Raw genomic sequence first — 72089 nt, 5'->3', positions numbered from 1 at the left:
GAGGGGGGCCGGGGCAGCGGCAGGGAGGGCGTCTGTGTGAGGATGGCGTGCGTGTGCGAGCGGGTGCGCGGGAGCGAGGCCGCGGGGAGAGCGGCCGGCAGCCCTGACAGGCACTGCAATCTAGGAAAGGCCTCTGTGCTGGCGCAGGGGCTGGGGGGAGGGGAAACCAGCGGGCCGGAGCCGCCGCGCTCGCTCGCACGCTCGCTCGCACGCACGCAGCCGGGCAGCGGGGACCGGCCGAGCGCCGCCTCCTTTCGGGCCGCCGGCCGGGAGAGCCTGCCAGGTAACGGGCCCCGCACCGCGGGCTTCGGCGCGAGCAGGCAAACCCACCTGGCGACCGCGGAGGGGCTCCCGCGCGCAGCCCTGCCCCGGCGGCCGCAGAGCTCGCCCGAGCGCGCGCCACCCGCCTCGGGCCGCGGGCGGCGGACGCAGAGGGCTTGACGGAGCCTGGCGCGGCTCCTCACCTGGCTGGAAATTGGCCCGCGGCCCCTTCCCACCCTGGGCGGCGGTCGCGCGAGTCTCGCCCTAGGGGCTGCGGGTCCCCGCCGCGCCCAGCGGCGCGCGTCCGCCCGGGCCTCGCCCCCTCCCCCCGCGGGCTGGGGAGGCCGCTTGCCGGCGCGGGGAGCGAGCCGGGGCGCGGGGAAAGTGTGGAGAACCCGTCGCCGACTTGGCGCCCTTCTGCTGAGGAATCCAGGGGTTTCGGCAGGACCGCTTCTGTCTGATTCGTGAGGGGCCGAATCACCCGCGCAAGGTTTCCTGTCTTTTCCGAAGTTAAAAAAAAAAAAATTGACACCCCTTCCCCTTTGGACACCAGCACGCTTGGTTTTTGTCCAGCTGGCTGCTGGTTGCGGTTTGGAGTAAGTGGGGTTCGTATTTTGCGTCTGGGGTTTGGCGCCCAGCATATTGTTGCATTCTGTGCACAGCCGCATACTTTGCTGTGTGGCCTTTTGACTAACGTTCCATTTTCTAGACTGTTACCGGAGAAGACTCGATTTGTGTGTAGGGTTGCCAGGGCTGCTTTTGAGAAAGCATCTCAAGCACTTCGACCCAGGATTTGAGTATCTTTGGTTCTTTTCGGCAGAAGAGCCAAGTATGCTGAGTTCCTGAAATATTTTGCTTGGTGGGAAAAGGTGTCCCAGTGGTCGTCTCAGAACTATAGAGACCATTTGGGCTTCAGAGGATGAATCTTTCTTACATCTTTTAGACACAGGGTAACATATGACCAGACGTTTTATTTACAGCAGTGACATTCTCATGGCTGAGAAGAATTTACACTTATTTAAAACGTATTTTTAGAAAGGAACAAAAAAGCCCTAAGTAACTGTCATTTTACATATTAACTGGGAAACCAGCTAATCAAATAAAACTGGCTGAGTGTCTGAAACTCTATCCCAGCGAAATATGTGGCTGTGAATATAATTAACCATCTGTCTAGTGAGCAATTTAAATTGGGGCTGGTTCGTTTTTATTACAGTGCCTAATTTCTAGGAGACTTGTACATTTCACCAAGCAGTAACAACATAAACGTATTTGCTTACTAGGTCAAACATTTACTTCTTTGTGGTGGGATTTCCCTCCCTCTCAGCTTTCCTCCCTCCACCCTCAGCTCCCCAACTCAGTCTTTCCTAGTCCCCACACTTCTTGACCTGGGAGGTCAAAATGAGTCTCTTGCTTTTGCAAATGGAGTATTTACAATAGTGGGACTCAAACCAGCCACTGTAGTTAGTGATTAGACATTTTTTTTTCTTGGGAATACCTTCCAGTATTTTACATCCACAGAATCTAGTTAGACTGCATGCATTTGAGTTGAAAAATACATTATTATTTTTGTACATATGTGTTTAGATGGAGTAGGGGTGATTCAACAATTTTTTAAGACTTCAATTTTGACTCCGTTTACTTTCTGTTATTCATATTCTTACCTGGTTCTCCCCTAGCTGGTCTCACTGCCCTCCCATACCGCACACACTCATACACAAAAATCATATCCTTTTGTCCCTGTAGCCAGGTTTTTTAGGTTAGCGGTATTCAGGTCTGTATTTTTTAACAATATGTTGAGAAACTACTTTTTTAAAAAATCAAGAGTGTAAAATACCATAACATGAAAGGACCTTGTGCATAGTTTTCTATTTTTTCCTATAAGGTGATTTTAAACAGTAATTTATTTTTTACCAGGGAAAAAAGGAATAGATTTTGGGTGGAGATGAAATGACACTGGATTAGGTTTCAGAGACTGCCACCAAATCGCTGTTGTTAACATAACATAATGTAATTAAAATTTGACTTTTTGCACTTGATTATGTGGTGGGCTAAAGAAAGCCATTGAAAGGAAAAATACTTTTAAAACAAATATTTGGCTAAATAACAGCTTTGATAAATGGGTAACAAGTATGTAAGCACATGGTAGAATTTGATATATGTCAAGGCTGTAAAATAAATCAACCTGTTCAGTGAATAAATCTTCAATGCATCAGTGCTTTCTAAAACAAACACACACATTCAGACACACACAAGCCTATAACAATGTGTTGCCAAATTCAACTGCAGAACACTGCTTCTTTCTATCTGTTTTACTCTGTCTCTTTCCTCTTTTTTTCTTTTTATCCCCCTGCAATTTTCTGATTACCTGTAAACTACCCAGTGAGCTGACAGGTGTTGCCTACGTTTAGGAGTTGGGAAAAGAGAGATGAGAAAGTGATAAGTGCTGGCCTTAAACACTCAAATATGTGGTCATGGAGTTCTGACAGATCACTGTGGTGTTCTCAATCTCCCAGGAGTATTAGCTTGGGAGAGGGACGAACCTAAGCAAAGAAGCATTTGCTGCAGTTTTGCTTTTCCTAAATCCAGTTCTAGAGAATTTCCCCCCTCTAAATCCCTTAGTAAGGGGAGAAAAGGAGATTCTAATTGGTCTGTGTTACCTTATCTTTAAAATTGCTTTTTTGGTGGCACTTACATTATTTAAGTGTTTCTGCTTGCAGTAGGTGAAAGGAGAGAAAGACTAAAGTGGCTGCTAGAGAATGGAGATGATACACTCTAAGGAACTGGTCATCTGGCTTCCCTTCTTTTCCATCTTAGAGATTTCAAGGCTGGACATTGAAGTTTTTTTTTTTCTTTAATTTCCCCCCTTTACCTCCTCTGAATAGTTGCCTATTAGCTCCCTAATTTACAGTTTTTCCACAAGAAAGCACCTTTTCAAACCCCAGGTCATAGGGTTAGACACAGAGGACTTGTCTGGTTCTTCCTGCCTCTTCCCCAGAACTGCTTGCAAACAAAACAAAGGGCACTGTATGGGCACCTGCATCTCTTGGGGCTACCTTTACCTTCAGACCTTTTCTCTCACCCAGAAAATTTCATTTTAGGCAGGGGTGAACATTCTTCTCTTTTCGAATAACACTGGCCTTGTGCAATAGTAAGCACATAGTATTGGGGAGATCTGGCCTGGGGTGGGGTCAGCCAGGAGAGTGGTAGGTGGAGGGAAGCTGCCTGCTAGTAGTGATGGTAAGGCCTTTTCTGGGCCAACTACAGGTAAGGGACCCTCTTTGTCTTTCTTCCCTAGGGCCTCTCATTACCCACAGTGATTTTCAGGTCTCTGCTAAGAAATGTGCTTTTCTTACTTACCGTCCCTTGTTCTCTGGTGGAAAAAGAACTGAAGTCTTCAGGACCAAGTACTATGCCCTTAATTTTTATTTTTCCAAAAGATGCTTTAATATATCATCTGACCCATCCCTAGTAGGATGATTTTGATATAAACAATTATACTATTTTCTCAGATACCTGCAGACTCTGTTGAAAAAAAGTTACAATCTCTTTCTCTCAGTAGCAAGAGGGTGCTCCTAATGTCCAACCTAAGGGGGATTAGATGTTAGAGACCAGATTATTCCTTGGACCTGACTGCCAGAATAGTGCCAAGCTATCTTTCATCAAGAACAGGCAGAGAGATTAATTTTGTTTGGGGGAAGTTAAAGCACTTCCTCAGTGAAGTATTGTTAAGTTTACATCAGTTTTCCCAACACACTTCTTTCACCCTCAGAAGCATCCTAATTTGAACAAAAAAAAAAAATTCTGCGCTTACCCTATAAACCACCTTTGAATCACACTGTGCTTCTTGGTTTGAGGAAATGGGTATTATTGGGCTATTGGAAAAGTCATGAAACATAGAAAAAAAATATGACTTTTTCGACAATCCAATATTTGTAAAACTTGGGGGAGGGTAATGAACTTTGAAAATGTCATAGTCCATTAACCATCTCAGCCTATTTTTCTAACTAAAAAATCTTTCTGGAAAATAAGAATCCTAGAAATTATTCAGGCTTTGAGCTTCACAGAATTGGATTATTAGGTTGAAAGACATTCCTCCAATATGTATATGTGTTTGTGTGTGTGTACAAACACATACACATACTCTCTGCATGTTGGAGAGTGGCTATTCTTACTTTTATGAAAGACTCTAATAGGTAAAGCTTAAAGTATATCAGGTGGCATTTATGTTTAAAAAGGTCATGTTGACTGTGGTAGTTGTGAGACAAAGAAGGTGAAACCAACAGAAGTATGAATTCTCGCTTGATAGGTAAACAGGTGATTTTCTCTGTCCAGAATAATTTGTATATGAATAGTGCCTATATTGCTAGATATATTGTACATATATTTCCATTTGCCTTTTCTGTAATGGACAAGATGACCTTTTAAACTGCTTTCAAATCCTAAATGTATGTGATTGATTTTCATTGATCTAGGGCAGAGATCAAAAGAAATTATGGCTAAATCTGGACTGCTATGGAAAAAGAAACAGTGCAGACAAGAAGAAAACATGGAGCCATTTAGAGTTGCTCTTGCAGATGTTTTCAAACTTCTTCATAACTGAGCTTTACTTAGGTCACAGTTAAAATAAGTACATATGTACATATGTCCATACCTACCAGCTTATATTTAGGGTTTGGAAAGTCATTCAGAACCTACTGGCATGGCAGAGGTATGACCTAAAAAGTGAAATCCACCTGTGAATTTGTTTGAGTCAAAATATCAATATAATGACCTTTTCTTCCCTGCCTATTGCAGCAGTCTTCATTTTACAGTGCTGGATTCTTTCTGCCCTCCTTCCCACTATTTGCCACATTATTACAGGCATCCTTATGATTTATTAACTCAGAAACCTGGTTTCCACAACTTGTTTGAACTTACACATGCTATCTCTTTAGTTACAAAATAATTGGAGATCTGCAGCTTTACTGAGTAGGAGGAGTAGAAAAAGTGGGCCATCACTATCTAGCCCAGTGGTTCCTAGTCTTTTCTTTGGCATGAATCTCTGTGAAAATTCGATGAACACCAAGGATACTTTCTTCAGAAAAGTTCACATTTACATGTATGACATTTGCATACATTTTCAAGAAGTCCAACCATGCATTGTGAGTTAAAAACCTTTAAACTAGCCTTGCTCTGGTTGTTACAGAATTCCTGTTGCATGGTTGTCATGGTCACAGTAGCTTGAAATGGAAGTCATGAAAATGACTCTCTCAAGAAGGCATGTTATTAGTATACTTATGTCCCACAGTCCTCAGCTACTGTTAGAAGCATTTTTCTGATTCGTATTTACAGGGTTTATTATTATTATTATTATTATTATTTTAAATAATAAATTTTATTTTTATATTCCCCCATACAATTGCAAACGCCCCATTCTGACCCCAATCCTTCCCCTCCCGCCCCCCACCCCCCAAAAAGTGTCTCTGGTTCATAGTTTTTTGTTGATTTTGATTTTCACTTTCTTATATTCATTTTCCTGGTCCCTTATTTAAGTTTTCTAGATTCCTGCTATGAGTGAGACCATCCGGTATTTTTCTTTTTCTTTTTGGCTTATTTCGCTGAGCATGATCCCTTCCAGCACCATCCATGTTGCTGCAAATTGCATGTGTTTATCTTTTTTGAATGCTGAGTAATATTCCATGGTATATATGTACCACATCTTCTTGATCCAGTCATCTATTTTTGGGCATTTGGGTTGTTTCCAAAGCTTAGCTATTGTAAACAGTGCTGCTATAAACATAGGTGTGCAGGTGCTCTTTGGAATTGATGTTTCTGTGTCCTTTGGGTAAATACCTAGGAGTGGAATTGCTGGATCATATGGAAGCTCTATGTTTAGTAGGTCCAGAAATCTCCACACAGCTCTCCATAGTGGTTGGACCAGTTTGCACTCCCACCAACAGTGCAGAAGAGTTCCTTTTTCCCCACACCCTCGCCAACATTTGTTGTTCTAGTTATTTAAATATGTGCCATTCTCACTGGTGTGAGATGGTATCTCATGGTAGTTTTGATTTGCATTTCCCTGATTACAAGTGCACTCATTTTGATGTTACTATTCTCACCAAAACAAGTCAAAGCTAGTTTCCTCAAATCTTTAACTTATTAACTTTGAGATTCTTAAAAATGTCTGCTAAGCATTCACCCTCCACAGGATCATTAATATATAAATTTTATTCCATAGAGGCTCACACATGCTTGCCTTCCCATCTCTCACTCTTTGATCTATCTTCCTAACTATATATTTCTCTTAGCAAATGACCTTGATAAATATAAGAATCTCTCTTGTTAGCATTGTTTGTTAGGTATGGTGATGGAGTCAGAGAGGGAGGTGGTGTCCAGATATCTTCATGAGGACTCTTGGGACTCATAGACCTTTTAGAGTATTAGCCATTTTGGAGATCTGACATCCCATATTAAAGGCAAGACTCCATATGCTATGCAAACACAAATATATGCCATAGATGTCTGTGCCTTACAAATGGGGGTGGTAGGGATAAGTGTTACTCTTTTTTAAGAAAATAATCTTTTAATCCTAACATTAGGATTTTACCCATCAGGCATTGCCATAGTAGGGTGCCTGCCACCAGATCACCCAGGAGGTGGTATTCTTATCCCTGATTGCATAAATGCTTATTGCCCTCTCCTTGCTTCTTGTCTTAGCAGTTTGGAGTATGGTAGAGTATTAGAGCTAACAAAATCCTAAGCCTGGAAGGATCTATTAGAAATGATCATCATTTCTAATTCAATTCAGCAAACATTTATTGAGCATCTACTGTGTGCTAGGCAGTGGGATACTAAGGACAGAGAAGAAATTAAAATAGATCTTTCTCTCCTGTAGGGGATTAGCCATGTTCCTGGCTGGATCTTTTTACCACCTGTATTAATTTACCCCACCCTCTTTCTAAATCAATATGTTTTTCTATTATTTCTATAGCTTCCCCATTGGAAAGTAAACATGTATGCCCTATTTTCCTAACACAGCAGAAAATTCCTTGGCAAATATGTATCTCTATCTTGGTTGCAGCCCCCCATGGTACAAATTCTTCTGTTTTCATTTCTGCATTAGTTTAGCAGGCACCATTTAATAAGGAATAACATGTTTCTTTTTCTTGCATTTCTATCACAAGAGTTCTATCATTGCTATCCTGGTAGTGTGGGATTGCAAATATCATTAACCATGAAGTATTGACGTTGATTTAAGATTACAGTATAGAGATATTGACTTTTGACTAATGAATTGGATGTACTCTGCAAAAAGCCAGTTGCCCATATCTGCCTGGGTTTGTTTCTAACTCCTAGTTGGTGGTCAAATTTGTTTTCTGCGGCTGCTATAACCAATTACCAGAAGCCTCATGGTTTAAAACAACTACATTTATTATTCCACAGTTCTAAAGGTCAAAAGTTTGAAATAGGTCTCATTGGACTAACATTAAGTTGTGGGCAGGGCTGCATTCCTTTCAGGAGGCTTTAGGAGTGACTCCATTTCCTCCATTTGCTACGCTGTGCCCAAGGTATATGGGCAGTGACACCTTTTCATCCTCAAAGTAGGTATGGTGGATTGATAACTTACATTGCACCACTTCACTTGCTTCCAGTGTCATGTCTGCTCTGTCTCTTACTCTTCTACCTCCCGCTTCTACTTTTAAAGATTCCTCTAATTACATTGGGTCTACCTAGAGGAATAATCTCCCCATCTCCAAACTTAATTCTATCTTCAACCTTAATTTCCCTTGTGCCAGGTAACCTAACATTCACAAGTTTGGGGACTAGAACATAGACCTCTTTGGAGAGCCATTATTTTGCCTATCACAATAACTTGATATCTTTTTTTGACTTTTTATTTTGAAATAATTATAGATTCAGAGGAAGTTACAAGGACTGAGAGGTCCTATGTACCTTTTGCCCAATTCTCCTAATGTTTGTATCTTATATAAGATCAAAACCATGAACTTGACATTGGAAAAATGGGGTGTATGTTATTTAATCACATGTGCAGATTTGTGTAGCCATCACCACAGTCAAGATAAAGTAGTTTTCTATCACCACAAAAGAGTCTCTTGTGTTACCCTTTTATTATCTGTATAGTAAAACTCATCCTCTCTACCTGTACCTTCCTTAACCCCTGACAGTCACTGATACTTTTCTCTGTCTATAGTTTTTTTTTTTTTAATTTTAAGAATATTATATAAGTGGAGTCATAGAATAGGTGACCTTTCCAGGTTGACTTTTGGTACTCAGCGCCATGCCATTAAGATCCATCCAAGTTGTTTTGTGTATTGACTGTACATTCTTTTTTTTTTTAACCTGGTGAACAGTATTCCATGCTATGAACATATCACAGTTTGTTTAACCATTTACTTTTGAAGAATATTTTGGTTGTCTGAAGTTTTTGGTTATTACAAGTAAAGCTGTACAGATTAGTGTACAGGTTTTTGTGTGAACATAAATTTTCGTTTTTCTGGGCAAAATGCCCACGGGTGTGATTACTGGGTCATATGGTAAGTGTGTTTAGTATTTTAAGAAACTACAAGTGTTTTACAGAGTGCCTGTACATAACTTTTTTTTTTAAGATTTATTTATTTATACAAGAACTGGGGTACAGGCCAGAGGCGCGGGAGGGTGAAAGAATTCACCAGAGACAGAGCAGGGAGCAGAACAGGCAGACAGACCGAAGACACTAATGAGGGGAGCAGAGAGGGAGCAGTGCGGGAGGCAGGAGCGGTCTGCTGAGCCATGTGGGTAATCTCCCTGGCCAGCCAGGAATTGAACCGGCGCTGCAGAGGCTGCAGACAGCTTCACAGCATGGCGATCAACCCGTTGTGCCACGGGGGAGGCCCTGTACATAACTTATAACAGTGTACTAGTATCAGTATTTTACTCACTTAAGTAACCTTACCTTTCTTCAAGTTCTTTTATCCTTCCTCATTAATGATATTGTTGTCTTACATATTTCCTCTCAATACTACATTAGAACTATATTAGACAGTGTTATAATTTTTGTTTCAACTGTCAACCATAGAGAAAATCAATGGAAGAAGCGAAGTCAATTGTATTTACTCTTATTTTTACTCTTTCTGTTGTTCTTCTGTCCTTCCTTGTTACAAAATTCCTTGTGTTTAGATAACTTCCTTTGACTATTCTTTTAGTGTGGGTTTGTTGGCAACAAATTATCTTTGTTTTCCTTTGTCTGAGAATTTCTTGATTTCTCCTTCATTCCTGAAGGAATTTTTCACTAGATACAGGATTCTGAATTGAAATTTCTTTTCTTTCATTACTTGAAAAATTTTGTGCCACTTCCTTCTAGCCTCTCTAGGTTCTGATATAAAACTTTGCCGTTGTTTGAATTGTTTTTTTTCCTTTGATGGTAATCCATCCTTCTTTCTTGCTTTCAGGTTTTTTTTTTTTTTTTTGGTTTGTTTAATGCTGTTAATTTTCAGAAGTTTGGCTATAATGAGTGTTGGCTTAGATTTCTTTGAGTTCATCCAGTTCTGGATAGTTGCATGTGGGTTTATGTCTTTTGCCAGGTTTGGGAAGTTTTCAGTCATTACTTGAATTCTCTTTTTTTGTCCTGCCTTCTTTTTTGTATCATCCTAGGCCTAATCTGATGACAGGATAGTTATATGCTTTTTACAGCCCCAGGTGCCTCTGGGGCCCTGTTCATATTTTTTGAGTATATTTTTCTCTATTGTTCATATTGGATAAATTCTGTCATTCTATTTTCAAATTAGCTATCTTTCCTCAGCTCTTGCCATTCTGTTGTAGAGCCCATATTATTGAGGTTTTTAAAAATTTCATTTATTATATTTTTCATTTGTTAAATTTCTGCTTCATTCCTTCCTATATCTTCTATTTCTTTGTTGAGACTTTTTATTTTTCATTTTTTAAATAAATGTTTATAATTAAGAGTGTGATTCTTTTAAAAAACTAAAAATAGAAGTGCCATATGCTCCAGCAGCACCACTTATAGGTATTTATCCAAAGAATATGAAAACATAAATTTGAAAGGATATATGCAGCCCTATGTTCACAGCAGCAATATTCACAATAGTTAATACACGAAAATAAACTAAATGCCCATGAAATGATGACTGGATAATGAAGTTGTAGTACATATATCAATGGAATATTATTCAGGTATTATAAAGATGAAACTGTGCCTTTTGTGACAACATGGATGGAAATTGAAGTGATTATAAGTGAAATAATTCAGAAAGTGAAAGATCATTACTGAATGGTGGAATATACTCACGTGTAATATAAACAACCAAAGCAAACAAACAAGAAACAATAAAAGTAACTCCTAGACTTTGAAAAATATGGTAGTTACCAGAGAGGGAAAAGGGGATAGAGAGGGGAAGGTCTAGGGGGTCAATTTGATATTGTGAATGGCACTGGAACTTTGGTGGTGGTTGTGGTGAGGTATATACACATATGGAGCTGGGAAGCTTTATTACTGAAACTTATGTATTATTGTAAATCAATACATTTTATTTTTAAAATGTCTATTGCAGCATTTCTTATCATAGCTGCTTATAAATCTTTGTAAGATAATTCTAATATCTGTCATCTTATTTGGCATCTATTGATTACCTTTTCTTCATTTCGTTTGACATCTTTCTGGGTTTTGGTGTGATGAGTGATTTTTGCAGAAATCTGGACATTTTTTTGTATGTTATGGTGTCCTGGATCTTAGTTAAACCTTGTATTTTAGCTGTCTTTCTCTAACACTGCTCCAGCAGGGAAAGGAAGTATGCTTTCTTATTGCCAGGTGGAAGCAAAAGTCCAGTTTCCCTGACTCAGCCTCTGTCGACATTTGGAGAGCGGGGCATTTCATACTGCTGACTGTGGATTGGGATTCAGTCATATTTTAAATAATTGGTATCCATATGTGGTTAATGTCTACCATATGGAACATCACATATGTAGAACATTTCTGTCACTGTTCTAGGAAATCTGAGAGTGGGGAAGGTAGCTTGGTCCTATAAGAATTATAGGGTGGGAATATATACTGTAACAGGTGGAATAAGACAAGGACTTGGTTGTTGGATCTGAGGTCTACAACTGGGTTTGGTTCCAAAGGCTAAGGTGCCATGAATTCTAGAGAGATATGGGCACATGGAACTCAGTTGGATGGTAAGGACCCAGTAGAGAGGGTAGAAACTGTACCATAGTGTTAACCAAATTTCTTCCTCTTATAAGAGAGGTGGAATAACATGCTGCAGATTGCTATATCATATATCACTCCATTTGGGTAAAGGGAAAGTCTTCCCTATTGAGAAGAAGTTTGCTTATTCATAGCAACAAATCCCCACCTCTATGACTAAGAAGTAACCATCAAGTGAAGAAATGTTGACATAAAAGATAGGTTATGAAAAGGGTATTCATTCAGCTTGTGGAATCTGGGGTTTATTTGGCATCTTGGTGGCCCTAATGTTCTGATCCTTGAGGCTTCTAGCATGCTCAACCAGGTCAGGGGGCATTTGTGAAAGAGCTCTGTCCTCATCATGCTCTGTGTTGACTAGAAGGCATTTTTGGCCCAAAACCCAGAGAGGCAGTATACCTGTTACATAGCTTCTTTGTGCACTGGCATAACTGTTACTCTTCAAATCTCTCTGCTTAGACTTGCAGGGTTGTCCTCAATGAAGATTCAGTGTTCTCAATTTTTTTTTTAAAGATTTTATTTATTTATTTATACAAGCACTGGGTACAGTCAGAAGCACGGGAGGGTGAGAGAATTCACCAGAGCCAGAGCGGGGAGCAGAACAGGCAGACAGACGAAGTACACTGCTGAGGGGAGCAGCGGGCGGCAGGAGAAGTTTGTGCGCCATGTGGGACCCTCGCGCTGTAGCCGGGATCGAACTGGCGCTGTAGAGGCTGCGGGCAGCTTCGCAACCCAGCGCTCAACTGCTGCGCCACTGGGGAGGCCCTGTTCTCAATCTCTTATTGAGGAAGTTCAGTAACTTTTCCCTTACTGGTTCTCTGCATTTGTGTGTACATCTCTCTGCTTGTTTTTATGGGCTGCCTATGTACTGTGCCGCTTGGCAAGGGAAGAGGTGTGCTAAGTGTCTATTGAATGGGTGCTGTATGTATGGTATATGTCACATTGTTTTCCAGCAAACTCTGTATGAGCCAAACAGTGGCTGTGACATGTTAAGATGTTTCATAAGTGACATTGTCAAATCCATTTTAGTACATAGACGAAGGGAAAGGAAATTGTGCCAGTGCAACAGTGAGTTTTTCAGATTTATGTGGTTTTACTTAAACCTAAACAAAAACACATATTCATCTGAAAAAGAAACATTTTGGGAGTTAGGCTGTAAAGAGCGTGATAGGCATGCTATATAACCCAAATCCATGGCTCACCTATATCCTTCCATATGTGTATTTATGGGGAGGAGGTGAGTATGCCTGGTCTGTTACTCACAGATATGGAGATGGTATAGTGGGATTAGCCAAAATTCCAATTTGTCACTTTGTCTCTGAAGATAGCTCCAAATATGCCACTTAATTTTGTAGACACTAGTTTCCAGTCAAGCAGAAGGACCAAAGGATTAGGATACTGTTATACAGATCTGGAAAGAGAACCTGGAATAAGACTTCCTTGCCATTGAGCTTACCCTTTTCCTGTAAGCCACTGTTATTTTTGTCCTATTTCAATAATTCTTTAGTAGCTCGTTATTTTGTCCTATTTCAATAATTCTTTTGTACATATATTTAGCACCTGAATAAATGGAAAGATCCATTTGTTTATTGTCCAGATAAGGTGATGATATCATGATATTGCTGACCCCAATGATTCATGATTCATCAAGGTCAAGTCACTTCTAGCCTACCACTGAAAGATGCTAAAAAGCAGGTCAGTAGATTCATCTCTCCCCTCTGATTTTCAGCTCTACTATTCTACCCTCAGGTATAACTTCCTTATCTCCCAGTGAATACCATTGGTTAATGGGGGACTAAGTGGATGCAGCTAATACCAAGAAAGGAGATCTTTTATGTTCTGAAAATACATTTTATTAAGCTGAAGAATGCATAGCCTTGCCTCCTACAGGACAAGCCTACAGGCCACCTACAGGACAAGCGCACCCTCAAATTGATCCTTTTTTTTTAATTTATTTTTTATTTTATGTATTTTTTACATCATTCTTCATTTTTATACAATGTATGCTTTATCATCTCGCATATAGTCCCCCTGGAATTCCCACCACCAATTCACCCATGTACCATCACCATAGTCCCTTGTGCTTTTCTCACCCCTATTTTGGTCCAACTTCCCCCACCCCCCACCCTGGCCCCGGCCAGAATGCCTCTTAAATGAGAACTATTTTGGCATAATAAGCACTGAAAGGAAAAATGTGATCCTGTGTATGCTCGTTATTTTGTCTTCTCTTCTTTTGGACTTCTCTGCCTTTCTCTGATCTGCGTGGCTCTAACCCCACTCCCAGTGACCCCGTAGAAGTCCCTTTATAATGAACTTCTCCTTGTTCCACATCATCTACTTACAGCACTGCAATACTGGAGGGCACATGGTGTAAGGTAGCATTGACCACAGTGGGCCGGCCCAGAGGAGGATGCTGATGGGATGCAGATGGGGAGACTGAGTCTCAGATACTTTAAAGTGAATTTCCCAGTACCCCTCTGTAAATCAGGGCAGATTGATAATTACAGACAAGGCCCTGATTCCTTTCCTTAGATGGTGCTGTCAGTGTCTCTTTGAAAAGTGAGATAAGGGAACTCTTGCTCCCAAGCACCTGAAGCCTGGGCTTATCTTTTCCATTTAACACTATCCCCTCCCTCACCACCTTCCCAAAACCCTCCCTCACCAGCAGTGCCTTCTACATTTCCCTTGATGTTGCCCCATATCCATACCTTGTTTGACTTCAGCTGCTTCCCTGGCATATTATGTGGCTGGATACAAGGTCACTGCAACCTTTAGAGAGCGAAGTGTGGAGCTAGCACTTCACTTACGTCATCAACTAAGACAGACTGTGACTCCTGGTCATGACAGAGGGTCAGAGTGGGAAGAGCCATTACCATATTAATATTGTGAGGTGCCAACAAAAAGCTGGACGAACTGGGGGGAAATGGCTGACAAAAGGGGCCATGGGGGAAATCAGGAGATACTGACTTGATCAAAGCAAATGAATTCTGTTGTCAATCATAATGCAGCAAACAGCAAAGATGACTGAGATTTCAGCGTTAGGGAGATAAATTGACTTCTAACTATGACAGGGATTTTGCTTGGGGGAGTACAGCAGGGGGAAAATGAAAAGTTCTATTTTCGGCAGGATCAGCTTTTGTAAGTAAATGTGGACATTTTAAGAAATGTTGTGAGCTGACTACTATGAGGGAATAAATTCAGAGAACCATATTTCCTATATGATTCCTAGAAACCACTAGGAATTTGGCTCAAGAAGGGATAGCAGAAGGTAATTTGTGGTGCTGTAACAGTCACCTTGAAAGTAGAGATGGAAAATTTGTCCCCCCAAAACTAGGCAATTAGTGGAAACTCACTGGAAGTTTCTATCTGGAGAAAAATCAGTGTAACAGTGGAGTTTTAAGTAGATGTGGTGGGGGGTGGGAGATGGAACACCTAGGAGCTCCCATCTAGTAGATCTATTCTTTAAATCCTTGGCTTATGGTCTAGAATATGAATTTGTCAGTTATTTTTGGGCAAAAAGTTCTTAAGGTTCCCAGGGTCTCTCTCTTTTATCCCAGCGACACCCTCCCACCCCTCCGCTCTTTCATTTCTTTGTCCTATTCTTTTTTATATTCTCCTAGATTTGAGACTAAATTCACTTATCATTTATCAAAATCATCTATATATACACGTTGCAAATTTAGAAAAGAAACAATTCAACCCTTTGCCTTTAAAAATGATTTATATTTTTATTTTGAATCATTAGACAAATACTGAAAAACACTGAGAATCAATAACATAACAGACATCTGGCTCTCTACTTAGAATTGACAAACGTAACATTTTTTATTGTAGTAAACATGTTATTGTGATAAAAGTTTAACATATTTACCCACTTAAATTTTTTTAAAGTAATGGATAGCATTTATTCACTTTCACACTTTTTTAAAAGATTGAGACAACATTGGCTTACAGCAGGGTGAATGATTGCTGGGGGTGGGGCGGAGGAGGGGTTGTGTGTGGATAGGTTCTCACCCTGTTGGATGTATATTACCACACTACACCCACCTAACAAGCATGAATAATCCTCCACCATAAACCACTGAGCTCCTGCCCCTCCTCCCTTTGTTTCCTGTGACCCCACCTCCTCTGTTAGAGGCCTCAGTTCTGTGGTCATATTTCTGGACTTGATTTTAGTTTAGTTTTTTGTCTATTCCTTTGTTGTTTTTTTTATATTCCACATATGAGTGAAATCATTTGGTATTTGTCTATCTCCTTTTGACTTAATTTGCTTAGCATAATGCCCTCTGATTACATTAATTTTCGTACAATGCAAGACTTAAATTTTTAAGTGTACAATACAAAAACTATAGGTACTATGTTATACACCAGATCTTTAGACCTTATTCATATTTCATAACAACTTCTGTTACCATTTTTATTTTTTTAAGATTTATTTATTTATGCATACAAGAGCTGGGGTACAGGCCAGAAAGGCATGAGGGTGAGAGGATTCACCAGAGACAGTGCAGGGAACAGAACAGGCAGACTGATGAAATACACTGCTGAGGGGAGCAGTGGGCGAGACAGGAGAGGTCTGCTGCGTCATGTGTGTTTCTCCCTGGCTGGCCTTGGGATCGAACTCTTGCTGCAGAGGCTGTGGATTGCTTCATAGTGTGGTGCTTAACCCCTTGCTCCATGAGGGAGGCCCTGTTACCATTTTTTCTTTTTTTTTGAGAAGGCGAGCTTTAAGACCCCTCCCACCTCCATGGGGCCCCCAGCCCGGAGGCCTGCAGGCCATCACTTCTTGGTCCAGAACTGCTTGTACCACTCCTCGTGAAAGTCTTCGCCCAGCACCGGCTCCTCCTCCTCCTTCACGCGGAGCTGGGCCTCAAGTTTCCAGAACCACGCCCGCCGCTCCTCTGGGGACAGGCCGTCCAGGTCCACAGGCAGCACCAGCATCCTTTGCGGCTTTTGGTAGCGGATGTGGATGGTGGAGCCATCCTGCCTGACCAAGAGCACAGGGTAGAGGCGTGCGTAGTTCTGCCGGTGCAGGCGTGTGAGGGAGGCTCTGCTGCTGGTGGCCCGCCAGGAGAACACATGCGGGCGGCAGCCCGTCAGCACACACTGCCGCAGCAGGCGGGGCAGGCTGCCCACGGATGCAATTCTTCCTGAGAGCCCAGTGTTCTGTGAAGCCGAGGGTCAGTCAACAGGCCTGGCGTCCAGTCTTCTGGACAAAGATATGAGATCTTTTGGAAAGACGGGTGCCGCAGCGGCTCGAGGGCCAGTGGCCCCTACACCGCGGGCCAGGAGGCTGGGCGTTTGGTCCCGTTACCATTTTTAACATAAAGTTTGCTTTAAAAATTATTCAAATGAGAGAAATGAAACATTTATAGACAAGTTAAATTCTGTCCCCTATTTCCTATTCCATTCCTCGACATACATTCCCAAAAGCAAAGATGAATTTAATGGGTATCATTTCACTTCATAAGTGATACATGGAATTGTTCTAGGTGTTTTTCTTAATTTACATATTCTAATGTATTTGTCTTTCTACAACAGTTATATTTTTACTCCACTCAAGATCTTGTTTGGGGATTTATTCCATTTTCCTTTCTAAAAACTCCCTCTTTCCACTCTAACTGTGCCCTAGAGCCAATGACACATACATTACTTTTTCATGATAAAATAATATAAATCATATTAAAGGAAAATTGGAAAATCTGGCCGATTGATAGCTGTTAGACTTCAATTTGCAAAGAAACGGGGCAGCTCAGATAGTCCAGTGATTCTGGCTCTAAAACATTGCAGAGCAAAATTGGAAAGATTTCTAAAGACCTCCTTGTCTGTCAGTCTCCCACACCACTTTATGGAGGAATAAATGAAGGCTCAGAAAAGGGCACATGTCCTGTATAGGAAACGTTTCTATGGCAGAAAAAAAGAGAAAGACCTAAAAATGCATTTTTTTCTTTATAAAACTATTCTATTTTCATAAAGTTTGGGAAATACAGAATAGAAAAACTGAAATCAAGGACTACCCATTTCAACTTTTCATTCTGATCTTTTTTTCCTATCTAATTTTTGTGTTCTGTGGTTATACCTTATCTTGGTTTTGCCCACTTAACATTAAAATATCATCGTGCACAATATTTTTATTGAAGTTCCATTGGTTTACATCTTTGTTAGTGTTTTGGAAGTATAGGATTTACCCCCACAGGTGTAGTCACTATAGCGTACTCAACCACCAAAGTGCCCATAGTCCTTCTCCATGGTCCGTTGTGCTCTCTCCCCACCTTGTTCTTTTCCCCATTTTTCTCCCTCCCCTCTGGATGCCTTGGCTCTATGGTCAACTTTCAAGGGTTGGTTTTAAAGTTTGTCTTTGTCTGACCCTTTGTTTGCTTTCTCTATATTCCATATATTAGTGACATCATTTGGTATTTGTCTTTCTCCTGGCTTAATTCCTTTAGCATAATCCCTTCCAGTTCCATCCATATTGCCACAAATGCATAGGTTTACCTTTTTGATTGCTCAAGTTTTCCATTGTGTATATATACCACATCTTCTTGATTCACTCATCTGTTTGGGGGCACTTAGGTTGTTGTTTCCATAGCTTGGCTACTATAAATAGTGCTGCAGTAAATACAGGAAAATGCACACTTTTAAAAAAAAATGTCCAAATATTGAAGATATGATTTAGGGGGCTATATTCACAACTCTTCAGATGTATGTTATACACCCACCACCAAAGTACCTGTTGGACACCCTTCCCCCTTTGTTTTCTACCCCTATCCTCTCACTTTAGTAGCCTTAATTCTGCAGTCATATTGCTAGGGTTTGTTTTGGTTTAGTTTTGTCTGTTCTTTTGCTTTGTTTCTTGATATTCCATGTATGAGTGAAATCATCCGGTATTTGTCTATCTCCTGATTTATTTAGCTTAGTATAATTCTATCCAGTTCCATTCATGTTGTTAAAAATGGCAAATTTTCATCTATTTTTATAGCTGAGTAGTATTCGATCCTGTATATCTTTGTCCACTCATCTATCTTTGGGCACTTAGGCTATTTCTATAGCTTGGCTATTGTAAATAATTCTACAGTGAACATTGAAGTGCACATATCCTTTCGAATTTGTGTTTTTGCATTCTTAAGGTAGATACCCAGGAGTGACATTGCTGGGTCATATGGTTAATCTATTTTTAATATTTTAAGGAACTTCCATATTGTTTTCCATAAGGGCTACACCAGTTTACATTCCCACTGTAGGGGCAGGATGGCCACAGAGAAGGTTTTCTATGATTCCAGCAGACCGGTAAAGGAGAGTCCTGGAGCCCTCGGTGGGTTTCTCAGGCTTTTATTGAGCTTTTACATGTAGTGCAGCAACCAGGTACACAGCAGGCAGGGGTACAAGTCTTCACTCTGGGCTTCTCAGGCCTTCTTTCTCCCCTTCTCTCTCCTGCTTCTGCTCCTCTTGGTGACTACCTCAATACCTCACCCATGGCCCACAGAAGTAAACAAGACAGTTGTAACAACTGCAGGTACCCCATCAGGCAGGGCAATCCTAATAGTGGGAGGGCAGAAAAGCCTGAAAACCATTTACCAAACCATTTACCCTACACCCACCAACAGTTTATGAGGGTTCCTTTTCCTCCACACCTTTGTCAACATTTATTGTTTCTGGCTTTTATTGATATGGGTCTTTCTCACAGGAGTGAGGAGGTATGTCATTGTGGCTGATTTGCATTTTGCTAATTAGTGATGTTGAACATTTTTTCATGTGCCTATTGGCCGTCTAAATGATTCTTTAGAATAAACTCATGCCATTCACAGCATATGGATGTAACTAGAAGGGACTATGCTCAGTGAAATAAGCCAGAAGGAAAAAGAAAAAAAATATCAGATGGTTTCACTTATAGGAGGAATATAAGGGAACCAAATAAGAGATCAGGAAAAAAATAATAACATAATAATAAATTAAAACCAAATTAGCGGGCAACCATAAATCAGAGACATTCTGCAAGGGAGAGGGAAGAAGAGGGATGGAAAATGGGAGAGAAGAGTGCAAGGGACTACTATGATGGTTCACAGGTGAATTGGTGGTGAGAATTTTACAGGGACTACACCTAAAAGGAGAAAGCATACAAGCACACATTGTACAAAAATGAACAATGATGTATAATATAGATATATGAATAAATAATTAGTAAAAAATAAATGTCTTATTTAGAGAAATGTCTATTTAGTTCTTTTGCCCAGTTTTTTAAAAAATATTTATTTATTTATGCATATAAGAGCTGGGGCACAAGCCAGAGATGCGTGGAGTGAGAGGATTCACCAGAGACAGAGTGGGGAGCAGAACAGGCAGATTGACTGAAGTACACTGCTGAGGGAAGGAGCGGGCGAGACAGGAGAGGTCTGCTGTGCCATGTGGGTTGCTCACTGGCCAGCCGGGGATGGAACTCGTGCTGCAGAGGCTGCGGATTGCTTCATAGTGCGGTGCTTAACCCCTTGAGCCACCAGGGAGGCCCCTTTTGCCCAGTTTTTGATTGTTGTTTATTTTCTTTTTGTTGAGTTGTATGAGTTCTGTATAGATCTTGGATATTAACCCCTTGTTTGATTAGCTGTGCAAATATTTTCTCCCATTAGATAGAATGTCTTTTTCTTTTAATGATAGTTTCTTTGACTGTGCAAAATTTTTGGTTTGATGCATTTCCATTGGTTTCTGCATTTGTTTCCTTTGCTATTGGAGTTGAGTCCCAAATGACATCCTTGAAAACAAAGTTGTTGAGTATTTTGCCTATGTTTTCATCTTTATATTTTGTGGTTTCTGGTCTTACATCCAAGTTTATAATCCGTTTTGAGTTAATTTTTAATTACATGAAAGAACGGTCTAGTTCAATTTTTTTTTTTTTTGCATGTGGTTGTCTAGTTTTATCAATGTTTTCCTGAAGAGACTTTCCTTTCTCCACTGTATACTCATTTGTGTTGTACACTAGTTGTTCACATAAGTGTGAATTTTTTCTGGGCTCAGTTTAGTTCCACTGGTTAGTGTGTCTATTTTTATTCCAATATCATACTAATTTCATTACTATAACCTAGTGGTATCGTTGAAGTGTGGGAATATGATGCCTTCATTCTTTTTTTGTCAAGATTGCTTTGGCTTTTCAGGTACCTTTGTGGTTCCATATAAATTTCAGTAATTTTTTTTCTATTTCTTTGAAGAATGCCATTGAAACTTTGGTAGGAATTGAGTTGAACCTATAAATAGATTTGGATACGATTGCCATTTTAATAATGTTAGTTCTCTCAGTTCATGAGTAGGGAATATCTTTCCATTTCTTTGTGTCTCTACTTCTTTTAACAATGTTTTATAGTTTTCATTGAACAGGTCTTTCATCTCCTTTGTTAGATTTATTCCTAGGTATTTAGTACTTTATAATGCTGTTGTAAATGGGATTGTTTTCTTGATTTCTTTCTCTTCTATTTCACTATTTAAACATAGGAATGCAACAGACTTTTCTATATTGATTTTTAGCCTGCTATTTTACTGTAGTGATTTATTGTTTCTGATAGTTTTTCAATGAAATCATTAGGGTTATCTGTGACTATTATCATGCCATCTGCAAACAGTGATGGTTTTACTTCTATGTTTCCAGTTAGGACTCCTCTTATATCTCTCTTTTGCCTAAATGCTCTACCTCGTGGTGAAAATGGCCAAATTTATCTTGTACCGAATCTCAGAAGAAAAGCTTTCAGTTTTTCACCAATGAGTATAATGTTAGTTGTGCGTTTAACATATGCTAGTTAAATGTTCTTTAGCCATTAAAATACTACAGACAGAGACTTTTATTGAGAAGGAAACAAGGAAGATGGTATATCCCACAGCAAGTTTATTCCCATTCTTTGACCAGATCTTGTTCTAAACAACAACAGTAAAACTTAGACTGACATTGCCAGGATTCCTGCCCCTGAAGTATTCTCTGAGAGCAGTTAGATTGCATACTGAAGTGGCTTGGGGTGTGATCAAGCCGTGAAAGATGCCATGAAAGACCCCTTCTCCACCAAATCAAGGGATCCAGTTCCTAGGCCAGCCAGCTCAGAGAATCCCACCCCAAGGAAAAGACAGTGGTCCTTTTCCCTCATCTGTGGGGATGGTTAGTGGTACTCAATTTTCCCAGAACTGGAGCACAAAGAGGATAATAGTTATTAGAACTTCTTCAGCATTTACTCAGAGAGAGAGAGAGAGAGAGAGAGAGAGAGAGAGAGAGAAGAAGAAGAAGGAGGAGGAGGAGGAGGAGGAGGAGGAGGGGGAGGGGGAGGGGAAGGGGGTGGGGGAGGGGGGAGGGGAGATCTCCATTTGACAAGGCCATCAACTTTACATATACAGAGACATGATTGGAAATTTTTAATACAATTTTGGTTGCATGCACTCAACTATCAAGACCCCCTGCGAGAAAGGGGAGTGATGGTTATCATTTCAAACTGTTCAATGTGTTTGAAAAAATGAAGCACTGAGACACTGAGCTACTTGCTCAAGATCACACCCAGAAAACTACAACTCTGATATTAGGAAATAAAATTTTTTAAAGTGCCATTATTCTTTCAGGTCTGAATGTATGAAGGTAGGAGACATTGAGGAATGTGTAAAACTCACAGCTGTTTTCAGATCCAAGGATGGTGGCAGAAATCCATTATTCATCTGTTTCTAGTGTCTCAGCTAAGTGAAAATTGTAGTCCCTCACTGGGATAAAAGAGAGGCAAGTAATTGTGGAAACCTGGAAGAGTTACAAGGGGCCTCAGCTACAGATCAATTAGATAAGTGATTCTTAATCTTTTCATATATTCCCAAGCCCTTCTGTTTTCTTTTTGCATAAAGCCCAGTACTTCAAAGAGTTAAAACTGTATAAACTAAATAATAGCTTTTCTATGTTCATGCATGAGTCAGACCTTCTGACCAGCATGGATAACCAAAGTTCTTGAGCTTGACTGCAGTAATTCCAGGGAAAAACAGAGGGACAACTGTATGATGAAGTGCTCTGTTTTCCTTAAAATTTAGAAATAATTGAAAATGACTTGAGAATTCCAATGGTTACTTTTGTGATCTCTCAAGATCACAAAATGTTGGGAAACACTGATCAGATTTACTCCCCCCACCATATTTTTGAGTCAGCAAGTCAGGGTTTTGGCCAAATAGAAAATTAACCCTTGAGTTTGGATTAAACTTACCCTGTTGGAGATACTTTTATTTGGCTTCCCTTTTTGCCTATAAGTTTGACTCATTTATGATCTAATTTTTCAAATGTCATAAAGCGAATGTTTGGTCAAAATCTATATTAGAATTCTCCAGAGAAAAAGAACCAGTAGGAGACATTATCTATCAATCATTTTATTTATATATATGTACACACACATCTCTATACATGTATATATATGTAAGTAATTATCAATGTTCAAAAACTTTTCACTATAACTTATTAGGCAATAGCATTCCCAGACCCCCCTCCCAAAAAAAAATAACCTACTAAATTATACCAAATAGGAATGCTCTACTTTCAGAAAGTGGTGGAAACCTGTATCTGAAGCTCAAAGTCATTCATAGATACAATATGTTTAAAGACTGCCTACTAAGTGTAAGATACTGTAGCGAGGAGGATGGAAATGGTAGGACTATCATTGGAGTGGTGGGTTAGTAAAATACCCCCATTTGAGGTGAACTATGCTTTATTAGGGAGAAATATGTGATAGGACTATATCTAAGGCAAGGCATAAGATAGTGCATGCCTCTGAGGTTCGAAATTGTGTAACTAATTCTTTGTTCAGCGTGATTCCCTGGGACTGAAAGGTGTATAATGGAACCAGACAAACCAGCAACTGCACTATTTCTCACTGCCTACCAGGAGAAAACAATCGTAAGTTGTGTACACTGGAACTTTGTACAGCAAATACAACAAAATTTAGAAGCACTGCTATCTGGCTATTTGTATCCATTAAGTCTCACCTTGATATCTTGGCCACAATTGTTTTCTGCCTAATAGAAATAACTAGGAGATTAACTAAGCCATTTTTTTCTGATACATTAACAATCTTTTCTAGGTTACTTTGCCTAATATATTCATGGACAATCAACTACTTCCAGAGGTACTCCACACCTAAATGCCCTTTCTCTTTACTTTATCGTTTTAAATTGTGGTAAAATACACATAATGTAATAATTGCCATCTTAACCATTGTAGCACACAGTTCTGTGGAATTAAGTACATCTCCATTGTTGTGCAACCATTGCCACCATCTATCTCAGAACTCTTGGAAAACTGAAACTCTATACTCATTAAACAATAACTCCCCATTCTGCCCTTCTCCCAGCCCTTGGCAACCACCATTCTACTTTCTGTTTGTATGAATTGAGTTATACTAGGTTCCTCATATAAGTGGAATACTTATCACAATATTTGTCTTTTTTTTTCACTGACTGATTTCACTTATCACAAAGTCCTCAAGATTCACCCATGCTGCAGCATGTTTCAGAATTTCCTTTCTTTTTAAAGTTAATAATGTTTCATTATATGTATATATCACGTTTTGCTTATTCATTCATTTGCTGGTGAACACTTGACTTGCTTCCACTTTTTGTTCATTGTGAATAGTGCTCTAATTATGCGGGTATGTAAATATGCCTTTGAGATCCTACTTTCATTTCTTTAGGGTAGATGCCCAGAAGTGAAATTGCAAGGACATTTGGTAATTCAGCTATTTTTAATTTTTTGAGGAACTTCAATATTGTTGTCCATAGTCACTGCATCATTTTACATTCCCACCAACAGTGTACAAGAATTCCAAATTCCTCTACATACCAACATTTGTAATTTTCTATTTTTTTTGATGATAGCGATCTTAATGGGTGTGAGGTAGTAAGCACATAGTGATATGCATTTCCCTAATGATTAGTGATTTGAAGCATCTTTTCATGTGCTCATTGTCCATTTGTTTATCTTTGGAGAAATGTCTATTCAAGTCATTTGCTCATTTTTAAATTGTATTGTTTGGAGTTTTTTGTTGTTGTCATTACTGAGTTGTAGTTCTTTATATATTTTGGGTATTAACCCCTTCTCAGAGATATGACTTGCAAATAAATATCTTCCCATTCTGTGATTGTCTTTTCACTTTGTTAGTGTCCTCTGATGCACAGAAGTCTCTAATTTGATATATCCAATTTATAGTTTTGTTGTTTGTATTTTTAGTATCATATTCAAGGAATCACTGTCAAATCCATTGTTGTGAAGCTTTTGTCTTATGTTTTCTTCTAAGAGTTTTATAACTTGTGTTCTTACATTTAGTTCTGGATCCATTTTGTTTATTTTATATATTTTTACATCATTTTTCATTTTTGTACTATGTATGCAGTTTCATCTTGGTTATAGTCTCCATAAAATTCCCACCACTCTTGTTTTGATCTTACTCCCTTCTCCCCCACTGTAGTGTGTCTCTGGTTTATAGTTGCCTGCTGATTTCGATTTTTGCTTTATTATAATTAGTCTTTTTCCTGATCCTTTATGTAGGCTTTCTAAATTACTGCTATGAGTGAGACCATCCAGTATTTTTCTTTTTCTTTCTGGCTTATTTCACTGAGCATAATCCCTTCTAGATCCATCCATGTTGCTGCAAATGGCATGAGTTTATCTTTTTTGAGTTTATCTTTTTTGATGGCTCAGTAATATTCCATTGTATATATGTACCACATCTTCTTGATCCAGTCTGGATCCATTTTGAGTTAATTTTTATATGTGGTAGAAAATAAAGATCCAACTTCATTCTTTTGCATGTGGATTTCCAATTTTCTCAATGCCATTTGTTGAAAATACTGTCCTTTCTCCATTGAATAGTCTTGGCACTCTTGTTAGAAATCATTTGACTGTACATATAAAGATTTATTTCTGGAATATCTATTCTATTCCATTGTTCCATATGCCTGTCCTTATGCCAGTACCACAGTGTTTTTATTACTATAGGTTGTTTTTTGGTATCTTTATTTTTTAAAATTTATTTATATATATTTCACATCATTGTTCATTTTTCAAATAAATTCTTTAATATTTATTCCATATAAAGGAGAGAGGAAAAAAAAGGATGCAAACCTAACACTCACCGCTCGGCCATGTTATTGAACATAATGATCTCACAGACAAGATTCCTCAGAGACCATGATAAAATGAGACAAAACAAGGTCACTTTATATTTTGTCTAAGCATAGACAACAAGGTCACTGTGCCACCCACAAAATATCATATTACCTCCTCCTTTCCTAAAGCAAGTGACTGCTACTTCCTCCTACTCAGTTTTACTCTTGCTAGTCCTCTCTCCCTAGATAAGACTGAGATTCCCAATCATAGAATGCCCCCACCTTCCGACATCCATTCTAGAGCAGCCCTTCAATTTCTAGGACCTCCTCCCCAAGTACTCAGCCCTGGTCCACATCACATCATTGTTCATTTTTAAACAATGTTTGCTTTTTTTCCCCTTCAGGTGTAGTCCCCATAGAATTTTCTCCACCAAGTTTTGTAGTATGTTTTGAAATCAGGAAGTATGATGCCTCCAACTTGGTTCTTCTTTCAACATTGTTTGGTTATTCAGGGTCCCTTGAGATTCTGAAAAGTATGACTATTAGGATGGATTTTTTTATTTCTGCAAAAAGCATCATTGGATTTTTAAATAGGGATTATATTGAGTATATAGATTGATTTAGGTGTTATTAACAATATTAACTCTTCAGTTCATGAACGTATCTTTCTATTTATTGGTATCTCTTTAATTTCTTTCAGCAACATTTTATACTTTAAAGTGTAGAAACCTATCACTTTTTTGTTTGTTTATTCATAATTTTTTTTCTTTTTGATGTTATACACTGGATAGTTTTCTTTATTTTCTTTGTGGATTAACCATCATTAATGCATGGAAGCACAAATGATTTTTCATATTCATTTTTTCATTTCATTTGTATCCTGCTACTTTGCTGAATTAGTTTATTCTAATTAGTTCTAATTAGTTTATTCTAATTCTAATTAGTTCATTCTAACAGGGCTGTGTGTGTGTGTGCGCGTGCGTGCGCGTGTGCGCGTGTGCGCGTGTGCGCGTGTGTGTGTGTGTGTGTGTGTGTCGTGGTTAGGGTTGTCTACATACAAGATCATATCATCTGTGAATTGAGATAAAATTACTTTTTCCTTTACATTTTGGATGCCTTGTGTTTTTTTTTTCCAGAAAGCCCATTTTTTATTTTTTATTTTTTTAATTTAATTTAATTTTATATATATTTTACATCATACTTCCTTTTTGTACATCGTTGTGTGCTTTCTCCTCTCAGATGTAGTCCCCATAAAATTTCCACCACCAATTCACCCATGTACCATCACCATAGTCCCTGTGTAAGAACACATTCCCTCCCCTGTTTTGATCCCTCTCCCTCCCCTACAGAGTGTCTCTGATTAATAGTTGCCTGTTAATTTTGTTTTTTAAATTTATTTTAATAATTAATTTTTATCCTGATCCCTTATTTGGTTCCCCTACATTCCTACTATAAGTGAAGCCATCCAGTATTTTTCTTTTTCCTTCTGGTGTATTTCCCTTCTAGCTCCATCCATGTTGCTGTGAATGGCATGAGTTTATCTTTTATTTTTTTTTTAGTTTATCTTTTTTGATTGCTGAATAGTATTCCATTGTGTATATATACCACATCTTCTTGATCCAATCATCTATTTTGGGGTATTTGAGTTGTTTCCATATCTTAAAAGATTAGATGGACAAGAATGATATGCTAGATGAAGCCTCCTCATCAACATAAATTTGTTAAACATTTCTCACATGTTCTCCAGGTGTACAGCTGAAATCATTGCTCTCTCTTCAAAAGAAAAGTCATCATAGCTCAGGGGAAAATTTGAGATGAATAGAAAGCCCATTCTTAAAGTGAGATGAAATATTTTCTTGTAGCTTTCCCTGTTTTTTAAAAAATAAAATTTGGACTAGTTTTATATCTTCACAATTATGACAGCGATAGTATAGTGTCCCATATACCCCAATCCAGTTTCCCCTATTACTGATTTCTTCCATTACTATGGCACATTTGTTGCAATTAGCAAAACAATATTGGTATGTTATTATTAACTAAAGTCTATACTTTATTTGTAAGTCCTCTTCCATGTCCTTTTTCTGTTCCTGGCTCTCATCTAGGGTAATACCACATTATATTTAGTCATCGTATCTTCTTAGCTCTTCTTGACTCTGACAGTTTCTCAGTAAACTTGATCAGTGTTTATCCACCTGAGGTCCCTCAATAATTTTGAGTATTAGTTGTGAGGTATTGTGTTGAATGTCTCTCAGTTGGGATTTGTCTATGTTTCTATCATGAATTGACTGGAATCGTGTGTTTTAGGAAAGAAGATCACTGAGGTAATGTGCTATTCTTATCACGTCATATCACAGGTACCTATTGCCAACATGACATCATTTGATGCTCACCATGATCAGCCTGAAGTAATGTTTGTCAGGCTTATCCAGACAGTTACTTTTTCTTGTTTCCATAATGTACTCTTTGGAAAGAATCACTTTGGGAAAGTACATACTTTAAGATTGGGGAGTTACACAACACTTCCTTGAGGATGGAGTACTTACATAAATTATTTGGAATTCTTGTGCACTGGAAATGTGTCTGTTCTCTTTCTGTATTTATTCCATCATTTTTATCTGTATGGGCTCATGAAAATTATTTTAAATTTTGGTGTATGGTCCAATAGTAATTTATTTTTTTCCCTTGAATTGTTCCAGCTTTGGTCAGTGGGAACATTTTTCATTGAATTCCTTTGACATACCTCCATTGTTAATTTTTTTTTTCTTTTGAGCTTGGTTGATTTTTGTTCTGTCTTCTTCCACATATGCAACTTAATCTCTCTTACATGTGATAGCTCCTTCAGTTTTCTGGAAACAGCCATCATTACCCCCTCTAGTCCTCTCCAGACTAAACATTTCTCACCCATTCTTCAGACATTTCTCAGGTGACAGAATTATTGACTTCTGTCTCTCCGCATTGCTATCTTCTGAAAACCTTTTTTTCCCCATTACTTGAGCTACCTCCTCCCATTCTCCTTACCCTTTCACAACATTTTATTACAAAATCTAAGAGAAATCAAAAGCAGTTCCTCTTCTGGAGACTGTGATAGTACCTAGTACACAGGCTTTTTGACATTGAATGAATAAATGAATCTGTGTAAGAATGAAGACCTCTAAGGGAAATATAATGCTTCTGCTTTGTGCAGAGCGTAATATTTTTCATAGCCATTCAGAAACTCATTTCTTTGACACTCCCAACTCCTCTATAATACAAGTAGGACAAGTAGTGATATGCCCAGAAAATGAGAGCTTAGAGAGGGTGCCTTGCTTAAAGTTGCTACATGAATTAGATGGAGTTGGGTTCTCCCAACTCCTACTCCAGTAGCCTTTAAAAAAAAAAAAAAGGATTTATTTATTTATTTATATAAGCACTGGGTACAGTCAGAAGCACGGGAGGGTGAGAGAATTCACCAGAGTCAGAGCAGAGGGCAGAGCAGGCAGACTGATGAAGTACACCACTGAGGGGAGCAGTGGGAGGCAGGAGAGGTCTGCGCGCCATGTGGGACCCTCACCGGGTGGCCGGGGATTGAACCGGCGCTGTAGAGGCTGTGGGCAGCTTCGCAACTCAGCACTCAACTGCTGCGCCACTGGGGAGGCCCCTACTCCAGTAGCCTTTACATTTTCTTTAAACTTCGACCGTGTAGGCCTATATTTGTTTCTTAGACCTTTGAACTTAATCAGAATTTATAATACAGTTACATATGGGCTGAACCTAGCTGCCTGATATGAAATGAGATATAAAAGGTAAATCTGAAATGCAAACATTTATGAATTGTTTTTAAAAATAACAATCATTTTGCATGCTAGTAGGTACCAATTGGGTAGTGAAGCCAGCACCTAGAAAGCATATGGTTAGCTTTGAGAATAGAAGTGTGAACAGAACAAAAACGAATGCTTTCTAATTGTCCTTGCTTGTGGTGGATATTAGGCAGCTAGCTTTGTCTATTTTTCACCACTTATCAAATTCTGATGGAAATGTGCTGAGGTGCAGCTAATCCTAAGCAGTGTATAATCCCCAAATAATTTATACAGTAATATTTTGTCACACATACACATCCTAGTGCCAAGTCACTGCTCTTCTATTTTGGAAGTTGCAGAGACTGCACTGGGAGACTTGGCAACCACCATCTTTTATCCCTGAGATGTCTCTGCTCATTCACAATCAGTGTAAGACCATAGTGAGAGCCTTGTCATATGGGCTAGCACTGAGATAGGGAGAAAAAGAGATAAAAAGCTTTTTCCCCTTTCTACCTGACCACTCCCTCCCTCAATCTTAATGTCAGTTTGTACAAACCAGAAATTGTGGTTTGTAGAGACTATTTCAGATCACAACTCTTAGAAATTAATGATTGCCATACCCAAAGGGCCTGCTGCTAGCAAGGAATCATCAGTCAGTTGAAAAGGAGCATCTAGTCTGTGTTGCATCACCTACTGATTTGGGTGTGATGAAGAAAGTATAGTAATCTTTCTTATCCCTGGTTTTGCTTCCTGCGCAAACTTGGTCTGAAAGTTTGTACAGTAAGTTATGAGAGGGAGATCACAGTTACATAACTTTTTAATAGTACATTGTTATAATTGTTCTTTGTTATTTCTTAGTTATTAATCTTACTGTGCCTGCTTTCTAAATTAAACTTTATCATAGGTGTTTATGTATAGGAGTACACTATATAGGGCTCAGTACAGTTGTGATTTCAGGCATATATGGGGGTGGTTCTTGGAACATGCCCCCTACCTCCTGGATTTGGGAAGAAGTGGTCTGAGTTCTGAGTTTGGCTGGCAAGTTTCACAGTTGTGGGAGAGGGGTTTCTGGAGAAGGAGGTGGGCAGCAGAGTTTGTTCAACTATGGTGATAAGGCATAGGTATAGACACAAAAATCCCTACTTGGAGAATGGAGGTTGATAAGAAGATCTCTTAGCCTTAACATTTTATGAATCTTTGAGGTGGAGGGTTAATAGAGGAAAGTGGGAAGCATGAATCTACTATAGACAAAGGGGAGATGAGGCAACTCTTTAATTATTTGAACTTGGGAGTTTAATTTCTTTGCTACTTGAAAGAGGTTCTAGTGTGAATTCTGTTGGTGAAATTCTTTTTACTAAAGGAAAAAGTCTTTTGTATACTTTAACTTTGAATGCTCCTTTACCCAAAATCATTCTAGTCATTACAAATGCTCCTTTCCTAGATAGAGGTATTGAAGTCAGGTCCACATGGTGTTTGGGACGACTTGAGTAAATTTAGGAGACAAGGATTTCTGCAAAGACTCTGAAGAGCTCAAGAAGATAATTTGAAGAAAAGCTTCCACAACATCTGTAGTCCTAATCTGATTGTTTGTGCAGGGGTGCTGAATAATTTTAAAAGTTTCCAATTTATTTGAACCCAGTCTTCCCATCTCCATTTTGGGTGCATGCGTAGCTCATTCTCCGTATCTTTTCTCTCTCCCATGTTTGTTGAATGTACAAGATTAAATATAATAAGATGTACAAAATGATGTGTTTTGCTTAACTATGATTTTTATTTTAAAATTTTATTTTTTTAAATTAAAGTAATATTGGGATACCCCTGGCAGGTATTACCACCAGAGTGCACCCACCACCACGATAGACCATTGTGCTTCCTTCCCTCCCTTGGTGCTTCAATTCTGTAGTCAGTTGACAAGAGTTTGTTTTTAAGCTTAATCTAACTATTAGTTTAATTACTTTATATTCCACATATTAGTGTCATCATACAGTACTTATCTTTCACCTTCTGACTTATTTCACTTAGCATGATCCCTTCAGCTCCATCCATGTCACCACAAATGGCATGAGTTTTTTTTTTGATTGTTCAGTAATATTCCATTATGTGTGTGTATGTGTGCCACATCTTGTTTATTCTCTCATCTCTTCTGGGACACTTAGGTTGTTTCTGTAAATTAGGTATACTAAATAGCACTGCAATAAACTGCATGGGAGTGCAGTTTCCTTTTGAATTAGTGTTTTTGAATTTTTTGGATAGATGTCTAGGAGTGGAATTACTGGGTTGAATGGCACCTTTAATTTTGATGTTTTGAGACACCTTTATACTGCTTTCCATAAAGGCAGGACTGGTTTGCATTTCCACCAGCAGTGTAGGGGAGTTTCCTTTTCTCCACATCCTTACCAATACTTGTTTCTGGTCTTTTCTATATGGGCCATTCTTACATTGTAGTCTTGATTTGAAATTTTCTAATAACAACTGATTGTGAACATTTTTTCATGTGTCTGTTGGCTGTTAGATGTCTTGTTGGAGATGTGTCTGTTTAGTTCTTTCACCCATTTTTTAATTGGGTTATTTCTTTTGTTTTTGTGTGGTTTTATGAGTTCTTGTGTGTATCATTCATATCAGTCCTTTGTCAGATGTATGGTATGCAAATATTTCTCTCATTCAGTTGGGTGTCTTTTTGTTTTAGTTATGGTTTCTTTCACTATACAGAAGCTTTTCAGCTTGATAAAGTCCCAACTGTTTATGTCCTCTTTTGTTTTCCTTGTTGTTGGGGATGACTCCCTAAAAGCATCATTAAAACTTATGTCATACAAAGTGCAACACCCATTCATGATAAAAGCCCTTGAAATTCTGGGGATACAAGGAACATACCTCAACATCATAAAGGCCATCTATGACAAGCCAACAGCCAGTATCATTCTCAATGGTGAAAAGCTGAAAGCAATTCCATTAAGATCTGGAACAAGACAAGGATGTCCACTCTCACCATTGCTTTTCAATATAATACTGGAAGTCCTAGCCAGGGCAATAAGACAAGAGAAAGACATCCAAGGAATCCAAATAGGAAAAGAAGAAGTCAAACTATCACTATTTGCAGACTATATGATATTATACATAGAGAACCCCAAAAACTCCACAGAAAAGCTAATTCAACTCATCAATCAGTTCAGTAAAGTGGCAGGATACAAAATCAACACGCAAAAGTCAGTAGCCTTCCTATACACAAACAATAAATCTGAAGAAGAAGAAATCAAAAAGACCATCCCTTTTGTTATTGAAACAAAAAAAATCAAATATTTGGGAATAAATCTAACAAAAGAGGTAAAGGACCTATACAAAGAAAACTATAAAACACTGTTAAAAGAAATAGAAGAAGACACAAAGAAATGGAGAGACATCCCCTGCTCATGGATTGGAAGAATAAACATTATTAAAATGGCCATCCTACCAAAAGCAATATACAGATTCAATGCTATTCCAATCAAAATTTCAATGTCATTCTTCAAAGAAATAGAACAATTATTGATGAAATTCATATGGAATCACCAAAAACCCCGAATAGCCAAAGCTCTCCTGAAAAAAAAAGAAGGGAATGGAGGCATCAGACTCCCAGACTTCAAACTATACTACAAAGCCATAATCATCAAAACTGCATGGTATTGGAACAAGAACAGACATACAGACCAATGGAATCGAATAGAAAATCCAGAAATAAACCCACAGATTTATGGTCAACTAATCTTTGACAAAGGAGCAAAGAATATGCATTGGAGCAAAGAAAGTTTGTTCAATAAATGGTGCTGGGAAAACTGGGTCGCTACATGCAAAAGAATGAAGCTTGACCACCACCTCACACCATACACAAAAATCAACTCAAAATGGATTAAAGAACTAGACATAAGACCTGAAACCATAAAATCTATAGAAGGAAATATAGGCGAAACACTACGTGATTTGCACATCAAAGACATCTTTACAGACACATCACCCAAAGCAGTGATAGTGAAGGCAAAGATAAACAGCTGGGACTACATCAAATTAAAGAGCTTTTGCACAGCAAAAGAGACAATAACAAAAACAAAGAGAAACCCCACCAACTGGGAGAACATTTTTGCACCCAACACTAATGATAAAGGACTGATCACAAAAATCTGCAAAGAGCTGATGAGACTCAACAACAACAAAGAAAATAATCCAGTCAAAAAATGGGCAGAAGAGCTTAAAAGAAACTTCTCTGAAGAGGAAATGCAAATGGCCAACAGGCATATGAAAAAATGTTCAACATCACTTGTCATCAGGGAAATGCAAATCAAAACTACCATGAGATACCATCTTACACCAGTGAGAATGGCACATATTAAAAAAACTAGCAACAACAAATGTTGGCGAGGGTGTGGAGAAAAAGGAACTCTTCTGCACTGTTGGTCAGAGTGCAAACTGGTCCAACCACTGTGGAAAGCTGTATGGAGATTTCTGGACCTACTAAACATAGAGCTTCCATATGATCCAGCAATTCCACTCCTAGGTATTTACCCAAAGGACACAGAAACATCAATTCCAAAGAACACCTGCACCCCTATGTTTATAGCAGCACTGTTTACAATAGCTAAGCTTTGGAAACAACCCAAATGTCCAAAAATAGATGACTGGATCAAGAAGATGTGGTACATATATACCATGGAATATTACTCAGCATTCAAAAAAGATAAACACATGCAATTTGCAGCAACATGGATGGCGCTGGAAGGGATCATGCTCAGCGAAATAAGCCAAAAAGAAAAAGAAAAATACCGGATGGTCTCACTCATAGCAGGAATCTAGAAAACTTAAATAAGGGACCAGGAAAATGAATAACTATAAGAAAGTGAAAATCAAAATCAACAAAAAACTATGAACCAGAGACACTTTTAGGGGGGCGGGGGTGGGAGGGGAGGGATTGGGGTCAGAATGGGGGGGCTGCAATTGTATGGGGAATATAACAATAAAATTTATTAAAAAAAAAACTTATGTCATAAAAGTTTTGCCTATGTTTTTATGTATTTTATGGTTTCAGGTTTACATCCAAGTCTTTGATCCATTTTGAGTAGATTTTAGTGTATGGAGTAAGCTCCTGGTCTAGTTTCATTATTTTGCATGCAACTGTCTAGTTTTCCCAACATCATTTATTGAGGGGCTATCCTTGTTACAGTGTATATATTTTTTATTATAAATTAACTGTATATGTATATATGGATTTATTTTTGGGATCTCAATTCTATTCCATTGGTTTGGAATAGTCTATTCTATTCCACTCTTTTTTGTTCTAGTACTAAGCTGTTTTAATTTTTATGGCTTTGTAATACAGCTTGAAGTCTAGAAGTGTAATACCTCCATTCTCTTTCTTTGTTGAGATTGCTTTTGCTATTTTGGTCATTTATGATTCCATATGAATTTAAGTAATATTGCACCAGTTCCTTCAAATATGTCATTGATATTTTTATTGGGATTACATTGAATCTGTATATTACTTTAGGCAAAATGGCCACTTTCACAGTGTTGATTCTGCCAACCCATGAGCAGGTGAATGGCTTCTATTATGTTAAAGTATGTTCTGTGTATTCCCATTTTTTGAGGGTTTTCATCATAAATGAATATTGGATCTTGTCGAATGCTTTCTCAGCATTTGTTGGCATGATTATATGGTTTTTAAATTGTTTTTTGTTAATGTGGTGAATTACATTGATCATGTCATCTGTGAATTGAGATAAATTTGATTGATTTTTGGATTTTGAATCATCCTTTTCGTGGTATGAATCCCACTTGGTCATGACGTATGAGCCTTTTAATGCATTGTTGGATTTGGTTTGCTAGGATTTTATTAAGGATTTTTGTTTCTGTATTGATTAGGGAGATTGGTTTGTAGTTTTCTTTTTTGTGTGTTATCTTTGTTTGGTTTTGGTATTAGACTTATGTTGGCCTCATAAAAAGTATTTGGACGCATTCCTTATTTTTCAATGTTTTGAAAGAATTTGAGCAAGCTAGGTATTAGTTCATCTTTGAAGGTTTGGTGGAACTCACTTTGAAGCCATCTGGACCTGGGCTTTTGTTTTTTTGGGAGAGTTTTGATTTCTGTTTCAATTTCCTTGCTTGTGATTGATTTTTTCAGTGTTTCTATTTCTTCTGTACTCTGTCTTGGATGAATGTATAATTCTAAGAATTTGTCAATCTCTTCTAGGCTATTGAATTTTTTTGCATTTAGATGTTCATACTACTCTCTAATTACACTCTGAATTTCTGCAGTATCTCTTGTGATTTCTCCTCTTTTGTTTCTGATTCTATTTATTTGAGACCTCTCCCTTATTTTCCTGGTGAGCCTTGCTAGAGGTTTGTCTATTTTTTTTTTCATTGAACCAGCTTTTGGTTTCATTGATCTATTGGACTGTTTTTAATTTCTATAAAACTTACTTCTGCTTTGTTGTTTATTGTTTTCCTTCTACTGGCTTTTGGATTTGTTTGTTTTTCTTACTCTAATTCCTCAAGTTGAGAGAGAGAGTTATTTATTTGAGCTCTTTCTTATATCTTGAAGTGAGCTTGTAGTGCTATATACTGCTTTTGCTGCATCCCGTAAGTTTTAGATGGTTGTGGTCTTTCAGTAGCATGTTGGTCACTCTCCATATATTAAAAGGTGTTCCTCCTTTCTTTGATAGCTGATTTCTGGTTTGATACCTTTATGGCCTGAGAAGATGCTGGGCATGATTTCAATCTTCTTCAATTTGTTGATTTTCTTTACATCCCAGGATGTGTTCTATTCTGGAGAATGTCCCATATGTACTTGAGAAAAATGTGTGTTCTGCTTTTTGGGGTAGAGTGCCCTGTATGAGTCTCTTGGATCTAATTCTCTATTTAAGGCTGTTGTATCCATGTTTATTTTCTGTCGATTTGATCTGTCCATTGGTGAGAGTGTGGTATGACGTCTCTTACCACAAATGTGTTTTTTTAATGTCCATCTTTAGAGTTAATTGAAGTTGCTTTATGTATTTTGGTGCTCCTAAATTTGGTGCATGTACATTGATGATTGTTATGTCTTCTTGATGTATATAGTCCCCTAATCATTATATAGTATCCCTCCCTGTCTCTTGTTACCTTTTTTAAATGGAGATGTATTTTGCCTGAAATAAGTATGGCTGTCCCTGCCTTATTTAGAGTCCCATTTGCTTGCTGGATTGTTTTCCAACCCTTTACTTTGAGTCTATTTTTGTATTTGGAGTTCAGATGTGTCTCCTGAAGACAGAACAAGGTTGGATTCTGTTTTCTGATCCAATTAAATAGTCTATATATTTTTAAATGTTTTATTTATATTTATGTATTTTACATTATTGCTCATTTTTTGTACAATGTATGTTTGTATACTTTCAGCTTTCAGGTGTATTCCCCATAAAATTCCAACCACCAATTCACCCGTGAACCATTGCTGTAGTCCCTTGTGCTCTTCCCTCCCCTGTTTTGATCCCTCTCACTCCCCTTCCCTGCAGAGTATCTCTAATTTATAGTTGCCTGCTAGTTTTGTTTGTTTACTTATTATTATTTCTTCCTGATTCCTTATTTGGCTCCCCTATAGTCCTCCTATAAGTGAAACCACCCAATATTATTCTTTTTCCTTCTGACTTATCCCTTATTCTCTTCTAGCTCCATTCATAATGCTGTGAATGGCATGAGTTTATCTTTTTGATTCCTGAATAGTATTCCATTGTGGATATATACCACATCTCCTTGATCCAGTCATCTGTTTTTGGGCATTTGGGTTGTTACCTATTGTAAATAGTGCTGTAATAAATATAGGGGTGCAGGTATCTTTTTTATTAATGTTTTTGTGTCCTTTGGGTAGATTCCTAGGAATAAAATTACTGGGTCATATGGTATGTCCATTTTTAGTAGTTTGAGAAACTTACACACAGCTTTCCATAATGGTAGGACCAGTTTGCATTCCCACCAACAGTGCAGGAGAGTTCCTTTTTCTCTACATCCTCGCCAACATTTGTTGTTTCCTGTTTTTTTAATATGTGCCATTCTCACTGGTATCTCATGGTGGTTTTGATTTGCATTTCCCTGATTATAAGTGACATTGAACATTTTTCCATATACGTGTTGGCCATTTGCATTTCCTCTTTGGAGAAGTGTCTGTTTAGTTCTTCTGCCCATTTTTTGACTAGATTGTTAACTTTATCTGTGTTGAGTCGTGTGAGCTCACTGTAGATCTTTGTGATCAGTTCCTTATCAGTTGTATGGAGTGCAAAAAATTTCTTCCACTCAATAGGGTGTCTCTTTGTTTTGGTTAATAGCTCTTTTGCTGTACAGAAGTTTTTAGGTTGATGTAATCCCAGCTCCTTATCTTTTCCTTGACTTTCTTTGCTTTGGGGGATGAGTCTTTGAAGATGTTACTGAGGACCTCCCCGGTGGCACAGTGGTTGAGCACTGGGTTGCGAAGCTCCCTGCAGCCTCTGCAGCGCCAGTTTGATGCCCAGCCACCGGGCAAGGGTCCCACATGGCGCGCAGACCTTTCCTGTCGCCCGCTGCTCCCCTCAGCAGTGTACTTCCGTCAGTCTGCCTGCTCTGCTCCCCACTCTGGCTCTGGTGAATTCTCTCACCCTCCCGTGCTTCTGACTGTACCCAATGCTTGTATAAATAAATCTAAAAAAAAAAAAGATGTTACTGAGATGTATGTTGTGTAGTGTTTTACCTATATTTTCCTCTATATATTTTATAGTTTCAGGTCTTATGTTCAATTCTTTTACTCATTTTGGGTTGGTTTTTGTGCATGATGTGAGGTAGTAGTCCAGTTTCATTCTTTTGCATGTGGTGGTCCAGTTTTCCCAGCACAATTTATTGAACAGACTGTCCTTGTTCCATTGCATATTCTTTGCTCCTTTGTCAAAGATTAGCCATCCATATATGTGTGGCTTTATTTCTGTTTTTTTTATTCAATTCTGTTTATCTGTGTGTCTGTTTTTGTTCCAGTACCATACTTTTTCAATTATTATGGCTTTCTAGTATAGTTTGAAATCTGGGCGTGTGATGCCTCCATTATCCTTCTTTTTAATCAGGAGAGCTTTGGCTCTTCAAGGTTTTTTGTGGCACCATATGAATTTCATCAATATTTGTTCTACATCTTGAAGACTATCATTGAGATTTTTATGGGGATTGCATTGAATTTGTAAGTTCCTTTTGATAAAGTGGCCATTTTAATAATATTACTTCTTCCAATCCATGAGCAGGAAATGTCTTTCCATTTCATTGTGTCTTCTTGTATTTCTTTTAACAATGCTTTATAATTTCTTTCTATAGGTCCTTTACCACATTTGTTAGGTTTATTCCCAAGTATTTGACTTTTTTTGTTTCAATTATAAAAGGGATGGTATTCTTGATTTTGTCCTCTTCAGAGTGATTGTTTGTATATAGGAAGGCTACTGATATTTGTGTGTAGATTTTGTATCCTGCTACTTTACTAAACTGGTTGATTATTTTGATTGGTTTTTCTGTGGAGTTGTAGGGTTCTCTATGTATATTATCATGTTGTCTGCAAGTAGTGATAGTTTTACCTCTTCCTTCCATATTTGGATTCCTTGTATGTCTTTCTCTTGTCTTATTGCTCTGGCTAGGACTTCAAATATTATATTATAAAGCAGTGGTGAGAGTGGACATCCTTGTCTTGTTCCAGATCTTAAGGGAAAGGCTTTCAGCTTTTCACCTTTGAGAATGATATTGGTTGTGGGTGTGTTGTATATGGCTTTTATTATGTTAAGGTGTGTTCCTTCTATCCTGGGAATTTCAAGGGCCTTAGTCATAAACAAATGTTAAACTTTGTTGAATGCTTTCTCAGCATCTATTGATGTGATCATATGGTTTTTATTTTTCTTATTGTTCATGTGTTAATTTATTTTCAGATGTTAAACCATCCTCGTGCCCCTGGAATAAATTCCATTTGGCTGTGGTTCATTATGGTTTCAATGCATTGCTGGATTCTGTTGGCAAGGATTTTATTGAGGATTTTTGCATCAGTGTTCATTAGGGAGATTGGCCTGTAGTTTTCTTTTTTGTGTGTTGTCTTTGTTTGGTTTTGCTTTAGTGTAATATTGGCTTCATAGATTATATTTGGTAGTATTCCTTCTTTCTCAATTTTTTGAAAGAGTTTGTGTAGGATAGGCACTAGCTCATTTCTGGATGTTTGATCAAATTCATTTGTGAAGCCGTCTGATGCTGGGCTTTTGTTTTTTGGGAGGGTTTTGATTACTGTTTCAGTTTCACTCCTTGTAATTGGTCTGTTTGACATTTGGTAGTATTTTTTCCTTCCTTCTCTGTGTCCATATTATTGGGTTCTGGTGGTTGACTTTCTTTCTGTGGTGTATTGTTCCCAGGAGGGCCTGCTTGATCACTTGTATTTTTCTCTCTTGCCATTATTAGCCTTCGGCTTTGCTCTCTTCGTAGTGCCCCTATACCACTGGTGCTGGTGAACATGACTTATGATTTCTCTTGCTGAGGTGTGGGAGTGTCTGCCTAGTGTCTGAGCCGCTGTGGCTTATGGATAGAGGTATAGGTGAGGCCTCTTGTAGTTTCCTCCTCTGCTCTCTTTAGCTGTACCCCTGTCCTAACCTGGTGGTAGTTCCCTGGTCTATGTCTTTTAATTGATGTGTTCAGTCCATTTAATTTTAAAGTGATTATTGCTATTTTATTCCTAATTTTTGTGGGTCAATCTATTTATTTATTTGTTTTTTTTGTGTATGATCCTCTTCAGTTTTTATGTGTAACCTCCTTTCAGTATTTCTTGGAGATGTGGTTTAATGTTTGTAAACTCCTCAAGTTTATTTTTTCTCAAAAGGATTTTATTCCTCTCTTATACCTGGAGGAGTGTCTTCCAGGATAGATTATTCTTGGCTGGCAGTTTTTCTCTTTAAGTTTTTGGAACAGGCTATTTCATTTTCTCCTTGCTGGTAGTGTTTCTTCAGAGAAGTCTGATGTTAGCCTAATCATGGTACCTTTATAGGTTATCTGCTTCTTCCCTATTGCCAGCTTCAATATTCTTTCTTTAACCTGAACTCTTGGAAATGTCACTACTGTATGCCATTGTGTTGATCTTATTTTATGTAGGTATTCTGGGGTTCTTTTAGCTTCCTGGATTTGTAAATTTATTTCCTTCTCTATGTTTGGAAAGTTTCCCCTCCATTCTTTAAATGCGTTCTCTGTTACTATCTCTCTCTCTTCCCCCTTTGGTTGTAGTCTTACCTTGAGGACTTAAGTTGTCATTTGTTGGGTTTTTCCTTATGCCCCTTATTAGCTTTGGAACCCCACTACTGTATGTGGTGTTTCCTCTGAGCAAGGCCCCTCCCCCCTCAATGGTCAGGCATCTCACCAATCTGGGCGAGGAGGTAGCAGTGTCTCACATAAGATCATGAGGCCTCTGCTGGTCTGGGTGGGGGCTTGGGAGTGTCTCACAAGACTTCTGGTCATTCTGGAATCCTCACCAATTGCATAACTGGGGTTTCACCAGTCTGGGTGGGCACTGGTGGTGTCTCACAGAAAGTCACAAAGCCTTTGCCAGTTCTGGTGGGTGCTGATGGGGTCTTGCAGAATGTTGCAAGGCCTCTGCCAGTCTGGACAGGGGCCAGCAGGGTCTTGTGGAAGGTTGTGAGCCATCTGCTGGTTTTCAGTTGTGATTTTAAAGACAGGCATGAGATAATATATACAGGTCTTAGCTCCCTTGTCAGATGAACCATTTTAAGTCTTTGAAAGTCATGAGTTTGAGCAAAAACCTGAGAGTGAGAAACAGGAAAATTTTCAGATGTTCAGCCTCCATTTGTTCTGCAGATAAGCACTAGGAACTAAGTGGCAACGATTGGTACTAACTTAAAAGCCCAAGCCCTTTTCCTTCTTGTATCTCAGAGAAAGGCTGAGAGACAACAGTGATACTGTTCAGTGTCACTGCTACCAAAACTCCAACATTTTTTTTTCTGATTATACCAAAAGAGTAGTTGCAGGGCTTAGGCATATAGGGAGAAAGAAAAATGTGGGTTGAAAATCACTCTCATTCCTTTATACCTAAGTCAGGGTTTTTGTTTAAAAATTATCTAGCTCTTCCTCCTTGCCTACCCTCACTCCCATACACTCCCTTTCCAACTACCCCTCTCCACCTACCTGTCCCTTTCTCCTTAATAAAAGTCTGGTGGACAGACTAGTCCAATGCCTCAAAATATTCCAAGAAAGAAGCTAAAATTCTGCCTCTGATATTTTATTCCCCTTGTGGCTTTAATTAGGTGTAAATTTTCCTGTGCTTGCTTTGAAACATGCCTCAGTATCTTAGGGAGATGGCAGGCAGATGGGGTGTTAATGCAGGGTGATGTTTCTCACTTCACAGTGCCCATGCAACATTTATTGTCATTAAAATAGTGTCATTCAAATGAGGTGCCTGATGTTGTAAAATGAATGCAAACTTGATCATTGTTCTCTGGATCTGAGCTTTGATGAAGAAGCTGAATCGGAGGAAACACTTCAACCCTGCTTATACAATATGTATCTATATATCACTCAATAGTGAAACCCTGGAGACTCTAACAGGAAGGCAAAGTCTCTAAGGCTATATATATTTTAGGGTTGTGGGGATAAAAATGCCTGCCTCTCCTACTTTTCAGGCTGTGGGGAGAATGAAGAATATACTATGTGTTCAGCAGTTTGCAAACCTAGAAAGAAAAATGTAGATGTTTTATTAGCCCTGTGGAAGATCTTTGGTTAATTCCCCAGAGCCCTGTAGAGTCTGGAAGCCCTGTAACTAATTTCTCTTTTCCCTGCTCAGGTTTTATGTTTTCCCCTGGTGCCAGGTTAAAGAGAAATTGATTCCTTTCTATCATGTGTTTAGTTTTTGTCCCTCTGCCTTGAAGCTTTTGAATTCAGAAAATTTCTTTGGGTCTGTAGGACTATCCACTGTTGGTTGGACTTAAACATTATACAACCTCACAGAATTAATTAGGTTTATGGCCCTTGGCCACATCTATTAATTTTGTTTTGCAGAATTTCAGAGAGAAAAAAACATTTAGGGCTTGGTAAAACTTCCCTCAAGGTATCTCCTTGTACTTGCAAATGTTGCTGACCCCGGCGGAAATATTTTGTACCAGCCCAGATTGGGGACATCCAGCTGTCTGTGCTGTGTTCTTTATGACTTCATTTCATGTTAAGCTGTGAAAAGGTGAAGGGGAGGAGCCATGTTGGAGAAGAACAGAATGAATAAAATGTCTAAAAAACAGGACTTGATTAATTTAAAACGGTAGCCCTGGCCTCCTTAACGTCATGTTCCACAGCAATAATTTCTCCTTGGCCAGAGCCTAAAGCATTTGTGTTCAAATCGTACGCTTTCCTAGACAGTCATTAAGTAAAACCTGGAGTTGTTTGGGGTTTTGCTACATCATCCCATAATTTAGCTTAAACTTAAAAAATGAGAGCCATTAAATAGTAAAACATACAATAATAACAGAACATTATGTCCTGGTCCTCAGAGGTCAATTTAATATGGTTATCAGCATAAAATTTCACAGTGGCTTTTACTGGAGGATTGCCAGAAACAGCATCATTCAATATGTTGCCACACACTGCCATTCTTTCACTCTGGCATTATTTATTGATTATAACAGAAGCACAATATTTGTACCTATTTAATCTTTTAGTTTCCTTTCCACTTCTCCTAAGTAAAAGTGGAACCATATTACGATTGTTAAACCTTTCTCAAGGCCAAAAACCCTTCTAAATATTGTTCATGTCCCTGGTCACAAAGCAAGTACCGAGACAGAGCTACTCTGCCTGCTTTGATTTACATAAAAGAGAACGTGTGTGTGTGCCTGTATGTGTTCATGCAGGAGAGGATAGTAAGTGGAGCAAGAGTCTTAAGGAAGGAAGGAGGAAGAAACTTTCAATGAATTGAAGCTGCATAATGAAAAGATTCTGAAATTTAATTACAGAAATGGTTGTTTTTTCTCTCACCTCCTCCTCTCTCCTTTCCGTTTCCCTACTCTCCCCAAAAGCACTGAAGTAAAATGAGACTGTCAAATTGAAGCCACACACCCACTCTAGATCTGTTTGAGAATGGGATTTTTTTTTCTCCCCTCATTTACTTTGCGCCAGTGGCAGAGTAGATACTGCAAGATGCTATTGTAGTGCGGAGACTAGCTCTCCTTCAGCTTGTTCCCATTCCCTCTGCTGCTCTTCCATCTGGTGAGCAGGGTCAAAGCTTCGAAACTTGCTGTGGCCACTTTTCTCACTATCTCTTATGGTTTCACACTTGGCCATTCAGTATTCAGATACTGTCCTTTGACGTATGCCTTGAAAGAGTTGTAGAGTTACTTTCCAAGTTTAGAAATACTCAAGTGTTGCCATGTGACTGCAATTACTTTTGAGGATTTTTGGAAGACAAGTAATTTTTTAACCTATAAATCAAGAATGTCTTTGTGAACATGTACACAGTTCAAATAATACATTTTGGGGTACACCTGCATTATTTACTATTGGCGTTTTCCTGTTAACTTTTTTTTTACTTGAGAACAAATACAATAATTATTATAGGTGATATCTCATATCACTAGTGGAGTTTACTTTGGTGGGATTATGAAATTCCCAAACTAATCTGCTCACAATCAGAAATTTTATTAATATCTATGTATTTTTTTTATGAAGTACCAGTATTTTATATCCTCGTTAATTTTTTTACATGATAGGATTACTCCCCTCATGTGTGGTCACCTTAGTGGAGGGGCCCAACTGGGTCATTTCATGCTTGAACACTACATGGGAAACTAAGTCAGGAAGAAAGCCAAACATATCCTAGATTAGGGTGTCACAGAGAAAAATAATTACTGGGTGGCAAGGGCCCTTTCTCATTGCTGAGAGGGAATCCTGGTCATGAAAATTTCTAATTTCCTTGCTGACTCTGTATTATATGGATGATTAGTTGATCCTGCTCTATTTTTGTTTTTTTGGTTTTGTTTTTTTGGTTTTTTTTTAATTTAAATTTTATTTTTATATTCCCCATATAATTACAACCCCCTTATTTTTACCCCAGTCCCTCCTTTCCTCAACCCCCACCCCCATAGAGTGTCTCTTGTTCATAGTTGTTTGTTGATTTTGATATTTTCTTTCATATAGTTATTCTTTTTCCTGGTCCCTTATTTAACTTTTCTAGATTCCTGCTATGAGTGAGACCATCCAGTATTTTTCTTTTTCTTTCTGGCTTATTTCGCTGAGCATGATCCCTTCCAGCTCCATCCATGTTGCTGCAAATTGCATGTGTTTATCTTTTTTGAATGCTGAGTAATATTCCATGGTGTATGTGTACCACATCGTCTTTTCTTTTTCAGTATTTATTTGTTTGTTTGTTTGTTTGTTTATTTTAAGATTTATTTATTTATGCATACAAGAGCTGGGGTAAGACCAGAGGTGTGGAGAGTGAGGTATCACCAGAGACAGAGTAGGAAACAGAACAGGCAGACTGACTGGAATACACTGCTGAGGGGAGCAGCAGGTGAGTCAGGAGGGTCTGCTGTGCCATGTGGGTTGCTCCCTGGCTGGGGATCGAACTCGTGCTGCAGTGGCTGCAAATAGCTTTATAGGTTGTGTCTTAACCCCTTGCGCCAACAGAGAAGCCCTCAAGTATATATTTTTTTCACATCTTAATCTTTTTTTAAATAAATTTTATTTTTATATTCCCCATACAATTGCAATCCCCTTATTTTGACCAGAGTCCCTCCCCTCCCCACACCCCACCCCCCATAGAGTGGGTTCATAGTTATTTGTTGATTTTGATTTTCACTTTCTTATAGTTACTCATTTTCCTGGTCCCTTATTTAAGTTTTCTAGATTCCTGCTATGAGTGAGACCATCTGGTATTTTTCTTTTTCTTTCTGGCTTATTTTGCTGAGCATGATCCCTTCCAGCGCCATCCATGTTGCTGCAAATTGCATATGTTTATCTTTTTTGAATGCTGAGTAATATTCCATGGTGTATATGTACCACATCTTCTTGATCCAGTCATCAATTTTTGGGCATTTGGGTTGTTTCCAAAGCTTAGCTATTGTAAACAGTGCTGCTATAAACATAGGGGTGCAGGTGCTCTTTGGAATTGATGTTTCTGTGTCCTTTGGGTAAATAGCTAGGAGTGGAATTGCTGGATCATATGGAAGCTCTATGTTTAGTAGGTCAAGAAATCTCCACACAGCTCTCCATAGTGGTTGTACCAGTTTGCACTCCCACCAACAGTGCAGGAGAGTTCCTTTTTCTCCTCATCCTCGCCAACATTTGTTATTGCTAGTTTTTTTGATATGTGCCATTCTCACTAGTGTAAGATGGTATCTCATGGTAGTTTTGATTTGCATTTCCCTGATTACAAGTGATGTTGAACATTTTTTCATATGCCTGTTGGCCATTTGCATTTCCTCTTCAGAGAAGTTTCTTTTTAGCTCTTCTGCCTATTTTTGGACTGGATTGTTTTCTTTGTTTTTGTTGAGTCTCATCAGCTCTTTGTAGATTTTTGTAATCAGTCCTTTATCATTAGTGTTGTGTGCAAAAATGTTCTCCCAGTCAGTGGGGTTTCTCTTTGTTTTGGTTATTGTCTCTTTTGCTGTGCAGAAGCTCTTTAATTTGATGTAGTCCCAGCTGTTGATCTTTGCCTTCACTATCACTGCTTTGGGTGATGTGTCTGTAAAGATGTCTTTGATGTGCATATCACGTAGTGTTTGGCCTATATTTCCTTCTATGTATTTTATGGTTTCAGGTCTTATGTCTAGTTCTTTAATCCATTTTGAGTTGGTTTTTGTGTATGGTGTGAGGTAGTAGTCAAGCTTCATTCTTTTGCATGTAGCAACCCAGTTTTCCCAGCACCATTTATTGAACAAACTTTCTTTGCTCCGATGCATATTCTTTGCTCCTTTGTTGAAAATTAGTTGACCATAAATCTGTGGGTTTATTTCTGGATTTTCTATTCGATTCCATTGGTCTGTGTGTCTGTACTTGTTCCAGTACCATGCAGTTTTGATGATTATGGCTTTGTAGTAAAGTTTGAACTCTGGGAGTGTGATGCCTCCATTCCCTTCTTTTTTCTTTTTTCAGGAGAGCTTTGGCTCTTCGGGGTTTTTGTGGTTCCATATGAATTTCATCAATAATTGTTCTATTTCTTTGAAGAATGACATTAAATTTTTTTAATAGAATAGCATTGAATCTGTATATTACTTTTGTTGGGATGGCCATTTTATTTTTTTTTTATTTATTTTTATTTTTTTATTTATTTTTTTTATTTTTTTTTATAAATTTTATTGTTATATTCCCCATACAATTGCAGCCCCCCATTCTGACCCCAATCCCTCCCCTCCCACCCCCGCCCCCCTAAAAGTGTCTCTGGTTCATAGTTTTTTGTTGATTTTGATTTTCACTTTCTTATAGTTATTCATTTTCCTGGTCCCTTATTTAAGTTTTCTAGATTCCTGCTATGAGTGAGACCATCCGGTATTTTTCTTTTTCTTTTTGGCTTATTTCGCTGAGCATGATCCCTTCCAGCGCCATCCATGTTGCAGCAAATTGCATGTGTTTATCTTTTTTGAATGCTGAGTAATATTCCATGGTATATATGTACCACATCTTCTTGATCCAGTCATCTATTTTTGGGCATTTGGGTTGTTTCCAAAGCTTAGCTATTGTAAACAGTGCTGCTATAAACATAGGGGTGCAGGTGTTCTTTGGAATTGATGTTTCTGTGTCCTTTGGGTAAATACCTAGGAGTGGAATTGCTGGATCATATGGAAGCTCTATGTTTAGTAGGTCCAGAAATCTCCACACAGCTTTCCACAGTGGTTGGACCAGTTTGCACTCCGACCAACAGTGCAGAAGAGTTCCTTTTTCTCCACACCCTCGCCAACATTTGTTGTTGCTAGATTTTTAATATGTGCCATTCTCACTGGTGTAAGATGGTATCTCATGGTAGTTTTGATTTGCATTTCCCTGATGACAAGTGATGTTGAACATTTTTTCATATGCCTGTTGGCCATTTGCATTTCCTCTTCAGAGAAGTTTCTTTTAAGCTCTTCTGCCCATTTTTTGACTGGATTATTTTCTTTGTTGTTGTTGAGTCTCATCAGCTCTTTGCAGATTTTTGTGATCAGTCCTTTATCATTAGTGTTGGGTGCAAAAATGTTCTCCCAGTTGGTGGGGTTTCTCTTTGTTTTTGTTATTGTCTCTTTTGCTGTGCAAAAGCTCTTTAATTTGATGTAGTCCCAGCTGTTTATCTTTGCCTTCACTATCACTGCTTTGGGTGATGTGTCTGTAAAGATGTCTTTGATGTGCAAATCACGTAGTGTTTCGCCTATATTTCCTTCTATAGATTTTATGGTTTCAGGTCTTATGTCTAGTTCTTTAATCCATTTTGAGTTGATTTTTGTGTATGGTGTGAGGTGGTGGTCAAGCTTCATTCTTTTGCATGTAGCGACCCAGTTTTCCCAGCACCATTTATTGAACAAACTTTCTTTGCTCCAATGCATATTCTTTGCTCCTTTGTCAAAGATTAGTTGACCATAAATCTGTGGGTTTATTTCTGGATTTTCTATTCGATTCCATTGGTCTGTATGTCTGTTCTTGTTCCAATACCATGCAGTTTTGATGATTATGGCTTTGTAGTATAGTTTGAAGTCTGGGAGTCTGATGCCTCCATTCCCTTCTTTTTTTTTCAGGAGAGCTTTGGCTATTCGGGGTTTTTTGTGATTCCATATGAATTTCATCAATAATTGTTCTATTTCTTTGAAGAATGACATTGAAATTTTGATTGGAATAGCATTGAATCTGTATATTGCTTTTGGAAGGATGGCCATTTTAATAATGTTTATTCTTCCAATCCATGAGCAGGGGATGTCTCTCCATTTCTTTGTGTCTTCTTCTATTTCTTTTAACAGTGTTTTATAGTTTTCTTTGTATAGGTCCTTTACCTCTTTTGTTAGATTTATTCCCAAATATTTGATTTTTTTTTGTTTCAATAACAAAAGGGATGGTCTTTTTGATTTCTTCTTCTTCAGATTTATTGTTTGTGTATAGGAAGGCTACTGACTTTTGCGTGTTGATTTTGTATCCTGCCACTTTACTGAACTGATTGATGAGTTGAATTAGCTTTTCTGTGGAGTTTTTGGGGTTCTCTATGTATAATATCATATCGTCTGCAAATAGTGATAGTTTGACTTCTTCTTTTCCTATTTGGATTCCTTGGATGTCTTTCTCTTGTCTTATTGCCCTGGCTAGGACTTCCAGTATTATATTGAAAAGCAATGGTGAGAGTGGACATCCTTGTCTTGTTCCAGATCTTAATGGAATTGCTTTCAGCTTTTCACCATTGAGAGTGATACTGGCTGTTGGCTTGTCATAGATGGCCTTTATGATGTTGAGGTATGTTCCTTGTATCCCAAGAATTTCAAGGGCTTTTATCATGAATGGGTGTTTCACTTTGTCGAAAGCTTTCTCAGCATCTATTGATATTATCATATGGTTTTTATATTTCTTTTTGTTGATGTGTTGAATAACGTTGATTGATTTTCGGATGTTAAACCATCCTTGTGCCCCTGGAATGAATCCAACTTGGTCGTGGTGAATTATCTTATGGATACATTGTTGGATTCTGATAGCTAAAATTTTATTGAGGATTTTTGCATCAGTGTTCATTAGGGAGATTGGCCTGTAGTTTTCCTTTTTTGTGTTGTCCTTGTTCGGTTTTGGTATTAGTGTAATGTTGGCTTCATAAAACGTGTTTGGTATTGTCCCTTCCTTCTCAATTTTTTGGAAGAGTTTGTGAAGGATAGGCACTAATTCGTCTCTGAATGTTTGGTAGAATTCATTTGTAAATCCATCAGGTCCTGGGCTTTTGTTTTTGGGGAGGTTTTTGATTACCATTTCAATTTCGCTAATTGTAATTGGTCTGTTTAGGTGTTCTATTTCTTCTTTATCTAGCTTTGGGTGATTGTAGAGTTGTAGGAATTTGTCCATCTCCTCTAGATTGTTAAACTTGTTTCCATATAACTGTTCATAGTAGTTACTGATTATTCTTTTGATTTCTGCTGTGTCCGTTGTGATTTCTCCTCTTTCATTGATGATCCTGTTTATTTGTGCTTTCTCCCTTTTTTCCTTTGTGAGCCTGGCTAGGGGTTTGTCTATTTTATTGATTTTTTCAAAGAACCAGCTCTTGGTTTCATTGATCTTTTGGATTGCTTTTTTAGTTTCAATTTCATTTATTTCTGCTTTGGTTTTTATTATTTCTTCTACTGGTTTTGGGGTTTTTTTGTTGTTCTTTTTCTAGATCTTTGAGCTTCGAGATTAGGTTGTTTCTTTGCGTTCTTTCTTGTTTCTTGATGTGAGCTTCTATTGCTATATATTTTCCTCTTTTTACTGCTTTTGCTGCATCCCATACATTTAGGATATTGGTGTCCTCCTTGTCGTTCAATTCAAAAAATTTTTTAATTTCTTCTTTGATCTCCTCATTAGTCCAATGGTCTTCCAGTAGAGTGGTTTTTAATCTCCATGAGGTAGGAAAGTTCCTTGCCTTCTTTTTATGGTTTATTTCTAGTTTGATGCCTTCATGGTCAGAAAAGATGGTTGATATGATTTCAATCTTGGTGTATCTGTTGATGTTTGTCTTGTGCCCCAGTATGTGATCGATCCTGGAGAATGATCCGTGTGCGCTTGAGAAAAATGTGTACTCCGTTTTTTTTGGGGTTTAGTGTTCTATAGATGTCTGTTAAGCCCAATTGCTCTAGGTCTTTATTTAGAGCTTTGGTTTCTTTACTTATTTTTTGTCTTGTTGATCTATCCATTGTTGATAGTGGTGTGTTGAAGTCTCCCACTACGTATGTGTTTTCTCTGATGTCTGTTTTCAGAGAGGACAACAGTTGTCTGATATATTTTGGTGCTCCTTCGTTTGGTGAGTATATGTTAATGAGTGTTATTTCTTCTTGAAGTATTGTCCCCTTGATCATAATGTAGTGACCATTGGGGTCTCTTTTTATCTTTTTGAGTTTGAAATCTGTTTTATCTGATATAAGTATAGCTGTTCCTGCTTTCTTTTTTGGTCCATTTGCTTGTAGGATTGTTTTCCATCCTTTAACTTTGAGCCTATTTTTATCTTTTGTAGCTAAATGTGTTTCCTGGAGACAGCAAAAGGTTGGGTTTTGTTTCTTAATCCAGGCTGCAACTCTGTGTCTTTTTATTGAAGAGTTTAGTCCATTTACATTTAGAGTTAATATTGATATGTTAACATCTGTATTTGCCATTGTGTTTGTCTTTCCTTTGATTTTATTTATTTATTCTTTTAATAACTTTTTTTTTTTTTGGCCTTCTTTCATTGTTATTCGTCTGTCTGAGGTTCTGGCTTTAGGACTCCTTGTAGTATTTTTTGGAGTGGGGGTTTAGTTGCAATGAAATTCCGGAGTTTCTGTTTGTCTGGGAAGGTCCATATTCTTTCTTCAAAGAGGAAGGAGAGCTTTGCGGGATAGAGTATTCTTGGTTGGCATCTGTTTTCTTGGAGTCTGTTGACTATGTCCCTCCACTCTCTCCTTGCCCGTAGTGTTTCTTCGGAGAAGTCTGATGTCAGCCTGATTGGTTTTCCTTTGAATGTTATCTGTTTCTTCCCTCTTGCCAGCTTCATTATTTTTTCCTTGTCCTGGATTCTTGGGAGCTTTACTATTATGTGTCTTGCTGTATTTTTTCTTTCGTCGTGGAAGTTTGGTGTTCTTCTTGCTTCTTGTATATCAATTTTCAGCTCCTTCTTCACATTTGGGAAGTTCTCTTCAATTATCTCTTTGAATATTTTCTCTGTTCCTACATCTCTCTCCTCTCCTTCTGGTATTCCTATAACTCTTATATTTCCTTTCCTCATGGAGTCAGATAGTTCCCGAAGTCTTTCTTCGTTCTTTTTCCTTCGTACTTCTCTTTCCTTTTCTGTTTTGGTTCTTTTTATTTCTGTGTCTTCAAGATTACTTATTCGTTCTTCCATTTCATCTATTCTGCTTTCATTGCTTTTCCCAGAATTCTTTAGTTCTTCCATTAATTCTTTGATCTCCTGCATTTCTTTTACTTCCCTCTTTAGGGACTCAATTTCTTTCTTCTGACCATTGTTTTCCCTCTCTAGGGACTCAATTGCATTCTTCTGATCGTTGATTATTTTTCCCTTATCATTGTTTTCCTTTATGACTTCTGTCAGTTTTTTAATCACGGCAATTTTAAATTCTCTTTCTGGAAGGCTCAGAAATTCTTCCAAGTTATTGTCTTTGCAATCTGGGGGCTGGCTTTCTTTTTGTGGTGTGCTTTTTCTCTGGAGAGTTGCTAGGTTGCGTGTGGTTCTTTTCCTCCCTACTGTCTGTTTTCTAATTTGCCGTATGCGTTGGGACACTGTGTTGTTGGGACTGGCCGGCATCTTGGGTGGGCTTCTCTGTTCCCCTCTGGTTCTTCCAGGAGTCATCTGTCAGTTTCAAGCAGCCTTTACTGGAGAAGGGTCCCTGTTCTAAAATGCCGATGTGGGGACACACTCCCCTGTGCGCCTGGTCTGCCCCGGCGGTGGGTTCCTGCTCCCCTCTGGGCTTGGACTGCAGGCCAGAGGGGGTCTGGCGTGGGCGAACTTCCCCCGCTCACCTCTGGCTCCTGAGGAAGCCTTCTGCAGGTAGTCTTTACTGAAGAAATGTCCCTGTTCTAAAATGGTGATGTGGGACACACTCCCTGCGCCTCTGGTCTCAGGCACACTCTTTTGCACGCCTGGTCTGCCCCGGCTGTGGGTGCTCGCTCTCCCTGTGGGCTCAGACTACTTGTTCGGAAGGGACCCGGTGTGGGCTAACTCCCCAGCTAGCCACTAGCTGCTTCAGTAGCCTGTGCTGGGGTCAAGTCACTAGGTGGCGCCAGAGATCTCTCCTAGAGCCCTTGGGGAGCTGATTTTCCACCCCTTGGGACAGGGAGCAGAGCGGGGATGGTAGGGTACACCTCAACGGCTTTGGGGTGCTGTGTCTGCCTTGTGCCCCACCGTCGTGGGGAACCCACGCCCCTAATTTCGTGCCCCGGGTCTCAGTTCCAAAGCCCTCAGTTTCAGGACGCGGGCTGTAGCCCAGATCAGTGGCGCGGGAATGGCGCCTTTTGAATCCCGCTCCCCTGCCTGGGCGCCTTGTTCCTGCTCACTCAGGGAGGGCCTCAGCCCGGGTCTCAGTTCCAAAGCCCTCAGTTCCAGGACGCAGGCTGTAGCCCAGATCAGTGGCGCGGGAATGGCGCCTTTTGAATCCCGCTCCCCTGCCTGGGCGCCTTGTTCCTGCTCACTCAGGGAGGGCCTCCGCCGTCTCCCGCAAGCCTAGGTCGCAGGCGCGGGGACCTGGGCAGCTGCAATCCGAGCGCCGCTTTCGCGCAAGCTTACCGGGCGGCCGGGGCTGTGTGCTGGTGCTGGTCTCCTCCTGGGGGGCGGGGCTCTCTTTAATGGCGCCTGGAGCTCACCTCCGCGGCGGATCCTGCAGGGTTCGCCTCAGCTCCCGTTCACGGGGTGTGGTGGCTGAAATAGTTCCTTTCCACTCACAGTCCCACTTGCTGCGTCCGTTTTTCTTGTTGGGCGTTTTGGTTTGTTGTTTTCCTCCTCTCTGCCGGTCGGAGAGTGCCGCCTCTGTGAGCGGGGGAGGGGAGCAGGGTTCTGCGCTTCCCTCCCTTCTGGTCCTCTTTTATGGCAACTTTCTTCTTTGGGCAGTTTGCTGGAGTCGTCTGTTTATCTTCCGTGTCCCAGTTCTCACTGGGACCTGCAGCTTTTCCTCCCTATTAACTTTTTTTAATGGGAGATCTTACTCGCAGCGTCTCCTCGCCGCCATGTTGCTCCGCCCCCCCTCGGGATGGCCATTTTAATAATGTTTATTCTTCCAATCCATGAGCAGGGGATGTCTTTCCATTTCTTTGTGTCTTCTTCTATTTCTTTTAACAGTGTTTTTTAGTTTTCTTTGTATAGGTCCTTTACCTCTTTTGTTAGATTTATTCCCAAGTATTTGATTTTTTTTTGTTTTGATAGTAAAAGGGATGCTTTTTTAAATTTATTCTTCTTCAGATTTATTGTTGGTGTATAGGAAGGCTACTGATTTTTGTGTGTTGATTTTGTATCCTGCCACTTTACTGAACTGACTGATTAGTTGAATTAGCTTTTCTGTGGAGTTTTTGGGGTTCTCTATGTATGTTATCATATCATCTGCAAATAGTGATAGTTTGACTTCTTCTTTTCCTATTTGGATTCCTTGTATGTCTTTCTCTTGTCTTATTACTCTGGCTAGGACTTCCAGTATTATATAGAAAAGCAGGGTGAGAGTGGACATCCTTGTCTTGTCCCAGATCTTCATGGAAATGCTTTCAGCTTTTCGCCATTGAGAATGATACTGGCTTTTGGCTTGTCATATATGGCCTTTATGATGTTGAGGGATGTTCCTTGTATCCCAAGAATTTCAAGGGCTTTTATCACGAATGGGTGTTGCACTTTGTCGAAAGCTTTCTCAGCATCTATTGATATTATCATATGGTTTTTATATTTGTTTTTGTTGATGTGTTAGATAACGTTGATTGATTTTCGGATGTTAAACCATCCTTGTGTCCCTGGAATGAATCCTGCTTGGTCGTGGTGAATTATCTTATGGATACATTGTTGGATTCTAATAGCTAAAATTTATTGAGGATTTTTGCATCAGTGTTCATTAGGTAGATTGGCCTGTAGTTTTCCTTTTTAGTGTTGTCCTTGTTCGGTTTTGGTATTAGTATAATGTTGGCTTCATAGAATGTGTTTGGTATTATCCCTTCCTTCTCAATTTTTTGAAAGAGTTTGCGAAGGATAGGCACTAATTCGTTTCTGAACGTTTGGTAGAATTCATTTGTAAATCCATCAGGTCCTGGGCTTTTGTTTTTGGGGAGGTTTTTGATTACCATTTCAATTTCTCTACTTGTAATTGGTCTGTTTAGGTGTTCTATTTTTTCTTTATCTAGCTTTGGGTGATTGTAGAGTTGTAGTAGGAATTTGTCCATCTCTTCTAGATTGTTGAACTTGTTTCCATATAAGTGTTCATAGTAGTTTCTGATTATTCTTTTGATTTCTGCTGTGTCCGTTGTGATTTCTCCTCTTTCATTTATGATCCTGTTTATTAGTGCTTTCTCCCTTTTTTCCTTTGTGAGCTTGGCTAGGGGTTTGTCTATTTTATTGATTTTTTTGAAGAACCAGCTCTTGGTTTCATTGATCTTTTGGATTGTTTTTTTTTTTTTAGTTTCAATTTCATTTATTTCTGCTTTGGTTTTTATTATTTCTTTTCTCCTACTGGTTTTGGGTTTTTTTTGTTGTTCTCTTTCTAGATCTTTTTGCTTTGAGATTAGGTTGTTTCTTTGAGTTCTTTCTTGTTTCTTGATATGAGCCTCTATTGCTATATATTTTCCTCTTATTACTGCTTTTGCTGCATCCCATACATTTAGGAAATTGGTGTCCTCCTTGTCATTCAATTCAAAGAATTTTTTAATTTCTTCTTTGATCTCCTCATTAGTCCAGTGGTCTTCCAGTAGTGTGGTTTTCAATCTTCATGAGGTAGGAGATTTCTTTGCCCTGTTTTTATGGTTTATTTCTAGTTTGATGCCTTCATGGTCAGAAAAGATGGTTGGTATGATTTCGATCTTGGTGAATCTGTTGATGTTTGTCTTATGCCCCAGTATGTGATCGATCCTGGAGAATGATCCTTGTGCGCTTGAGAAAAATGTGCACTCAGATTTTTGGGGGTTTAGTGTTCTGTAGATGCCTGTTAAGCCCAAGCGCTCTAGATCCTTATTTAGAGCTTTAGTGTCTTTACTTATTTTTTGTCTCGTTGATCTATCCATTGTTGATAGTGGTGTGTTGAAGTCTCCTACTACATACGTGTTTTCTTTGATGCCTGTTTTCAAAGATGGTAATAGTCGTGTGATACATTTTGGTGCTCCTTAGTTTGGTGAATATATGTTAATGAGTGTTATTTCTTCTTGAACTATTGTCCCCTTGATCATAATGTAGTGACCACTGGGGTCTCTTTTTACTTTTTTGAGTTTGAAATCTGTTTTATTTGATATGAATATAGCTGTTCCTGCTTTCTTTTTTGGTCCATTTGCTTGTAGGATTGTTTTCCATCCTTTAACTTTGAGTCTATTTTTATCTTTTGTAGCTAAATGTGTTTCCTGGAGACAGCAAAAGGTTGGGTTTTGTTTCTTAATCCAGCCTGCAACTCTGTCTTTTTATTGAAGAGTTCAGTCCATTTACTTTTAGGGTTAATATTGATATGTTAGCATCTGTATTTGCCATTGTATTTGTCTTTCCTTTGATTTTATTTATTTATTCTTTTAATAACTTTTTTTTGGCCTTCTTTCATTGTTATTCATCCCTCTGCGGTTCTGGCTTTAGGACTCCTTGTAGTATTTTTTTGGAGTGGGGGTTTAGTCGTAATGAAATTCTAGAGTTTCTGTTTGTCTGGGAAGGTCCTTATTCTTTCTTCATTGAGGAAGGAGAGCTTTGCGGGATAGAGTATTCTTGGTTGGCATCTGTTTTCTTGGAGTCTGTTGACTATGTCCCTCCACTCTCTCCTTGCCTTTAGTGTTTCTTCGGAGAAGTCTGATGTCAGCCTGATTGGTTTTCCTTTGAATGTTATCTGTTTCTTTCCTCTTATCAGCTTCATTATTTTTTCCTTGTCCTGGATTCTTGGGAGCTTTACTATTATGTGTCTTGCTGTAATTTTTCTTTCGTCATGGAAGTTTGGTGTTCTTCTTGCTTCATGTATATCAATTTTCAGCTCCTTCTTCACGTTTGGGAAGTTCTCTTCAGTTATCTCCTTGAATATTTTCTCTGTTCCTGCATTTCTCTCCTCTCCTTCTGGGATTCCTATAACTCTTATATTTCCTTTCCTCATGGAGCCAGATAGCTCCCAAAGTCTTTCTTCGGTCTTTTTCCTTCGTACTTCTCTTTCCTTTCTTGTTTTGGTTCTTTTTATTTCTGTGTATTCAAGAGTACTTATTTGTTCTTCCATTTCATCTATTCTGCTTTCATTGCTTTCCCCAGAGTTCTTTAGCATCTCCATTAATTCTTTGATCTCCTGCATTTCTTTTACTTCCCTCTTTAGGGACTCAATTTCATTCTTCTGAGTGTTGTTTTCCTTAATGGCTTCCCTCTTTAGGGACTCAATTTCATTCTTCTGAGCATTGTTTTCCTTGATGACTTCTATCAGTTTTTCCATCACGGCAATTTTAAATTCTTTTTCTGGAAGGCTCAGAAGTTCTTCCAAGTCACCATAGTTGCAAGCTGGTGGGTGGTTTTTTTTTTTTTTTTTTTTTTGTGGTGTGTATTTTTTCTGAGGTGTTGCTACTTTGCTTGGAGTTTTTCTTTTCCCTGCTGCCTGTCTTCTAATTTGCTTTATGCGTTGGGACACTGTGCTGTTGGTACTGGCTGGCATCTTTTTGGTCTGTTCTTTTGGGAGTTTCAGAAACTGGCAATCCAAACAAGTCAAAAACTGTTATGCCCGAAGTCTAGTGAGGCAGTGGTACTTTGAGTATGTTAATGGTCACTGTCTCAGAATCTCTCCTCCTTCTGTGTTTACTTACAAATGCCGCATCTATTTTTGTAATGTGGCAGTTTTCGTGGGGATTATCACCATACTGGGAGAACTCTTTTGGTCTAAGGAAGTGGTCCTTAGGACAAAGGGAAAAACTCTTCCCATTTGGGACATTGGACCGTGTTTGCAGACATTTTTGTTCACAACTGGGTGGAGGGCTTGCTACTGACATCTAACGGATAGAGATCAGGGATCCTTCTAAACCTCCTACAATTCATAGGACAGACCTCCTGTAGGACAAAAAATGATCAGACCTACAATGTCAATGGTGCCCATATTGAGAAACTCTTTTCTCAGTGAAGAGTCTGGGTCTCCTAGAAGTTGTTTTGACTTTGGTCTCTGCTTCCCCCTTATACTTGCTCTGTGTGTGTGTGTTTGTGTGTGTTGAATTTATCCATTTAAGTAAATGTAGGAAAGACTCCTAGAGCACCTGAATATTATCACTGTGCTGTGAATAAATGAGCGTGCACCATGGTGAATTTAAGGGAAGATTTACTTAGGGTACATTAATGGGCTCATCTGGGTTTATAGGTATCATGCACACACCTGAGGGCACAGAATCATCTGCCAACACTTGCCTGGGCATATCTCTGCCTATCTGTCTTGATTCTGATTCTCTAGAGATCCCCAGACTTCAAATGCCTCAATTCCTACTTTTGGACATGAATCTGGCTGGAAGTACTTGGAAGATGTTTGTTTTTTATTTATCTTAAACTCTTCCCCAAAATTGAAGAGGAAGGAAAGCTTCCAAACATATTTTATGAGGCCAGTATTACCCTGATACCAACACCAGACAGTAACATGACAAAAAAGATAACTGTATACCAATATCTCTGATGGACACATATACAGAAATCCCTAACAAGCTGAATTCAACAATACATAAAAAGTATCAAATACCATGATTAAATGGGATTTATTCCAGGGATGCAATGATAGTTCAAAATATGTGAATCAACATGATATACCTTATCAACAAAAAGAAGGATAAAAAGCATATGATCATCTCAACAGATGTGGAAAAAAGAGAATATCACCATATTCAAACTCATTTATCTTAAAAATCACCAATAAAGTGGACATAAAGCTCTCAACATAATGAGAGCTATATGTGACAAATCCATAGCTACCATTATACTCAATGAAAAACTGAAAACTTTTCTTCTAAGATCAGGAAGAAGACAAGTATGTCTAGTGTCATCACTATTATTCAATATAGCATTGGAAATCCTTGCCTGAGAAGCTAGACATGAAAGGGAAATGAAAGACATATTGGAAAGAAAGAAGTAAAACTATTAGTATTTGCAGATGACCTCACTAGAAGTTATTAGAAGTAATAAATACAATGAAATTGTGGGCTACAAAATCAATATGCAGAAAATAAGTTGGGTTTCTATACAGAAATACCAACAGAAAGAGAAATGAAAATAATCTCATTTATAATTGCTTAAAAAAATAAAATACCTAGGAACATGTTTAACCAACGAGGTGAAAGACCTATGCACTGAAAACTATTAGACAGGAGTTTCCAGGTTGGCGAACATGTGAAGATTTCGTGAGAATGGTGTACCTGGAGAGGGCATGGAGACTCTGCCCATACGTTGCCCTGTGTTTTTCTTCATCTGTCTGTTGATTCATATCCTTTGTTATAAATTGGTGATCTAGTGAATGAATGAGTTTCCTGAGGCCAATGAACCATTCTAATAAACTAATCAAACCTGAGGAGGGGTCATGGGGCCCCCCTTTTGTTGTTCAGAAGCACAAATTATAATTTGAACTTGCAATGGGCACCTGAACTCTTGAGGAGGAGGTCGTGGTAACCTCTGATCATCGCTGGCTTATTAGAACCACAGTACCTTGCTGGTGTCTGAGAATAACCTATTGGTATGGAGAAGATTCCACATACTCTAATTGAAATTGGGTTGGGGAATCCTGAAACACAAAATTTTTCTCTTCTGTGACAAACCAGCTGTACATGTCAGAAGCTGTTCTGAGGAGGAAAGATAAAATAGCAACAACAGAAAACTATGACATTGTTGAAAGAAATAGAAGACACAAAGAAATGAAAAGATATACTGTGCTCATGGATTAGAAGAATTAACATCATTAAAATGGTTATACTACCTAGAGTAACACAGATCTAATGCATTCCTTTTTAAAAATCCCAGTGGCCTTTTTCACAAATACAGAACAAAAATCTAAAATTTATCTGGAAACACAAAAGACCCTAAATAGCCAAAGGAAATCCTAAGGGAGAAAGAAAAAATAGAGCTATCATATTCCCTGACTTCAAACTATCTGCAAAATATTAGTAATCAAAACAGCATGGTATGGTAATAAAAAAACACACAGTTTGGGCAACAAATTTACATCAAAGGAACCAAGAGTATCAAATGGAGGAAAAAATCTCTTCAATACATGATGTTGGGGGAAAATGACCAGCCACATGCAAAAGAGTGAAAGTAGAGCATTATCTCACATTGTACACAAAAATTCTAACTGTATTAAAGGCTTAAATATAAGACCAGAAACTATACAATACATAAAACATAGTAAGAACTCTGACATAAATCATAGCAATGTCATTGTGGTCTCATCTAATGGCAAGCAAAGTAAAAGTAAAAGTAAATGAAATGGGAATAAATTGGGCCTCCCTGGTGGCGCAAGGGGGTAAGACGCAACCTATGAAGCTGTCTGTAGCCTCTGCAGCACGAGTTCAATGCCCCAGCTGGCCAGGGAGCAACCCACATGGCACAGCAGACCTCTCCTGTCTCGCCTGCTGTTCCCCTCAGCAGTGTATTTCAGTCGTCTGCCTGTTCTGTTCCCCACTCTGTCTCTGGTGAATCCTCTCACCTCCCCACGACATTTCTGGCCTATACCCTAGCTCTTGTATGCATAAATAAATCTTAAAAAAAAAAAGAAATGGGAATAAATTAAAGTAAAAAGCTTCTACACATAGTAAAAGAAACTATCATCAAAACTAAAATGGGAGAACATATTTGCAAATCATCCAACAAGGGATTAATATACAAAGAACTCATAAAATCCAACAATGAGAAACCAGACAATCAGATTAAAAAATGGGTAAAAGTTCTGAATAGGTATTTTACCAAAAAAAAAAAAGGCAGGTATTTTACCCAAAAAAAAAAAAAAAAAAGAGGCATACGTATGACTAACAAACACATGAAAAGATGTTCTTCATCATTTGTCAGGGAAATACATATCAAAATCACAATGAGACATCACCTGATACCAGTCATAGTGGCTATTATAAAACAGCAACAAGAAGAAATAACAAGTGTTGGAAAGGATGCGAAAAGAAAAGAGAATGTAAATTACTGTAGCCACAACGGAGGAGTCCTCAAAAAATTGTAAGTTCACAAGGTAGAAGAACCATGATAATTTTGTATGTCATACAAGGAGCCATAATAATTTTTCTATGAATAATATTTCAAACAATCATCTTAAACAGTAGCCTATAAATAAACTGTTCTCCAAAGAAGACATACAGATGGCCAAGAGGTCAGCATCACTTATCATCAGGGAAATGCAAAGGAAAATAACAGTGAGAGAGATATCACCTCACTCTTGTGACAGTGGCCCATATCAAAAAGACCAGAAACAGCGAGACTCAACGAGGATGAGAAGAAAAACAAACCCTCATACACTGTTGGTGGGAATGTAGACTGGTCGAGTCCCTGTGGAAAACAGTATGGAGGTTTGTCACAATAATTAAAAATATATCTGCCAGGCCTCCCTGGAGGCACAAGGGGTTAAGTCTCAGCACTATGAAGCTATCAGTAGCCACTGCAGCACCAGTTTGATCCCCAGCCGGGGAGCTGACTCACATGGCACAGCAGACCTCTCCTGTCTCGCCTGCTGCTTCCCTCAGCAGTGTATCTCAGTAGATCTGCCTGTTCTGCTCCCAACTCTGTCTCTGGTGAATCCTCTCACCCCCTACACCTCTGGCCTATACCCAAGTTCTTGTATTCATAAATAAATAAAATCTTTAAATATGTATATATCTACACAAAGAATTAAAAAACACGAATTACAAGGGATATATGCATTCCACTGTTCATTGCAGCACTGTTTATAATAACCAATGTATGGAAACAATGTAAGTGCCCAACAACAAATGAGTGGATAAACTTCTTTATGTGTGATGTATGTATACACAATGGAATACTATTCAGCTGTTAAAAAAGAGGAAATTTTGCCATTTGCAACAACATACATGAAACTAGAAGGGTTTATGCTAAACAAAATGAGTCAGAAGGAGAAAGACAAATACTAGATGGTTTAACATATACGTGGAATATGAAGAAACAAAGCAAAGGAAAAGACAAAATCAAACCCTTGAAATCTGTCTCCAAAATCGAGGCTACCAGAGGGGGAGGTTGGGGTGAGTGAAGAGGAGACAGAGACGGGAACCAGTAGACTGTGATAGAGAACTATAGGTAACTTGGTGGTGTGAGTAGTAACATACATCTGAAGATGTGTACACCTGTACCCCTAAATCATATACAGTGTTGTAAACAAATGTTACAAACTAAAAAATATATAGTAGTCATTATATTTTTTATTGATTAAACTTTTTTATTTTCTTACATTTTTGTTTAATATTTTATAACATTTCAATCCTTCAATATATTTATTTATTTTCTTTTTTATTTTATATATTTCTTACATCATTTTTCATTTTTGCACAATGTGTGCATTTTCATCTAGGTTATAGTCCCCATACCATTCCCACCACCCTTGTTTTGATCCTACTGCCTTCTCTCCCTACTGAGTGTGTGCCTGGTTTATAGTTGCTTGTTGCTTGTTGATTTTTACTTTATTATAATTAGTCTTTTTCCTGGTCCCTTATTTAGGTTTTCTGACTTCCTGCTATAAGTGAGACCATCCTGTATTTTTCTTTTTTTTTCTGCCTTATTTCACTGAGCATTATCCCTTCCAGCTCCATCTATGTTGCTGCAAATTGCATGATTTTGTCTTTTTTGATTGCTGAGTAATATTCCATTGTGTATATGTACCACATCTTCTTGATCCAGTCATCTATTTTTGGGCATTTGGGTTGTTTCCATAGCTTAGCTATTGTAAACAGTGCTGCTATAAACATAGGGGTGCAGGTGCCCTTTGGAATTAATGTTTCTGTGTCCTTTGGGTAAATACCTAGGAGTGGAATTGTTGGATCATATGGAAGCTCTATGTTTAGTAGGTCAAGAAATCTCCACACAGCTCTCCATAGTGGTTGGACCAGTTTGCACTCCCACCAGCAGTGCATTAGAGTTCCTTTTCCTCTACATCCTCACCAACATTTGTTGTTGCTAGTTTTTTTTTTTAATATGTGCCATTCTCACTAGTGTAAGATGGTATCTCATGGTAGTTTTGATTTGCATTTCCCTGATTACAAGTGATGTTGAACATTTTTTTCTTTGTAATATTTATTTATTTATTTTAAATAATACATTTTATTTTTATATTCCCCATACAATTGCAATCCCCTTATTTTGACCAGAGTCCCTCCCCTCCCCACTCCCCACCCCCCATAGAGTGTCTCTGGTTCATAGTTATTTGTTGATTTTGATTTTCACTTTCTTATAGTTATTCATTTTCCTGGTCCCTTATTTAAGTTTTCTAGATTCCTGCTATGAGTGAGACCATCCTGTATTTTTCTTTTTCTTTCTGGCTTATTTCGCTGAGCATGATCCCTTCCAGCGCCATCCATGTTGCTGCAAATTGCATATGTTTATCTTTTTTGAATGCTGAGTAATATTCCATAGTGTATATGTACCACATCTTCTTGATCCAGTCATCGATTTTTGGGCATTTGGGTTGTTTCCAAAGCTTAGCTATTGTAAACAGTGCTGCTATTAACATAGGGGTGCAGGTGCTCTTTGGAATTGATGTTTCTGTGTCCTTTGGGTAAATAGCTAGGAGTGGAATTGCTGGATCATATGGAAGCTCTATGTTTAGTAGGTCAAGAAATCTCCACACAGCTCTCCATAGTGGTTGGACCAGTTTGCACTCCCACCAACAGTGCAGAAGGGTTCCTTTTTCTCCACACCCTCGCCAACATTTGTTGTTGCTAGTTTTTTTAATATGTGCCATTCTCACTGGTGTAAGATGGTATCTCATGGTAGTTTTGATTTGCATTTCCCTGATTACAAGTGATGTTGAACAGTTTTTCATATGCCTGTTGGCCATTTGCATTTCCTCTTCAGAGAAGTTTCTTTTTAGCTCTTCTGACCATTTTTTGACTGGGTTATTTACTTTGTTGAGTCTTGTCAGCTCTTTGTAGATTTTTGTGATAAGTCCTTTATCATTAATGTTGTGTGCAAAAACTTTCTCCCAATCAGTGGGGTGTCTTTTTGTTTTGGTTACTGTCTCTTTTGCTATACAGAAGCTCTTTAATTTTTTTTATTTTCTTACATTTTGTTTGATTTTTTTATTTTTTGTACAATATTTGATTTCTCCCCTAAGGTGTAGTCCCCATAAATCTCCCAACACCACATCACCTGTGAACCATCGCCATAGTCCTTTGTGCGCTTCCCTTCCCTGTTTTGACTCCTCTCCTTCCCCATCCCCTGCTGTATGCCTCAGATCTATATATAGTTTTTCTGTAAGCTTTGTTTTTTTTTTTTTGGATCCTTTGTCAGTTTTCCTATATTCCTCCTATAAGTGGAACCATTTGATTTTTTTTTATTTTTACTTCTGACTAATTTCACTGTGCATAATCCCTTCTAGCTCCATCCATGTTGCTGCAAATGGCATGAGTTTATCTTTTTTGATTGCTGAATAGCATTCCATTGTGTATATGTACCACATCTTCTTGATCCAGTCATCTGTTTGGGGGCATTTAGGTTGTTTCCATATCTTACCTATTGTAAATAGTACTGCATTAAACACAGGAGTGGAGGTTTCCTTTTTTATTAATGTTTTTGTGTTCTTTGGGTAGATCCTAGGTGTGGAATTTCTGGATAATATGATAGAGCCATTTTTAGTAATTAATCCACACAGCTTTCTATAGTGGTTGGACCAGTTTGCATTCCCACCACCAGTGTAGGAGGGTTCCTTTTTCTCCACATCCTTGCCAGCATTTTTTGTTGCCTGCTTTTTTTTTTAATATGGGCCATTCTCACCAGTGTGAAATATTATCTCATGGTTTTGATTTGCATTTCCCTGATTATAAGTGATGTTGAGCATTTTCTCATATACTTTTGGCCATTTGCATTTCCTCTTTGGAGAAGTGTGAGAATGTATCCATTTTCCCTTCATTCCAAAACCTCCCACCACTGGTCCAAAAAGTTTTCATAGTAACAATTAGGGGGAAATATGTAGACCTCTAGATTCAGGCATATACTAAGAGTCCTCCTAGGTACTGGCATTCTCCTGCTTCTCTCCTTTAGTCTAATGTCTCAAACCTATGTTTTCCCCCTTTTGATTGATTGATACCTTTGGTATCCAACATATGATGTGGTTTGCTTGGGTTTAGTTTGTCACAGCTTATCTGAGTTGGCAGCATCACAAGATAGCTGGGGACTATAGTGAGTTTTTCTTCCAGGAGACCTTATTGATTGGATTTTGTATAAAGGAACCCAGGCACACCAGCAAAGAATTTTTTTCCTAGCCAAAATACAGCGGGAATTTCCCAAGGAGATCAACTCTATTCATCTCTGTGAAAATCAATTAAGTGTTATGAATGTGTGATAGCTCTTCTAAAAAAAATTGTTATGGTGGGAAAGTCTACACCTTAACCTAGTGAAAAATGTCTCTGCCTTTGCTCTTTACCCCTCAGTCCTATTATTGAATATTCCTCACTACTGATGACAAATATTAATGTGAAGTGGTTATTTTCTAGTGGACACCACATTAGATAGACTCTTTTGCAATACTATATAACAACCCTCCCAGTGTTTCCACCCTTGTCTTAACACCTAACATAAAACATAGACGTTTATGATTTGAAGACCATGAATGCCTTAGAACCACAGCCTTTCATTATCTACTTACCCATAGCTCCATAGGCTGCCTGTCCCTCTCTAAATTATTTAACCAGTAAACATGGCTAAAATTACTTTAAAAATATTTTTAATCCTTATCTCATTTAGTTGATTAAATTTAAATTTTCTAACAGAATTGCGTAGCTCGAACTTAGTGTTTCTCAGCACTGTGTCCATTGCACTTCAGAAATCTAAAGGGTTAGGTGCTTCAGTTTGAAACCTATTTTTACAACACTTCTAGATTATTAAATATCAGATATCCTGCTTTTGGATGACTTGTTCCTCACTGATAATTTCCTTGCTCTTTTCTGCCTCTTTCCTGCCACCCCCAACCCCCTTCCTCCCATTCTCTTCTTTGCACCTGTGAACTAACCATCTTTCATCTCTGCCTTTTGAAATTTTTAATATTCTTTTTCCTGGTTAACCACATTATATAACCTGAGAAGACAGACCTTGTTTTGTTTATTTTGAAACCCTACAAGACAATACTGCCATGATACAGTAGGTGCTAAATGTTGAATGATAACTGAAGAATTGAATGACATTGGAAAACTGAATGACATTAGAAAACTGAACTATATGTCCACAAGGCTTTCCTAGGTAAGGCAAACAATGCATTATAGAATATATATTTTTTTCTTAAGGCTTTAAATCCATAAAGAGTTAAAAATTCACCTGAATTTTATGTGGGATAAAGACCACAGATTTAAGACCATAGTCTTTAGTGAAGATTGAATCTTAACTAAAATTGTAGAACTTTTACAGCAAATATGCATCAATGAAATGGATTAGTTGATATATCTATGGATCAATATTATTGCCAAAGTATAACAAGTTTTGTATCACTTTTTTTGTACTTTCAAGATGAGTGATTATAAACTTTCTCATGTAAAATGAGATGGGAATGGAAGTTTTGTTAATCAGTGTTGCCCAATTCTTTGAACTTATTTCAAGTTCAAAGATAGATTGAAAATCTATAGAAAATCAATAATTGCCACAAATCTATCATCTAGATCTGTTACTAAATTGTCTCTTATCAAGAGATCTCTTATCAAAAATCATTTTAATGATTCATAAGGTGAACATTCTCCTTTAACTTTGTTAAAAGTAAAAATTAGAAACCATCCGCCTTGCAAAAAGTATCCATTGCTCAGTTAATAGAATAGTTGGCTTTCTCAATAGCTACACTAATATTTGGAATGACTCATTTATTTAGTGCCCTAGAATTTTTATACATTGGAACTTACACATTAGGATTCAGAATGTGTGAGAAATGGATATTTCTTTAGTAAAAACAAAGAGCCATAATGAAAGGGAACTCCTTAACTAGAGATTCTTTCTCAGACAGTTCAGATTTAGGCAAGAGTATATGAAATTTGAGGATCTACAATTGGATTCCCTTGTAACTATCATTGCTTCTGTATCCCCTGAAAAATCTTAATAATAAAGACCACAGATTTAAGACCATAGTGCCACAGCATTTAGCACATTAATGTGTTTGCTTATTACCCTAAAAGGGGTAAACAGATGCATGTATTTATTAGAACTGTGGAATGGAAGTGTTACTACTAGAATCCTTGGGTTGGTGAGTCATCATCTTCAGGGTTAAAGTTATTCCACCTCAATCTCTAACTGTTGAGAATATCACCAATTTTTAAAGATATCTTTAAAGATGGCTCGTCGTCTTGCTTTCCATAGTTATGCCTAGCATCTTTCACTCTCAAGATAATCTTTCACTGATAATTTATAGTTTTGGATATCAACATCATGGTGGAGTAAGGTTCTACCATCATTTGTCTCCTTTAAACTACAACCAATAGAACATTTAAAACTCAACTAGGGATCTTCTGCTCATCATGCTGGCATGACAGAAAAATCAAATGTCTATGTGCATAAAGGTCTGTGTATTGTGGCTTATGGGACAGGGGACAAGGGATATGGTAGGAATGCCAGACCTGTCTACAATCAAGGCTATGATATGGCAGAGATAGCATGGACATTCATGTCTTATACCCCACTGAACCCGACTGTGGAGAAGGAAAGGCTCACTACACATGGAGGACCCAGAAAGGTTGGCTGTAGCAGCAGTGTGTATGACTCCAACCCTTTCTATGTCCCCTTCCACCATAGGAAGTCTTCCAAGAAAAATCAGTGGCCTGCCACACATAATGGCAACACTGAGATAGGGAGCAATGACAAAGGCTGTGAGCACAGGACAAGTCTGAATCCATGCTCACAAGAGAAAGGGCAGTATAGTGACTATACACTCAGGCTCACCCTCTTCTCACCCACCCACAGCTGCAATATCAGGAGCCCAGCTCCCTTCCGACCTCCACTTGCCCACCTGAGACCTTGATAGAAAAAAAAAAAAAACCTCTAAAGCTAATGCCACAGCATCACCTGCTGTAAATAAAACAAAAGCACCCATTTACTATTAGATAACCCAAATGCACAGAAGAGAATACCATCAAATAATTTGAAAATTCACAGTAACATGAAATCACAGAAAGATAATGATGAATCTTCAGAAATTTAACTTAAAAACACAGAATTTTGTGCTCTAATGGATAGAGAATTCAAAATAGCTTCAATGAAGAAACTCAATGCATGACAAGAAATCAGAAATGCAACTCAATGGATTTAGGGAGGAAATTAAAGGAGCACTTCACCAAAGAGATCAAGTCTAAAAACAAATCTTGACAGAGATTCTGGATATGAGATTTCAATAAATGAAATGAAGATTTCTATCAAAAGCATGAGTAGGATAGACTTTATGAAAGAATTAGTGAGATTAAAGATAGAAATCTAGAAATAACTCAAGTGCAAGAGTAGAGAGAAATTATTTGGGGGGAAAAACTATCATACTGTATTAGGAAAGGAGGTGTGCTGCTCAGAAATCATATCAGAATAAGCCATGTCAGGAAAATATCCCCTTAAAATACAACCCGAAATTAAATAAATAACTCACACATGGCCTTATCACTGGAGTATGCCCAATTATCCATGAACCTGCATTTTTGAAGGTGTGTGGCCAAAACCTGTGGTCTTAACAGAATTGGGAGGGCAGAGCTGTAACCACAGGTGTGGCAGAGTGTGTAACTGCAGCAAAAATGGATTACGGAACAAATGAGGGAAGGGTCCAAACTTTGGGGACACATGTCTCCTGGATTCCTGTGAACCCCTTCACAAAGAAAGGGAAGACCCATGTTGCCTTCCAAAGCTGGTTGCTGAGTCCAGATATTGAAACCCAATGATTTTTTTGTGGGCATAACATGGCATTCTGAGCCCCTTCCTCCTGCACTTAGGAGAACCAGTGAAGTTTCTTTCTTCAGTGATAAGTTACTTCCATCAGGACCTCCCTGGTGGCGCAGGGGTTAAAACGCAACCTATGAAGAAATCCGCAGCCACTGCAGCACAAGTTCAACTCCCGGCCGGCCAGGGAGAAACCCACATAGTGGGACAGATCTCTCCTATCTCACCCGCTGCTCCCCTCAGCAGTGTACTTCGGTCCGTCTGCCTGTTCTGTTCCCCACTCTGTCTCTGGTGAATCCTCTCACCACCCCATGCATCTCTGGCCTGTACTCCAGTTCTTGTGTAGAAATAGATGAATCTTTAAAAACAAAAAAAAGTTACTTCCATCAGATGCAGAAAAAAGACCTGCAGTAGACCCTACAGGGTTAATAACTAAGGCATCACCATTTCCAGGCCAAGCACCAGAACTTGGAAGAAATATCGGTCTCTAGGACTCCAATGACTTAAAGGGAGGATCGACCTGCCTACTGTAGCTGGGTACTCAAAGTAGACACTGATCACAGTGATTTTAGCTGGCTCTAGTTTAGCAAGCTCAATTCCTCCCTAATATGCTCTTGAAGATCCAAGAAAGTGTGTCTTTAGGACTAAGCTGCCACTAACAACTGCAGAAAAGAACCCCCTGCAGATAATTCTGGCAGGTGATAGCTAGGGCAACAGTGTTTGCAGACTAATCAAAAGGAGGGTAAGGAGGATACACATATCTCCTTAACTCCACTGACTTTAACCCCTGCACCCCAGTTCTTAGATGCATAAATAAATAAAAACAAAATTAAAAAAATAATACAGTAAAGTTTCATATTACAAAATCAATATACAAACTTAGTAGCCTTTCTATAAATAATGAAATACTAAGAAAACGGTTATTTTTATACTTGCATCATAAAGAAGAAAATATCTGAGAATAAATTAAACCATGGATACTAAATAGCTATACAATGAAAACTGTAAGATACTATTGAATGAAATTGAAGAATATGTAAATAAATGGAAAGATAACTTGTGCTCATGGATTAGAAGGATTAACATAGGCAAAATGGCTTAACCTAAAGCAATGTAAAGATTCAGTGCGGTCCCTCTCAAAAAGAAAACTAAAAGCAAATATCACTGATGATTATAGATGCAAAATCTATTATTTTTCACAGAAATACAAATATGAGATTTATTTGGAAACACGCAAGACCCTGAATAGTAATCCTCAGAGAAAAACACTGTGTTCCCCAACTTCAAACTATACTACAAAGTGATAATCAAAATAGAATGTAATTTTAATAAAAATCAACAGAATGCAATTGAGAGTCCAGAAATAAATCACATTTTTTTATTGAGTTCTTTGTTTTATTTTTGTTATGTGAGTTCTTTGATCTTGGATATAAGCCCCTTGTCATATGTATTATATGTAAATATAATCTCCCACCCAGTAGGGTATTTTTTCATTTTAATGATAATTTCTTTCTCTGTGCAAAAATAGTTTGATGTGTTCTTGGAGTCCCAAAGATATCCCTAAAGCCAGTGTTTTGGGGTTTTGCCTAATTTTTCTTGTGTGTATTGTATGGTTTCAGGTCTTACATTCAAATCTTAATCCATTTTGAGTTAACTTTTATGTATGGTATGAGATGGTGATCTAGCTTTATTTTTTGCACATGGAGGTTCAGTTTTCTCAGAACCATTTGTTGAAGATTCTTTCTTTTCTCCAATGTATACCATCGCCTCCTTTGTCATAGATTAGCTGTCCTTATAAGTGTGGGTTTGTTTCTGGTCTCTCAATGCTATTGCTCTATGTGCCAACTTTTAGGCCAAAGCCATACAGTTTTGATTACTGCAGTTTTGAAGTATAGTTTGAAATCTAGGACTGTGATGCCTACCTTCATTTTTTGTACAGATTACGTTGGCTATTCAGGGTTCTTTGTGCTTCCATATAAATTTAAGTGATGTTTTCTCTTTCTCAAAAGAATGACATTGAAAAGCTGCTGGGAATTTCATTTTGCTTTGGGTAAGATGACCACTTTAATATTTTGTTTGTTTTTATTTTTACATCATTGTTCGTTTTTAAATAATCTTTGCTTCCTTCCCCCCAGGTATAGTCCCCATAGAATTTCCTTCACCAGTGCACCTGTGCACCATCACCACTGTCCCCTGTGCTCCTCCCTTCTTCCCTCTGATCCCTCTTCCTCCTCCTCCCCTGAAGGATATCTCTGATTTATAATTGTCTGTTTTTGCTTTGTTGTGTTTTGTATTATTTTTTTACACTGATGTCTTATTTAGTTCCCCTATATTCCTGCTATAAGTGAAACCGTCCAATATTTTTCTTTTTCCTTCTGACTTCCTTCACTGAGCATAATTCCTTCTAGCTCCATCCACATTGTTGCGAATGGCATGAGTTTATCTTTTTTTGATTGCTGAATAGTATTCCATTGTGTATCTATACCACATCTTCTTGATCCAGTCATCTATTTTGGGGCATTTGGGTTGTTTCCAGGTTTTACCTATTAGAAATAGTGCCACATTAAACACAGGGGTACAGGTGTTCTTTTGGATCAATGTTTTTGTGTCCTTTGGGTAGATTCCCTAGGAGTGGAATTGCCAGGTCATATGGTAGCTCCATTTTCAGTAGACTAAGGAACCTCCAGACAGCTTTCCATAGTGGTTGGTCCAGTTTGCACTCCTACCAGCAATGTAGGAGAGTTCCTTTTCACCACATCCTCGCCAACATTTGTTGTTGCTAGTTTTTTTGATATGTACCATTCTTACTGGTGTAAGTTGGTATCTCAGTGTGGTTTTGATTTGCGTTTCCCTGATTATAAGGGATGTTGAACATTTTTTCATATGCCTGTTGGCCATTTGCATATTCTCTTGGGAGAAATGTCTTTTAAGTTCTTCTGCCCATTTCTTCACTGGATTGTTTACTTTGTTTTTATTGAGTCCTGTGAGTTTCTTGTATATCTTTGTGATCAGTCCCTTATCAGTTGAATGGAATGCAAAGATTTTTTCCCAATCAGTGGGGTGTCTCTTTGATTTAATGTCTCTTTTGCTGTACAGAAGCTTTTCAGTTTGATGTAATCCCAGGTGTTTATCTTTTCCTTGACTTTCTTTGCTTTGGGTGATGAGTCTTTAAAGATGTTAGTGAGATGTATGTCTTGCAGTGTTTTACCTGTATTTTCTTCTATATATTTTATGGTTTCAGGTCTTATGTCAAGTTCTTTTATCCACTTTGAGTTGATTTTTGTGCATGGTGATAGGTAGAGTGATGACCACTTTAATATTGTTAATGCTTCTAATCCATGAACAGGAAATATCTTTCCATCTCTTTGTATCTTCTATTTCTTTCAATGGTGTCTTATAGTTTTCATTGTACAGGTCTTTTCTCCTTTGTTAAATTTACTCCTAGGTATTTTATTTCTTCCTGACGTGATAGTAAATGAGATTGTTTTCTTGATTTCTTTCTTTTCCAGTTTATTGTTTACATACACGAACACAACTGATTTTTGAGTGTTGATTTTGTAACCTACTGCTTTATTGAATAATTTTTTGAATAAATTTTTAGTAGAGTCTTTAGCGTTTTTATGTATATTATTACATCATCTGCAAATAGTGATAGTTTTATTACTTTTACCCAGTTTAGATTACTTTATATATAAGTGTTCTTGCTGCAACTTGAAATACTACTGAATATTAGCAGTAAATGTGAACATTCTTGCATGCTAATCTTAAAGGAAAAGTTTTCATTTTCTCACATTGATTATGATGTTAGTTTTGAGAGTGTCATATGTAGCCTTTGTTATGTTGAGGTATGTTCCTTTCAACCTCA

The 72089-nt window shown here is 38.3% G+C and overlaps 1 protein-coding gene across 1 annotated transcript; it reads right to left on the bottom strand.

Moving 5' to 3' along the window:
- Positions 1-16237: 16237 nt before the first annotated feature.
- On the bottom strand, positions 16238-35132 carry LOC311187565 (large ribosomal subunit protein mL55-like; the record flags this gene model as incomplete). Its single annotated transcript, XM_084258935.1, has 2 exons — positions 16238-16624; positions 35043-35132. The coding sequence occupies 2 exons, from the start codon at positions 35130-35132 to the stop codon at positions 16238-16240; spliced, it is 477 nt and encodes a 158-aa protein (XP_084115061.1).
- Between the last annotated feature and the right edge of the window lie 36957 nt (positions 35133-72089).

This window comes from Talpa europaea (genome assembly GCF_964194135.1).
Source record: "Talpa europaea genome assembly, chromosome: X".
NCBI classification, from domain to species: Eukaryota; Metazoa; Chordata; class Mammalia; order Eulipotyphla; family Talpidae; genus Talpa; species Talpa europaea.
This window is presented reverse-complemented; position numbering and strand designations above follow the sequence as displayed.